Genomic DNA, 72089 nt, shown 5'->3' with positions numbered 1-72089 from the left:
ATTAAAGAAAACCCACATGAAACAACCTAAGGAATCTACAAGCCACAAGCCCGCACACACAAATCGCACAATAATACCATCCTAAGAATTCCATCCCAAATCTCCAATTCTTATACATTCGCTCTCTGTTCCTTCTAATACACAAATATATGAAGCTAATGGGAGTCTACCGAAAGGGAAGCCATAACCTACTTGCCATCTGAGCGAAGCTGCAAACGCTTAGCTTCAACTTAGTCACTTGAAGAATCTGCCGATTCTTGAACCACGCAAGGCTATTCACATTCAAATACAGGGTTACAAATCACTCAAACAAGACCCATAACGAAATCACGACATTCAGGTCCTAAGGAACCCTAGTTTTAGAAGAAACGGCCTCTTGAAAAGGGTAAAATGGGAATCTCAAGGGACAAAATTCAAGAAAAAATATGAATGATGTTAAATAAATATTAGGAAATCACTCAAACATGATTTGAACCCATAAAAACTGATTTAGAAACAAACCCCAATTTTGGATTGAAGAACCCTAGGTTTTGCATAAAGATTTTTGGAAGAGGGAGGGTTTTACAAAGCCAAAATGATGGGTTAATTAATGGAAACTATTAGGCATGAGATTTAGACCTTACCCATAGGAAAAATCTTGAGAAATAATCAAGAGTCCATTCATCCCCAAGCTTCCAAGAGAGAAGGTATCCCAAATGAGGTCCAAATCCGACATAGTCTCTGTTTTTTCTCGATTTTTGTATCAAGATTGCCTCAAAATGCAGATTGGACGGAACCATTGGATTCCTCATGAAATGTCCTTGAATTATGGCTTTTGAATCGTCTCATGTGGACTTAAAATGAGGGAGATATGAGGGTTTTAATATTGGACCTGACATCAGTCGTCAGCAAAACCGCTATAGCGGAAACCACTACCGCTGCAGCAGTTTGACCGCTGACCACTGCAGCGGTCCTAAGGATGTTGTAGCAGTGCCGCTACAGAGGTAAGGGATCCACTGTGGCGGTCACCAGACACCAGATGCCCCAATTCTTCAACTTTTCACCCCGGAACTCTGAAAACTCATCCGGAACCCGATTTTGACAAACAAAATATGTAGATATAGGTACAAACGCTCTACGAACTTATTCGTGCACTCGAAATTTCAATCTGAGGTCCCGTCGACCAAGTCAACCCCCGAGCGGCCAAAAACGAACTTTCCAACCCGATTTTCAATAATCATCTGAGGTCCGATTTCAACAAACAAATATGCACCCACATGTAAAAACACTCTACCAACGCACCCGTGACCTCGGATTTCCCAACGGAGATACCGTTAACTAAGTCAAATCCCAAACCTCAATAGTTATACCCAAACCAAGTCCCAAAATGCACCCGAGTGCATTAGGAGCCGAACCAGTCCCACCAATGCGTCATAAATTAGTCTATGAACCTCTCTGAATCGATGGATCTCCGAATAAGGTTCATTTCTCAGAAGTCGATCTTCGGTCAAATGGAGAAGGAAGAAGAACTCACGGTAACGACAAAATAGGTCGTTACACATACCAAATGATTTTAGTTACTAAAAACAAGTCCCAAAGCTAAGTTTTTGCACCTTATAGGGGATTAATCTAGGCAAAGGATCAAACAAGACAACTAAATGGATTAATTAGATCATACAATTCCCACAAATGCTTCAAATAACTATTTATCCAATTTTAGAATTCAATATTTAATAGGATAGATGATCAAAACTTCCAAGGGGTGAATTCCATGTGTTATAAATAATTTAAACTAATACCAGATTCATTTTAAGTCTCTAATTACTTAGATAAAGAGTCACAGAAGCAATCATAGATAGGAGAATCAGTTTTAGTCTACCCTTTAGCCTACAACATGATTTAAAGCAAATGAATGCAAGTTACAGTGTCTAATGCAATCACAGTTCATCAACTAAGTTGGAACAAGTTCCAAATTTCTAACTTTCGCCAACCTGAGATTCATTTACTAGTGGAAGGTTGTTTTCAACAGTTTCAAGTAGGCACAAATAGGAGAAAATAGTGATTCAATATTTCAAATTCAACAGCTTATTCTAAGTTGCATTGCAACATAACAAAAGTTACATAGACGTAGTTTTGATACAGAAATAAGTCCTGTTCAGTTTTGAATTTTCAGATTCAGGGAAAACAAGCAAATTGCAAGTTACAATATAGCATATAATCACAGTTTAAACTCTAAGATCAAAATAGGTCCACTTTCTTCAGCTTTTAATCTTTAAAGGCCATACTTGGCTAATATCAATCTCAGTTTTCAAATAACAAGTCTAAAAAAGTGTCAAACTATTAACTAAGGTAGACAGCAATGTTCAGAAGCAACTTCTATCCCAAATGGATCACAATGAACCCACATAGCATTTCAACGAACACAGTATGTTCTAAAAATAAGTTTCAAGGAGGCAAGTTTTTCATTTTTTATTCACATAGTCAGTTTCCATGAAACTATATCAATTTAAAGAAAATTCAGAGAAAAGAACTCAGAGGTGCATGGTCTTTATTCTAAGGTCAAAAAGATGTACTGAAAATGAACACATAACAAATTACACAAAGACAGGATACACAAGTTCACATTTTCAGATATTTTCTAAGTAAAGAGAGACAAAACTGCGATCCAGTAGGGTTTTACTTATTTTAAAGTCATTTTTCTACTCAGTAAGGTCTAGTTATGCAAATTCCAGAAGAAAAACAAGTTGCTTTTGAAGTTAATGGCCAACTAAGTCACCTAGAGGGAAACTAAGTTAGAAAGAGAAATAGCTTTCACATAGGGGAAAAGGAGAACAATTATCCATCAATCTTGAGATTACATAACCATCATAACACTAACTTACACCTTTTATACTTTTTTTTTTTTGAAAATTGGATTTACTTTTTAAACCTATATGGCTTAAATCATTTTAAAACAGAGTAAATATCAAAATGAAATGGAATGTCCAACCTGTTCTATTACTTTAACTTTCAAGATTTCAAATAAGCACAAATATAGGTCCATGTAGACTGATAGGATTCCATTTAGCAGGGAAAGTTCCAATTTCACAACTAACCTCACTTACACAATTTCTAGATTTTCAAATTTTACAAGACTCATAATAAATCCATTTCTTATTCTTATTAAGCTACTTATACAAGAAGACAGTCAACAAGGCCATTCAGTTTGCACTTCTTAAAACAGTATGAACACTTAGACAGTTTTCAAAGTCCCAAGTTTACAGACCAGGCTCTAAACATGTTTTTAAATCTTTTGAAATCTCAAAAAAAAAAAAAAAAAAAAAGGAGAATGCATAGTTCACAAATCAAGTCATTAAACACTTAGCCTAGTTATGTATCACATTTTAGTAGTTTAGACAGTAAAGGGAGTGACAGAACCTAATCATCCAACCAAAAGAAAACTCAAGATATTCAGCTTTCATGAAACCTTATTCCAGACTTACAAATAACTCCATGAATCATTTTAAAGGAAAACTTACTAACTTAAGACAATTTTCAACATATCAAGCAAATATACTACTCTAAATTGAACTTTAGTAACTACTAGTATCACATTTAGCTAATTTAACAACTAGAGGTGGTCCAATGACTAAATAAACCAAGGTGGATCACATTTAATCCTTAAAAAATGATTTCAAAGCCACCATGGGTCATTTCATGAAAAACAGTCTCAAAGCCATATTTTTTCACACAAAACTTAAAAAGGGTAAAAGATTATAGCCTAAATATAGATCATTTTCGACTAAAAATTTCTTATCACATTTATCTAAAACACCTACCTCAAACAGAAAACTTAAGAACCTTAAACCCCTCCCATTTTAGCTATTTATTCTCATTTTTTGAACCTAACAAGTTATAATATTTACTTAGTGTGACATAAACTAACATGTAATCCATTTTGTAACTTTAAATGATCAAAACAAAGGCAGAATCATCATCATAAAGTAAAAACTGACTGTTTATCACATTCTAAATAATAAGCAAGCTAAAATAGTAAATGCTTAAAACTGAAAGTAAAATAAGATTGAAGAAAAGGGTTTACCTCTTATAGGGGCAACCTAAAGACCAAAGAGGGATTCAAACTCCAACTCCAAGCAAATAAATCCCTTTTTATCTTCAAAATCCTCTTTCTAATACTTTCCTTCTTATATATATCTATGTATATTGATTGAATATTTATAGTATTTATTGTATTTTCTTGGACTGTTTATGTATATATAGTGTGTATATATATAATTTGGTATAGCTCTTATGTTTTTAGGCTTATGCTCTTAAATCTCGAAAAAAGGATCCTTCTCTTCATCTTTTTCTTTCTATTTATAGACTTCTCAAATTTAGGGAATCCTAGGAATGGAAAATGGACACCTAGCCCTAGACTTTCCCCCCAAAACCCCCAAATTTTTGTATCTCATCCTAAAATTCGAATATTCAATAGATAAGACAACAAAAATGACAACTAATTGTACCCTAAAATCCACAAAAAATCCAATAAAAATCAGAATTACCAGGATAGTACGAATACAACAAATTTTCTACCACTCTAACGGTACAATTGTACCAAATAGTACAATGAGGATGAAATCCCCAAATTTATACCTTAACCTGAAATATCTAGGAAGTTTCCCCTAGATTCTTTATTTTAATGGATATGGTGCACAAGATGACTAAGGGCTCAAGGCCCTGCCCATGGCAACCATAAACACAAAGAATCCGAGTAACAACCTAGTATGATTCAATTTAAGTATGAAAAAATGAAATTCGAATGAAAATAAACCTGGAAATCATGAGTATTCATGATTGGGCGTGAAAGCCCTCAAGAAATTGGCCAGAAATAGCCTTGGATCGCCATGAATTAGCCATGATTAATGAAAGCCTAATAAAATCGCAAATCGCCTCACGAAGGAGACGAGGAAGTGGGGTGAAAGTCAATGAGAATAACAAACTTCACACCTCTTCTTTTAAAAAAAAAAAAAAAAAAAACATTAACCCCCTTTATAATAAACAACCCCCCCCCCCCCCCCTCCAATTTAAATCAATTAGAAACTATATATTATAAATACGCGTATTACTAAGTAAAAATAATTATTTAGGCTAATTAAAATTTAAAACTCGCAAATTCAAAAAAAATAGCTTTAAAACAAGCCTAATATTAACATAGTTCCGGACATTATTTTAAATGTAAATAAATGCGGTCAAAATGAGCTGTAATCAATACGTTGTTTAAATTAACAATTTTCCCGGATTAGACAGAGCGGGATGAAAGTAAATAACTCGTATTTCTTATATTTGTCAAATTTTCAAGAAATAATAATTAAACATCATTTTTGCAATTTCTCGGGATTTTTTTTTTTTGAAATTATTAAAAATTGAAGGGAGGTATCCTTACTCCGTCTTTGACTCGGGAAATTTTAAAAATTAAAATATGCGTCTTATGAGGTGAAAATTAGGTGTCAACAGCAGTAGTATTCCACCAAGTTTTTGTACAAATGACTTCACCAAATTTTAGACAAGTAGGAGGACAAATGTCTAACTTAAAAATTGGAGTGTCAAATAAATAATGATGTGGCAACATGCATGAATATTATTTGCCAAATAAGCTTGCCACTTGGCAAGTTAGTATCCTCTTTTAAAGCCTATAAATAGGCTCATGCTCCAGCAGAATGAAATCAAGAAATTCTCTTTTCTATTCCACATCCTTCATGTTCCCTCTCTCTACTATAACTTTCCCTTATTTTGTTTAATTATTCTTTTATGATTGTTCTATATTTCCTTCTAAAACTTACTGGTATAATTTAAAATTTGTTGATTCATGTATCCTTTAATTAATTAGAGAAGGGTTTGTTTAATCCTGGAGAAATATTTCACTTTACTGAAATCGTTTCTTAGGATAGTGTCTAGCACGACTCAAGTCAGGCCGTGTATTTACTAAATATATTATCGTAGTAATATTTATTTTTCAAGTGCTGATATTTTACTTTGCTAAATAAATAATATTTATTATTATTATTATTGTACTGGTTTTATTTTGTGGTTTTCCAAACAATCTAAGAAACTATGACAAATAACGCTGCTACCGAAATTACTACTGATGCTACCAATACCAATGTTTCTCCCACTGCTTCAACCCCAATCGTCCTACCATATGCCAAACCATTCCTAGATGTGTCAAATATTGAAATTTTCATTAATGAGAATTTCGAGTGTTGGCAAGAACTGTGTTTCCCCACTACTTGATGTCCATGGTGTTACACATGTGCTGCTGGGACCACAACCTAGTGTAGATGCTTATAATAAATTGCAGCAATCATGGCAATACTCCGAAAAGGTATGTCGCCATACTATATTACAAACTCTTTCTAACGAACTGTTTGACCATACTATATTACAAACTCTTTCTAACGAACTGTTTGACGTGTATTGCAGTTGTAAGGAAGCAAAAACTATTTGGGAAGCCTTAATTAAGAAATTCACCGTTGAAGATGCTAGTAAACAAAAGTTTATAGTCGGAAGATTTTACCAATGGCAGATGAGTGACATGAAGGAGATGAAAGTCCAAATAAATTAATATCAAAAATTACTTGAAGACTTGAAGGCTGAGGGGATCACTCTTCTAGAAAAATTTGCAGCTGGGGTACTAATAGAAAAGTTGCCTGGCTCATGGAATGATTATAAGAATAGCCTGAAGCATAAGCAGACAAATTTCACCATTGGGGAGATAGTGACTTATATCCTTATTGAAGATACCAACAGAAAGGAGTCATTCAAAGCTCAGGAGATAGCTCTCAAGGCAAACCTTGTGCAAGGTCAAAGCAGCAGCAAAAGGTATGGTAATAAGTCCCAGCCCAATAATCCTAACATTAAGTAAAAGAAAGGTCCTTGTTTTGTTTGTGGAAAATCAGGTCATCATGCCGCATAGTGCAGGAAAAGAGTGAGTAATGACAAAGAAAAAGGCTATCCTCCCAAAGCTAACTTAGCTGAAGGAGATGATATTATTGCAGCTGTCATTTCTTAAGCAAACATTGTAGCACATGTAAATAAATGGGTGGTAGACTCTGGGGATCCTCGGCATATTTGTGCAAATCGAGAAGCATTTACCTCCTATACAATAATAGTGGATGACGATGAGGTGGTCTACCTTGGAGACTCAAGAACTACTAATGTCTTGGGTAAGGGTAAAGTACTCCTGAAGCTCACTTCAAGAAAAATTTTAGCCCTCGCGGATGTGCTACATGTTCCCAAAATGCGGGCAAATCTGATTTTTGTGGCCTTGCTAATGAAAGCTGGAGTGAAAGTGTCATTTGAATCTGATAAGATTATAATGAACAAAAATAATGTGTTTGTGGGAAAGGGCTATTGTAACCAATAATTTTTTGTACTCAATGTTTCTGATGTTATCAATGAAAATGCATCTGTTTCTGCTTATATGGTTGAGTCAATTTTTTATGGCATACTAGATTAGGACATGTTAATACCGCATATATAAAGAAGATGCAGTCGTTGGGTTTAATATCTGGTTTAGACCCAAATAATTTTGACAAGTGTGAAATATGTGTTGAAGCTAAAATTACTAAAAAGTCATGTTTTTCAGTAAATAGAGAAACTGAATTATTATCTTTGATTCACACTGATTTAGGTGATTTAAAGCAGACTATGACTAGAGGAGGTAAAAGATATTATGTGACTTTTATTGATGATTTTTCTAGATTTACTACGTTATACTCGCTTAGAAATAAAGATGATGCTTTTAATGCTTTTATTTCTTATAAAACTGAGGTTGAAAATCAACTTAGTAGAAAAATCAAGAGAATTAGATTTGATAGAGGTGGAGAATATTTGTCCTTAAATGCTTTTTGTGAAAAAGAATGTATTATTCATGAAATAACTCCGCCTTATTCACCTGAGTCTAATGGAGTAGTTGAAAGGAAAAATAGAACATTGAAGGAAATGATGAACTCCATGTTAGTTAGTTCTAATGCACCTGATAATTTGTGGGGTGAACCTATATTATCTGCATGTCACTTACAAAATAGAATTCCTCATAAAAGAATTAGCAAAACTCCTTATGAATTGTGGAAGGTTATAGACCTAATCTGAAATATTTAAAAGTGTGGGGGTGCTTTGCTAAAGTTCTTTTGCCTGAACCTAAAAAAAAAAAGAAAAATAGGTTCTAAAACTGCTGACTGTATGCTTATTGAATATGCTGAACATAGTGCTGCATATAGATTTCTTGTGTTGAAAGGTGATGTGCTTGATTGCAATACTATAATTGAGACAAAAAATGCTGAATTTTTTCAACATATTTTTCCACTATCTGATAAAATTTCTCATGCACCTGTTGAAAGAAATAATGAAACTACTCCTAATGAGGAACTGAGAAGGAGCAAAAGGCCTAGGAAGGAATATTTTTCTTATGGAAATTATTTTCAAACTTTTCTTGTCGATAATGAACCATCAAATTATTTTGAAACTGTATCTTTTTCTGATGCTAAATTTTGGAAAGAGGCAATAAAAATAGAAATTGATTCTATCATGAAAAATAATACATAGGTTTTAACTGATTTACCTCCTGGTGCAAAACCTATTGGTTGTAAATGGATTTTCAAAAAGAAGCTTAATCTTGATGGCTCTATAGATAATATAAAGCTCGTTTAGTTGCAAAAGGATTTTCTCAAAAGCAAAATATTGATTATTTTGATACATTTGCACCAGTGACTAGAATTTCTTCTATTCGAGTTTTAATTGCCTTAGCATCAATTCATAAGTTTTTTATCCATTAAATAGATGTAATAATAGTTTTCTTAAATGGTGATTTAGAAGAAGAGCTTTATGTTGTTCAACCTGAGAGATGTATTGCTACTGGGCAAGAAAATAAAGTTTGTAAATTAATGAAATCACTTAATGGCCTTAAGCAAGCTCCTAAATAGTGGCATGAGAAATTTGATCAAGTCTTAATTAAAGACTGGTTTTCTTCTACTGAAGTGGATAAATGTGTTTATACTAAAGTGGTAGACAATGATTATGTGATAATATGTTTATATGTTGATGACATGCTCATATTTGGTACAAGTTTAAATATTGTGGAGAGTACCAAATTATTTTTGTCTACTAATGCTATCCCAGGCTTCTGCTATCGCTATCCGTGATTTTTCCTTTTTTGTTTTGTTCTCCGCTTTTTTGTCCTTTTCTTTTTTCTCTTCTCTGTTTGTTTGATCTTCGCTAGACTACAGAATTCGATTTTGATATGAAAGATCTGGGTGAAGTAAATACGATATTGGGAGTTGAAGTTATAAGGAGTGATGATAATATATTGTTGTCACAAGAACATTATATGGAGAGACTTCTTAAGAAGTTTGATTGTTTTGAGGTGACACCTGTGGCCACTCCTTATGATGCTAACTCTCAATTGAAAAAGAATAATGATGACTTAGTTGCTCGGTCTAAATATGCACAGATTATTGGGAGTCTGATTCATTTAATGAATTTTACAGGGCCTGATATAGCCTATGCTATGTGTAGACTGAGCAGATATACTCATAATCTCAATCATGAGCATTAGTCTACATGAATTAAACTGATGAAATATTTGAGAGGAACCATGAATTATGGTATCATGTATAGTGGATTTCCCTCTACTTTAGAAGGGTATTGTGATGCAACCTGAATCTCTGATTCAGATGAGACAGAATCCACTAGTGGCTATGTGTTCACCTTTGGTGGGGGTGCAATATCGTGAAAATCAGCTAAGCAGACGATCATTGCTAGATCAACTATGGAGTCAAAGTTTGTAGCTCTGGAGTTAGTTGGTTCTGAGGCTGAGTGGCTGAGAAATTTCTTAGTAAATATCCCTTTAATAAAGGATGAGTTGCCTCCTATGTTTATGCATTGTGATTGTCAAGCGGCAATAGCTATTGCAAAGAATAAATCTTATAATTGTAAGAGCAGACATATGAAATTGAGACATGATGTCGTTAAACAGCTGTTGAGAGATGGAATAATTTCCATAGATTATGTGAAGTCAGAAGTGAATTTGGCCGATCATCTGACTAAACCTCTAGGAAGAAAATTAATTCTTCAAACCTTAAGAGAGATGGGGTTAAGGCCATGTGATTGTCAATAGAGATGATAACCCAACCTGTGTGATTGGAGATCCCATGAAGTAGGTTCATATGGGTAATAACAAATCGATATTGACTCTGCGCACTTAAAGAGAGTGCTTGAACTGCTACTAATTGTGAGAATGAGTTATTAACTCTTAATGAATTCATAGTCCTTATGGATGGTGTATTTAAAGCAATGTACACTTGATGAATTCACCTATATGTGAGTAGATCGGGGCCGCTCCTATGAGATTTTGGCCTAGTCTCTAGAGCTTTCATCAATAACCAGGCACGCGCATGGCCTAGGGTGCAAAACCGCGCTGAACAGCAAAATTACGGAGTCGAAATGTGACTGATAAAGTCTCTGACTTATGATAAAAAATATTGGTTCATAGAAATTTTATATTTCACAAGTAATTCTGTAAGTTAAATTTTATCGGTCTAAGTTTGGTTCATTGCCCAAAAGGCACCAAACCTACTGTATTTCAGACATGCAAATCCAGCAAGTTTCTCTTTTCATCCAAAAAATCGTTGAAATAGTAGGGGATTGTAGTAGTATTCCACCAATTTTTTGAACAAATGGCTTAACCAAATTTTAGACGAGTGGAAGGACAAATGTCTAACTTAAAAATTGGAGTGGCAAATAAATAATGATGTGGCAACATGCATGAATATGGTTTGCCAAATAAGCTTGCCACTTGGCAAGTTAGTATCCTCTTTTAAAGCCTATAAAAGCAGAATGAAATCAAGAAATTCTCTTTTCTATTCCACATCCCTCACGTTCCCTCTATCTACTATAACTTTCCCTCATTTTGTTAATTATTCTTTTATGGTTGTTCTATATGTCCTTCTAAAACTTGAAGGTATAATTTAAAATTTGCTGATTCTTGTATCATTTAATTAATTAGAGAAGAGCTTGTTTAATTCTGGAGAAATATTTCACTTTACTGAAATAGTTGTTTAGGACAATGCCTAGCACGACTCAAGTCAGATTCCCTGAGCCACACCACAAGAGTCTATTGTACGCAGTTTTACCTTACATTTCTGCAAGTGGCTACATTTCTGCAAGAGGCTGTTTTCACGGCTCGAATCTGTGACCTCCTGATCACATGGCAGCAACTTTATCAGTTACTAAATATATTATCGTAGTAATATTTATTTTTCAAGTGCTGATATTTTACTTTGCTAAATAAATAATATTTATTATTATTATACAGGTTTTATTTTGTGGTTTTCCCAACAGATGGAAAGCCAAAAATTTATTATAAAAATGCTGGATTTTGTAAATCTCTGTAGCTTTGTGACTGAATGTTCTATCTTTAGTAAATTTATTTATATTTCTTGAATTAGTTTCTTTGTTTTCCTTTGCTTCATTTTCCTTTGTTTAAGAAAATATTGTGCCTTTCACTTGATTTTGGGTGGAGCTTATTGATGCCTCGGTGCTTTTGGCAGAAGAGCAAATTTTAGTTGGCCTCTCAATTAACTAAATAGTTGTTTATGTTGTGGATTTTTTAAGTAATTTTAAGTCCAATGGCTTTTGAATGTTATGATGGTTTATGAATTATGACCATCCGAAGACAAAATCCAATTATTTTTGTGTTAAGATGGAGAGTATAACACAATGTGGCCCTGCAACGCGATCCGGATTTAGTCAGGCCCCAATGCAGAAGTAAAACTTTATTTTGATAAAATCAAACTGGCCCTCTTAACTTTAGTGTATAGTTGACTTGGAGCGATGAAGTTTGAGTTCTATTTCAAATTCATGTCTATCATAGGAGTCTGCACGATGCCAAGAAAAGCGACATCTCTAGATTTTGATATGTGAATAAATTGTTCTTGGGATTTCTTGAGCTTCTCAAAGTTTACAAGGCAAAGACCTCCACCTTTTGAAAGTAAACTCTGTTTTGGTTATATTCAATTTATATCATATTACTTAGTACATGCTGAATTTTTGGGATGTTCTTGAATATTTAGTTTGGTACCAGTGCTGTGCTATGTTTCTGTTTGTAGTGGTGCCACAATGATATGACCCTTTTGGTTTTCTGAATTCAATTTGTTGTGGCCATTATCATAGGTTGTTTCATGAACATTCAAACTGTTTATCAGAGAGATGTTGCAATAGACTGTTTTCCTGTAGTTTTGTTTGAGAAAATTTTGTTCTTGTTATTTTGTAGAAACAAGAAATCAATATGGTGGAGGCACAAGGCAAATACAGTCCACCCGGACTGCAAGTGAGCCGAACTAAATCCCATCAACTTTGGTCGACTCCAAAGGCCGTTTAGATGTCGGGAAGATGCCCCAACAACTTGAATCACAACAAAGCGGTTACCTACCAATGTGCCAACAAGACCGCAAGCTTCCATTATTCTACTTTATATGGAGCCATGTTAATATATGTTTGTGTGCGCAGTAATACATATTAAATACACATTGTTGCAAAACTCATAAGAATGTACAGTCTTAGTTGATTGACATACTTAATGTAAAAACTTTGGGAAATATCATACTTTCTAACCAAAGCTTTGGGGTGAATTGAAGACTTGATTTATTTAGCTCACTGAAAATTTTGAGTTTCCCTGTATGTTAGAATGGTCTATTTGACAGAAACTTAAAGAGGTGAAATGGCCTTTCGTGTCGTTGCCTTAGCTATGACATAATAAGCAATGGTGTAATTGCCTTTCATATCATTGCCTTAGCACTACCATATTTGGATATGCTAAGTCGCTGACGGTGTTGCGACTGTGTTTGTGTTGTTTGGTTGTCGACGAATGTATTGTTCATTTTTCTTAATTTTGATGGTTTTCAGCCACTTCATTACTAGTTCATTAGTAGTAGTTCAATAATATTGTGAGTTTCAGTTGCAGAGGATGAACAGATTCTAGATCTTCTTATAAAGGAGCACCCAAGGAGTAAGTAGGAGGATGAAGATGAACTTGCTCGGTAGAGTTGATTGGTTGCTGATTTCTCATTTTCTTTTTAACAATTCATTTAATTAAACGTAACTGTAACGACCCATTTGATCGTTATAGTACTATTAACCTCTTTACTCATGTTGACCCTTTCCCGAGATCATCGGGTGAGTTCTAGTGTGACTTTTGGAAGTCAGAGCCTTAAAGTGAGATATGTTTGGCTCAAAGTTGACTTTTGGGTAAACAGACATTTTTTCAAAATTCCGTCGATTCCGAGAGGTCCGGATGACTGTTTAAAACTTGGTGGTATGTTCGGTTCGGGTTCCAATGCACTTGGAAGCGATTTGGGACTAAGCTTGGAAACTTGGCATTAGGCCATTGGGGGTTGACCTGGTCAAATAGACCTCCGTTGGATATTTTGAGGTCGCGGATGAATTCGTAGCGTGTTTTTATGTGTGTTTGCATGTTTGTTATGTATTTGTGGGGTCTCGGGTGATAGTCGGATTTCTAATTGGGAAGTATCAAAAACTAGAAAATTCTCGTGTCTAGTGTCCGTTGTAGCGACACTAGACTCGCTGCAGCGGTCTCGTTGGAGTGAGTGGAGAGACCGTTGTGGCTGTGGAATGGAGCTTGAGGCGTGCCGCCCCAGCGAACGGTTATCCGCTGTGGCGGTCGTAATGCTGTTGTAGAGGTTGTTGAGGATTGGGCGTATGCGCCATAGCGGGCTTTGGGCCGCCGTAGCGGGTGCCCATACCGCTGCAGCGCATGATGGGCAGTTTTCTAATATTTTCCTAGTTAAAAACCCTTAAACCCTCGTCATTTCATTTCATCCTTCTCTAAGCAAGTTTGGCTGATTTTGAGAACCTTTGGTCATATTCTTCATAGAGGTAAGATCCTTGGCCTTAAAATTAATTACCTACCCTTCTTAATCATTAATCCACGCTAGAAATCACTAGAATCAAAGAGGGAAAGATGGGTTTTATGAGAAGTTCTTAAAATGAATTTTAGACTTCCTAAATAGAAATTGTTGATGAAAGTGGCTAGTATAATCATAGATTCTGACTTATTCATTGTTGTTAAGCTTATATCTTCCATTATTAAGGGTTAATTTCTCGATTAAAGAGTTAGGGTTTATACCCAAATTTGGGGCTTTCACTTTAAATCCGAATTTAGCTTAATATTGGGTTAATCTAGCAATTGTTTAGTGGGTTTTGATCATCTAGACTTGAATTGCATATTTCACCTTAGAATTTTCCTTTTTCTTCCATTCAAACAGTTGTTTTAGCGTTTGAGACTTGTATTTTCTAGACATTACTTAGTTGCTCTTGTACGAGTCAGATCAGTTCCTTGAGGGTTGTATTTATATTCCGCACTTGCGATTATTTATGATTCAAACTTTTACTTATTCTGCTCTAGTACTTTATTGTGGTTGAATGAATGAATTGGTAAAAAAGTTTGCCTACCGAGGTGGGAATGATATGTGCCCGGACGACTTAGTGAAATTGGGTCGTGATAGTAACCACTCCATATTGTCTAAGTAATGAATTCAGTTTAACGACGAGGCACTGCTACTAACGCGGAAAACTTATTGAGTAGTTTAATCAACTTTAATTCTTTCACTCCTGATGAATTATGACTATTGAATTTAGATCAAAATCTTATTATTTTCTCATTTTGCAGCCATTACTTTGTCAAAGTTTTTTTGGTAGATAAATTTGTTTGTATGTGTTCCTCTATTTGTCTTCTGTAGTCGTTTGTAAGTTTAACTAATTTTGTATGTCTCCCAAATAATTGAATTCACAATTGTCTAAGAACACTTCCTTTTTAATTGGAATATGGGAGATTACAAAATACCTGAGAAATGAAAAATATTATGGGATTTCTTGAACTTTCTATTTAACTATACTCTATGTGTAAATTAGAGCCAAACAGAGTTGACTACTTAGTTTTGAGAACCAGGCTCTTGGTTTTCAAAACCAATTTGCTTTTGTTTTAAACGTAGTATCATGCCCACGTGTACGTAGTTTCCAAAACCATCCCAAGCTGTAACAGAATAGTAAGCTACTTTTCTCATGTTATGTGATTCTACTGAGTTGTCTTTTGGTTAAAGTTGATGTTACGGTACTCGATCTTCTGTGTAAAGAGTGAACTCACATTTTAAACTCTTATAATTAGTGAAATTCTAATCTCTTCTATAGATCTTGACTATATTTACACCAAAGAAAAAAAAAGGTGAATTCATTTCTGTTTTTCAGATTTACTAGTTTGTAATGATTTGCACTCTAATCTCCTTTTGTCCTTGCAAAAAATTTAAAAATCAAGCTATTCCCTCCATCCTTTTTACCATATATACTAAAATTAGTTGTCCCTTTTTTACTTATTCAATTTGCAAAATTAAGAGATAATTTATAATTGTGTACGTATTTTACCCTTATTATTGATTTTACTCTTAGTGATTGCACAAATTTTTAAAGTATATTCGATAATAATTAAAGATAATATAATAAAATAATTATTTATTTATCGCTTAATGCCAATCCAATACAGAGCAAGTAAAAATGGACGGAGGAAGTGGTAAACAAAATGGGAGGGGCTTATGAGAGTTCCAACGCCGTCAAGAAGTTGCGAGATACCCATCCCACGGTATTTCTGGAAGCTTCCACAGTGAACTCACAAAACAACTGAACCCAAGTTAGAATTTGTTTTTACAAATTGACGAATATAACCCTGACATCCTCTTACTCTCACAAAATTTCCTCCCATACTATAATAGCCCCTTGAACAAGAAAGGGGTTTTCTCGACAATCCACAACTTTCTTTCTTTACAAGCCACAAAACACCTATAATTCTCTCTCTCTCTCTCTTCCTAATAACCCTTTCCACTACTCTTTGTGCAAATTTACCTTTCTTCTCAACATTTCTCACTTCTATTTTTCCCCAAATAATTTAAGCTACAACTGAATTTGGATATTATGTTGGTTAGTAGAATATCAACTAGGTTCCCAAAATCCATTATAACTCAGTGCCGGACCTCACTAATCCTATATTCTAGAGAACAGCAACAGCAACAGGTTCCTATTATTGCTTCTCAGTTCCACTCAATTCGTGACTTCAAAGATAAGGTTTGATTTTTGTGCCCAATACTTTTTAAGTTCTTCACTTTTCATCGATTTTTAATGTGTAGGATTTTGGTAGGGTTTCAGGGGCCATTGTCATTTACTCCCTCCGTCCCAAAATAACTGTGCTTTAGCTCATTTTACGCTCATTTAAAAAAAAAATACAAGATGCGCTCCCTCCCTTCCATAATACTAAGTGGTTTTTTAGGCTCATGCACGAAATTGCTTACTCCTATAAAATTAGGATTTTTCTTTTTTACTAATTTACTCCTAAAAAGTTTTACTGCTTTCTAGAAAAAAAAGTATTTAATGAATTTTGACTATTTAAATAAGGTAATTTTGGAAGAATCTACCCAAAGTGTTCTTGAAATCTTTTTTTTAATCAAGTAAATGTATTTCATTTCATAAACAAGGCCATCAACCGCAGTATACAAAAAGCTTGCACTAAGCCAGTGCGATAAAGCCTAACTACAGATCGTGCAGATCCTGAATTATATCTAAAATTGCATCCGCGTCGTGTACAATAACCAGATTGCACCAAAAAACTAGCAAAATAAGACACATTTGTTTGAGACTATGTAAATTTCTCCTATGGCCTTCAAAAATTCTGTCATTTCTTTCAAGCCAAACCGTCCATCATATGGCTTGAGGGATGGTATTCCAAATCTTTTGTGATTTCTTGCAGTAGTTCCCTCGTGGATTTTGGCATGAGCCAGGACATGTGTAAGATTGACAGAAACATGCTCCACAGCTGAGTAATAACTTTACAGTACAAAAAGAGGTGGCCAACATCTTCATATTGCTCTTCACATATGGAGCACCTGCTGCAAAGCTGAATTTTCCTCTTTTGGAGGTTGGAATGAGTGAGGCAAGCCCCTCTAGCCACAATCCTAGAGAAGCTAGAGACCTTCAAAGGGGCCTTGCTAAGCCAAATTTTTTTTTTCAGACCAACTCTATGTTGCTTAGCAGCTGAAGCAAAAGACATACTCGTTCTATTTCCCAATCATTTGCATTCCTTCTAAGAAAGAGATTCCAGCCTTGTGTTGAATAAAATTCTGCTGTTGCTACATTGTGCTGAGTTGATATTCTATAAATATCCGAGAATTGCTGTTTAAGAGGAGTGTGGCCCAACCATGCATCTTCCCAAAACTTTATTTTCCTTCCATTACCAATAATGAAGCCCATATCTGCCTCAAAGTTGTTCCAACACACTCTAATATGCTTCCAAACTCCCGTGCCATGAGGTGTTGTGGCTACTTTGATGCACCATTGATTCTCCACAGAGAACTTTTCAGCCAAGGTTCTCCTCCAGAGTGCTTTATTTTCCTTATTGAATCTCCAGTGCCATTTCAATAATAAACTTTCATTGTGACACCTCAAGTTCTTGATTCCCAGACCCCCTAATCTCGTCTTTAATAACTGTTTTCTGATTTACAAGTTGGAAGGAGTGACCTTGTTTGCTACCCTTCCAGAGGAAGTCTCTCCTTAACTTGTCCATACGCTTCAAGACAGAGGATGGCGCCGGGAAAAGTGACCTTGTTTGCTACCCTTCCAGAGGAAGTCTCTCCTTAACTTGTCCATACGCTTCAAGACAGAGGATGGCGCCGGGAAAAGAGACATAGTGTAGTTAGGCAATGCACTAAGAACACTGTTGATCATAGTGATTCTACCCCCGAGAGAGAGGTATTGTCGTTGCCAATTCGTCAACTTTTTCTCCATCTTTTCAAGAACCTCATTCCAGATTGATAGTTATTTATATTTATCCCCCAATGATAAGCCAAGGTACTTAGTGGGAAGTGAACCAATGTTGTACCGCAGATTGTTGTCTAATTGGCTGATGTTAGATACGTTGACTGGGAATAAAATGAGAAATCCAGAAACCGCTTCAAACATGGATAAAATCATCCTCAAAACCAGAACCTGTTGTTCTTCTGCCTCACACATGATTAATGTATCATCTTCTTGAAATCCTAAAGCACCACTTATTTTGAAAAAAAAAATTGAAAAGCCTAAAAAACCACTTATTATGGAGCGGTGGGAGTAGTTTACTGAGTTATCCTTATTTATTAGATGTTTCTTGAGAATTGAGCACTATTAAGAAGAGGTAGTTCTTTAACAGAAGGGCATAGTTGAAAACAATTACTGTTTTTTTTTTTTTTTTTGGGGGGGGGGGGGGGGGGGGCTAAAGTGACACTTATTTTGGGACAGAGGGAGTAGTTGTATCACAGGGTTCTTTTTGAATTGTAATTGAGGATATGATATTGGTGTTACTTTAGCCGATGATTTTCTTTGATGAAGTTGGCAACTTTTGTTTAATAGTACTTCCTTTGTCTCAATTTATGTGACCCCTTTCGAATTTCAAGCGTCAAATAAGCTTTTTTGAACCAATATTTTTTCATATGCCTTTTAAATATTTTGAATTATCAATTATGTGACTTATACTATAGTTTTACTTAGTTTTCAGATATGTAAATTTTATTTCAACAAACTTAAGGATTATATGGCTGAATTCACGGTCAAGATTAAAATGTTTAGACTCTCGAAATCAGATATGTAAATTTTATTTCAAAAAACTTAAGGATTCTATGGCCGAATTCACGGTCAAGATTAAAATGTTTAGACTCTCGAAATCTCAAAGGTACCACATGAATTGGGACGTGTGGAGTAATTGTTTTACTCGCAAGTTCGATAAGTCCTTTTGCTGTTTTTATTCAACTTGCGCGCAACTTGGTTATTCTACCAGAAAGGATATTGGGTTACTCTGTCAGCTGGTGCCTAGGTAGATGGGAAGAATTTTTATTTTGTGAAGTTTGGGCTTGATTTTTGTTTTTTAGAACCATGGTGCCCGGGAAAGCTTGCACGCACCTCTACTAATTCCACGAGTGAGTGCCTACTACCTTCCATAAGCAAAGGTATCGGGTAATTCTATTCACCAAGGATTGAGCAGATGAGAATAAATCACCTATGTATGTATCGGTCATATATACTTCAAATGTGGGATTGTTTTCCTCTTCATTCTCATCGGTTGAAGAATAAGTTAGGGTTTTGGCAGAGGAAGAGGCATCCATTTTTGGATCTCTAAAAGTTTTTGTGTATGAGAGTTTTCCATCCTTCAAAAAGTAGTATTCAGGTGAAGTGACATGTTTAATTTGACCATAGACTTTACTAAAATTCAGATTTGAACCTTTTCAGTCTTAGATATTAATTTTTACCGCCTTTATGATTGCTATGAATGAATTAAGTTGCGTATTTAGTCCCGCTGTAATGTCAATTTTGACCTCAATTGTAAATTTGCTTAATTCAAACCATAGTATACTAAGAGGCAATTGTTGGCCTTGATTTAAAGTTATGTAGTCATATGCCCTACGTTACGTCATCACGATTTAAGGGTATTGACTGCTATGTAATAGCAAACATTTAATGCCATTCAATAAGGTTGTAGTCTGATGCCTCTCTGCCACTAGTGTGAGTTCATATGTATTGACCCCTAGTTAATAGCAACCCAAGAATGTCATGCAGTAAGGTTATAGTCTTATTGCAATTTAAGGGTTGTTTATTAGTTGTGTGCCACGGTCAATCGCATGTCACTAGTAGAGGAGGACTGAAGATTTGAGCACAACAGGGGCACCTTTGTCTTTAAATACGCTAACTACTAGTGTCAAAGTATGACGTGCAATTCTTTGAAAGCTTAATGATTATGATAACCTATCAAACTTTAATATTATCGAATCATTACTTATATTTGGTATGAATATGACAAATTATTAAGTAATTTTATTAACGAGAATTAAAGCTCAAAAAACAATTTATACAAATGAAAATAAGAAAGTGAGAACTTTGTAAACCTACATATCCGATTATAAAAGCAGAGACCCGTCACTGAATGAGAAAAGCTGAAACAATCTGCGGTCTTCCGTTTTCGCTCCATCCCAGCAGAATATTGTTAAAAAAAAAAATTCAGGATGTTCAAAAGAAACTCAACAATCAGTTGAAACCTTATCCTGAAATTTCGAGAATCTAAGGTGCCAGGGAATGTCAAAGCTATCGGAGTATCTTAACTGGTTGCCAGCTTACTTATATTCTATGTTGCTCGGACCCTTCACTTTTGCCGCCGTACCCGTGTCCGACACGACACGACACGGGTTTGGGTACGGAATTCGTGTCGGATCCGGTCAATAGAGATCGGATACTTTGACCGAAATTCATGACCAAATTAAAGAAAAATTTTGAGATTATGATTTCTCAAGATAACAAGAAGTAGAGATTTGAAGACATGAGATGGCATACCTTCAATATTATGTAGAAAATTTAACTAGTTTCTCGGAGCACGCAGTCTAGCACCTAGTAGAATGGAAGATTGAATCACATGTCTGGTACAAACTACATGTAGGTGCTTCCACAAAAAGCTCTCATAATCTAGGCATATTCTTGTAGCTATATTATTAGAATTTTGAATTATTTTTGCCGAATCCCCGTACCCGGATCCGTACCCACGAATCTTAAAATTTAGATCATGCCGAGTCCGACCTCTAGATCCATACCCGTATCCGACACCCGCACCCGAGTCCGAGCAACATAGCTTATATTATAATGTTAGAAACAACTACAAGCCATCTTTTTTTGCATTGTGAGATAGTTTACAGTATTTGGAGCTTGTTCCTTGGATGTTTGATATGGAGTGGATTATGTTGAAAATTGTCGTAGAATGTTGTCAGTTGGATTGGCTCTGTGATGTTTCAAAGGGACATCCAGACAAACATAATTTGAAAAATAGTTGCCTGGCTAACTTGTTCTTTATGCTGTAATCAAAATACTGTACAATGCCTGGATTACTTTATAGATCTCTTAAACTTGCTCAAGCTGTAAACTCAATGTTCCACTAAGTTGATGCCTAGAAATGTTCAATTTCTATGTTCACCTAAGTATTGCTTGTTCTGCTAATGGTGAATCAGGTATCTCTATTCCATGAATCTGCCTTGCAACGATTTGGAATTTCATCCTCTACATCCCCCCGACCTAATGAAAAAGAGACATCTCAGACTCAGTCCCAAAGTGAACCAGGGCGCTCAAAAGAGAATGGAGAAGTGAGTGGAAATGGTGAAGCTTCAGCTCCTTCTGATTCTCAGGTTCAATATGAGAAGGATGAATCAGGTTCCGATTTGGAATCCCATGATAACACGAATGAAAATGTCCAGGGAAGGAGAAGACGTACTAAACAAACTGTATTTTCTGATTCTGATTCTGATTTAGATACGGAGGACCTTTCTAGGGATGACTTGGTGAAATTAGTGGCTGAGAAGGAAGAACTACTAAAGATGAAAGAAGATGAGTTTCAGAAAATGAAGGACAAAGCTCTTCGATCTTATGCAGAGATGGAGAACGTCATGAACAGAGCCAAACGAGAAGCAGAAAATTCCAAAAAGTTTGCCATTCAAGTTAGTTTTTCTTGGCACATGCTTTACCAGACAGTCATGCATTTACTTGTTAGTAGATTATGTTATACTTGTGATTTTGCTCTTATCTTTTGCATAAATGCTGCCGCAGAATTTTGTGAAAGCGCTTCTAGATGTTGCTGATAATATGAGTCGGGCTTCTTCTATTGTAAAAGAGAGCTTCTCCAAAATTGATGAATCTAAGGATACTGCTGGAGCTGTGCCACTTCTGAAAACACTTCTGGAAGGTGTTGAAATGACTGATAAACAGCTTTCTGAGGTACACATTTTTCACCTAAATATAGTCCATGTTTTATGTTGCTCTTTTACTGCTTGGTAGGCAAGCACTTAAAATTACAAACATATGAGGTGCTTGGCCAAGCTTTTAGAAGAAAATAAGTGCTTTTAGGGAGTAGCAGAAGCAAGCTTAAAAAAGTAGTAGCAGCTTTTTTCCGAAAATACTTTTTTGAAAAGCAATTTTGAGAAAATACACTTCGAAGCACTTTTTTAAAGCTTGGTTAAAAACTAATTGCTGCTCAAAAAGTGTGTTTCAAATTAATTAGCCAAACATGCTAATAATCGACAGTATAAGCAACTTTAGGTCTTTTAGGATGAACTCCAGAAAACACTATAATTAGAAATCTCGACGAGCTAGTTCCAAAAATGAAGAAGCAGCGACGAGGGTTTTCTATATATACACATACAGCTGGAAGAGAAGCTCGAAGACATTTTTTGATACTGCAAAATCGCAGTAGAATGCTTACTGCTGCTCCAATTGGAATGTAAGGTTCAGTAACTTCAGGGGTATTCACTGAATAAATTCAGGGATTCAAATTTGTAATCCTTCGTATATCTTGCTGGTCTATGTTATTGTTGCTTCGTCAATGTCTTGAAAGACCTTTATTGTTGTGAGGAGGTCTCCATCATAGCTTTTTCATTGGCTTACAACTCGTTACTTTTCAGGTATTCAAAAAATTTGGTGTTGGAAAATATGATCCTACCAATGAAGAATTTGATCCAAATAAGCATAATGCAGTATTTCAAGTACCAGATCCTAAGAAGGCTGCTGGCATGGTCGCAGTCTGTCTGAAGGTATATCTTTAGGAATTTCTTATCAGCTCGACATTCTTGTGATGTATTTTGCTATTTCACTCTTCATGCGCTTAATCCTTAGTGATTATTGCTAATCTAGAATGTACTTTAGACATCCCTTTTCATTGAAGTCGAAATTGCATTTCTTGTTGCAGTCGGGGTACACCTTGCATGACCGGATCATTCGGCCAGCTGAAGTTGGTGTGACGGTGGCTATGGAGAGTACACAGGAAGATGAAAAAACTGAAGCTTAAACAGGTGGATCATGAGCCAAGATTTTGGAGCCGGAAAATCTCTAACCCGGTGAAAACAGAAGAAAATATTTGTTCACGTTCGAAAAGGAATTTAGTTCCGGATCCTCCAATAGGAGCCTATCCGTCAAAGAAAAGTTTAGTTTTTTTGGTAGTATTTATAATTTTTTTTTTTTTTTTTTAATTTTACATTGTTTAGTCAGTGGTCGAAATAATGTCTGTTAATAATGACATTTTACCTTTCGTCTTAGTTTCTGACTCTGTTCATCACTGAACTTTGGTTTAAGGATTGTTGAAAATGAAGGAAAAATGTGCCTTTCATCTTCCATTTGTTGGGTGTTGCGCAATATTAAATTTAGCATCAGCCCAAGGTGCAATGGTTTACCAAACATGGCATACATTGTGGTACACGGGCTTCTTAGCAAGAACTTTTTGTCTTGGTTCCATTTCAATACTACTAAAGAAGTCCGAACTAATTAAATATTTGGATCAAAAATTCCTCAAATTTGTTGCCATTTTCATAAAAGATATAATTGTCAATTCAAAGTTGCACATTATCCCTTTCCTGCAATGAATTCAGTGAGGAAAGGGTTGCTAAATTTACCGTCCATTATTTTATACCGCGGGGAAAGGGTTGCTATTTTATATGTGATGACAAATCAAACTAAAAGAGAAAAACCTATTCTATTTTGTAGAAATGGATGCTTACAGTGCCTTTGAAAGAGTTTTACTCAGCTCACCATGAAAAGGATACTGAACTGCTATTTAAAAGAGAAAATGGAAGGAAATATACGACTATGATGCAAGCTAGCAAGTCCTCAAAAGAGACTAGAGGTTATATTTACAATCATCTATACTTTAGCTGCCGCTAGAATCTAAGTTGGGCACAAAAAGCTAGAGGTTTATATCTACAACCATTCATACTTTAACTGCCACTACAATCTACGATAGGCACGCAAACTAGAGGGCTATATTTACAATCATTTAGACATAAACACCACTGCATTCTATGTCAATAACTTTAAGTGGAATTGTCAGCCTTCAAAAGAAACAGCCAATATTCCCAGCGCTCAATCATAGCCTTCCAAGCATAAGTCATACTTTAGCTCGCTTTCTGTGTGAATGGATTGATCTGTCCTCAGTTCCTGCAGTGCACGAAAAACCTTCGTTTATGTAAAAATCAGGCAAGTGTCAATTACAAAGTAGGCAGAAAAACTGAAACTACTTCCATTAGAAGGATGTGGTCCAATACATTGAACGAGATTCAAAATGACCACATTCAACTTAAAGTGCAAGTAACACATAAAGAAGACAAAATGAGAGTATGTCATCTAAGATGATTTAGCCATGTCTCAGTACATACGTGTGACTGTGTGATGATTGAAAGAGATAAGAGTTGATGACATAGAACTAAAATCACGTGGAAGGAAGTTAATTCAACACACACAAATCCCTTAAGAGAGTCGCTCACCAGAAGATCAAAACTTTTTACCCATACTCAAATAGGATCTTAAAATCCCTTGGAATAATGAAGAGTTGGACAAAACACAACTTCAACAAATGAACCAGATAGACGATAGTTGATATTAGACTAATTCATTGTGTATGAAAAGGTGTGAGATTTAGAGAGCTCCTAATTTATCTCGAGCCAAATTATTTACTACCGGAATGAAATGAACTTTGACTAGAGTGAAATGGATATAGAGAATTCATATGATCAACCTTAGCTCATTTAGGATTGAGATATTGATGGATTAATTTGATTGTTGAGGACTTCCAGTGACCTAGCTTTTACAAACAATAACAAGTTGGTGTATTAAAAAGGACAAACCCTGAATTGGGAAGACTTCACTGGAATTTCACCGCATATCAGGTAGGTATATCTCGTACCATTCAAGTAAATCAAAGCTTATCAAAGTTTGATGAAAGGTAAGGAGATAATTGAGCAAAGGAGAGCAGATATAAAATATAGAGAAGAAAAAATAATACAACAATAATGACAACAGAAATGCAACTGTTTTCCAAAGGTAACAAAGCTCAAAATATCACCTCAAAATCTTCATCAAAGATATCATTGATCCTTTGTTTCATCAAGATATTATCGTTTGGTGTTGAACTTGTGATAGCTTGATTTAGCTTCCTTGTTTTAGCTTTGTTGTCAGAAGCTTCCTTTTTCTTTTCTTCCAAGTCAACAATCTGCATATTCGAGATTCATAAGAGAAAAAGTTTGACAACCAAAAAAAAAAAAAAAAAAAAAAGAACAAATCTAATGGCATGGGTGTTCTATGCCTTTGAAAAGAATGCTACAAAATGCTAGGCCTACATTCTAAGTTTAGTTAAGGTTAACTTGACGAAGCATAGCCTTATCTTCGGAAACAAGGGAAAAGAAGAGACGAAAACGGACAAATACAAAGACGGAAAATAGAAGACAACCGGGAGAAAAGCTAGTTGATCCAAAAAAATGTTCCTCTCCCCTGCTTCCCTTTCCTCTATACTGTTAAACAGTAGGGAAAGAGACAACAACATACCCAGCGAAATCCCACAAAGTGGGTTCTAGGGAGGGTAGACTGTACGCAGACCTTACCCCTACCTTGGGAGGTAGAGAGGCTGTTTCCGGTAGACCCTCGGCACAAAAAGAAAGGTCAGTAATTTTTTTCCTTCCTAGATTGATTCTGTAGGTCGTCTTCTAACATAACCGACGATTCGGGTGTTCACAAATTTCACATAGGATAAAGCTCTTTTCATCATCAGAAACAACCTGATTTTCGACCTGTTCCAAAGGAAGTCCTAAAGTTAGAATTAGCATCTATAATAAGACTGAATCTCTGCAGATTTCTCGATGCAATCCTGCCAAACCAAAGCAACAAATATGGTTCTAAATATTCTCCACATTCTAGCAAATCCATAAAACTCGACACCCATCTTTCCGACACAACAGAGTAGGGGTCCACAAAGTTATACAAACTTAGCAGGAGAGAAGATCTGAAAGAGAAGGATTCTAATTATATACACCTGTGTAAAATTGCATTTCTAGGAGTGTTTCCTACTTCTTGTTTACCTTCTATTTGCATTTGCAATACTAGCCATGTGTATGAGCATTCTCAATTTTTCTGCAGTAAAATATTCACATTATTAATGTAATTTAACCTGTTATAGGAGGGTACTTCCATTTCATCTAGGTTATGTACATGGTGATTGTATAATGTTATTACCTAGTAAATGAGATGGTTGTGTAAATATTTCTTACACCATAAGTGCATATAACCTAAACTCTAGGGAAATATTCAGCTTTCGTTCTAATTGGGTTTCTGCCACGGGACCAACAGCCTACTTTGCCACTGGGTTTGCTGGGTTCCCAGCAAATATTTCTTATATATTTAATGCAGTTCTTAGTATAAATACAGGGTCTGTGCAAAAGTTAGGGTTTCCGAGAACGCACAACCAAATGCCCTAGATCCCCCCTGCTTATCACCCTATAGGCCAACTGATATTCATATAATTAGAGCTGACCTATTATCCCATAAGGTAGTCTTCAATGTCAGTTCCTATATGAGGGAAAACAAAAGATGAATTGTTTCTCGGTATAGGCATCAAACACATCCAAATCTTGTTTTGATTGTTAAAACACATTTCAATTCTGCAAGACTATATTGTAAGATCTTTTGACTCAATACATGGAAAACAACAATAAAACTTAAAATTTCATCAGAGAAATTCAAACTTCAATTCTAAGTGTAAGGTTAACATGTCATTTAGGATTGTTTCTAGGCTACACCTTGAAATAAATGAATATGTAATCTCTAAATGAGCTATTTATACTGTCCAAGTGCTTTCGCTGGAACTGGTCCACTTTTGTGATATCAAACTTAAAAAGTCTTGTAACATTAACTTCTGTTGTGTTGATTGGCTAGAATATTGGTACTCTGGAACTGGATCCCTGTTCAGTTTGCCGCTAATTTTTACATTGTTGCTGATGGAATTTGAATACCATCTGAAAGTGCCATACAGTGCTCCCATGAGACATTTAGATTTGATGTATTTTAATAGTGTACCAATTTTAATCACTTCCATAATTTAAATACAAAAGAAAAAAAAATTGAATTGCCCTTCACCAATTATAAATTTAAATTGCAGAGTCCAGAAGAAAAAATTGAAATGCAGAAAATAGTTCGGTTTACATGTTCCATTGACACCAAAATTAAAGACTAACATTGACATCAAGACATCAAGTCTAGAATTCAACTTGGTAATTTTCCGGAATTTGAAAAACACCAAAAAGTTCTTCACTTTTTTCATTCCAGCACAAAAAGGCAAAAATTCCAATTTCCAAATATCATTTTTCACTTTGAAAATAAAACCGATCTTTTCAAATTTCACAATTTTCATGGCCAAACGGGCCCTTAAAAAATGAGTCCACCTGCCACAATGATTTCATGGTATGGTAAACACCCATAATTTAGGCATGAAACTCGCAAAATGGTGGTAGTTTAGGGTTTTTTAACTTATTCACTCAAATTTTTCCACGTGTTATGTCACTTGGAACTCTTTGAATGAGCTTTTAGAACGAGACGTTTACGTACTGTGAATACCCAATAGTTTAAGATCTGAAACTCACAAAAATAATGACAGTTTAGGGGTTTTTAGAAGTAAATTTTCAAAAATATACAGCCTAACACAATATATTACACCACGCAACCCAATATACAATATTATACAACATCATACCTGACGGAAAAGCACTATACATAATGTATCAGCCTAGTATAAAAGTGTATAAAAAGTGTTTATACACAAATATGGGCTAAACAGGGTAACAAATTCAAAATATGGGCTACGTAGCATAAATATTTTCTCGAAGTAGACTTAGAATGTAATTTTCCCTTTTAAACATATTTACTCATAAATAAAAGAGATAAATGAAAGTAAAATGGTAGCTAAAACCCAGTAAAAACTTACCCGCACCGGTGTTTACACCAAACCATATACAATAACATCATTTAACCATGGTTAATTTATGTATATATTCACTCCACTAAATTACTTAACTACAGTAAGTTACATTGGTTTGGTGTAAACACCGGGTGCGCATAAGTACTTATCCTAAAACCCTAACAGTAAAAAGGAGACAAACATGGTTGGTTAAACTTACAGGTGCATAACGAAACTTCCGTTTAGGAGTGTCGTTGTCGGAACGAGGGGTCCAACGGCAGAGCATTAGTTTGTGCCCACCAACGTTGTTGTTAGCGTTGCGGGTACCACGTACGCTGTTGTTGTTGGACTGAGTAGTACTACTGACCCACTGTTTCTTCCATTTTCTAACTGGACCGGTAAATACTGGAGCTGATGACCCGTATCTTGATGAAGCCCGACCCAGTCTTGACCCGACTCCTTCCATTTCTCAGAACTAGCTAGAAGAAACTCTTAAGTAGTGAGTAGAGAAATATTTGTGTGTGGAAAAAGTTGATGGATATGACTATAAGAAGCTCCACTCTGCTTCAATGCTTTCTCTGGCGCGGGAACAAGCTTACACGACGTCGTTCTACTAAAGTAATACTGGGTCAGCCGACGGTCCCACATAACTTGTCCTCCGATGTTCGTACCCGCTTTAGGGACACATTAATTCGGATTCACCTCACCTAAAGTTCATTTAAGGGACGGATATCGAGGGGTGAATTTAGAGAGTGCTGAACACCTGCGGCAAAAAATTTACATTGTATATATAGTATAATTTTCTGTGTTTATATAAATATATTAACTTTTGAATATTCTAAATAAATGCAAAAAGTTAGTTCAAATGGTCCAAGGTGTTCAAAATTGTCTTTAGCGTTCTAGGTTTGAAACTTAGGAACAACATTAATTTTTATATTTAACTTTTGTTATTTTTTCTGAACCCCCTGAATGAAAATCTTGAATCCACCACTGTCAATATCCGCATTGGGGCCCAAGTAATTCGGGTTTGCACCGCATAAGACTCATCTGAGAAGGAAGCGCTCCCTAATAAAAAATTTAAGATGAGAAACCATATTCATTCCACCACAATGCATGTACGTTAGACGATAAACAACAAGGTGTTCCATTCTTTTGTGTGACAGGAAAAAAAACCTAGCACAATTATTGTCTGCTGTGTGAATCACATGATAAAAAATTTCTTTTTAAAATTCGATATATCCCGGATAGGTACGAGCATCAAATAGAGTCAAGTTGAGTTGAGCTCCATTGAACCTGCTCCCGAATTGAGTTCAAGTTAAGTCTAATTAAGCTTTTTAGATTATTAAATCGAGCTCGAGTCGAGTCCACCCAAGCTATATCATTATGGCTCTTTAATAGTATTTCTTTCTGCACATTGGGTAGTGCCTCTAGGATATTTAGACTAATTCATATACTAAAATGGAGTTATTAATCTAGAACTGGAGTTATTAATCTAGAACAGACTTTATTTGAATTAGCCATATGTTAGTAAGACAAATTACAACCAAACTGTTAGTAATAAAACGAACTATAACAAAAAATGAATTATTAGATATCAACTTTTAAAAATGATAACGTAATTTTAACTTAAAGAGTAAGCATGAAAAGATTTAAAGTTATTCCAGACTGATTGATTGAGAATAAAATAAGAATTCTGCTAATTATTTATTTTTTATTCCTCTTTCATTGTGTTTGTAAGTTTAGGGTCATAGTCTCGATGACCTCTTGGGTATCTGATGATTCGGTGTCTGCAATTTGATCTAAACATGATTTGTGGAATCTGTTTACCCCGAATTTAGGTAATCAATGGAATTTGTAAGTGAGGTATATAATATGTGGATAAACTTTAATCTATTTTTGGTTTATGTGAAATGTATATATGGATTCGTGTGCAATGATATGTATATATGAGTATATGTGTTAATAAATTGAAGAAATACGTAAATATTGATGATTAAGCTAAGAATGCATTGAATGAATAAACCCAACTTCACTAGTTCGGACCAGAAAATGAGAGAGAGAGAAAGCTTCAATGTATATATTTTCTATTACAATGTTATAGATCTCAAAAAGCCAACCCTTAAAAGTAGGGAGATGCCCCCTATTTATAGTTTTGCCTTATGGGTCTTGCATACAACATAAAGCCCTTTTAGAATAAAGAAAACCCTAAAAGGATAAGGTTGGGCCGTACGGTCTGACACCCGTACGACTGTCGGTACAATGTGACAGAACTGTCTTGACGCGTGGCAATTTTGTAACTGATTAACCGGACTAACGGCCACGATCAACTCGGCCATGGAGAAACCGGACTAACGGCCACGATCAACTCGGTCATGGAGAAACCGGACTGGCTGTGATCGGAGTTTGGTCCGGAGATACCGGACTAAACAGATTTGCTTCACTTTTCTCAGATCAGCCGCAGCTGGTGCAATTCTACCAGTACGAAGGAAATACTCGGTACTCATGCCTGTCTCTTCTTATCCCCGATCCCCGGTCTCATCGGTCTTGCATACATCCGGTTTTTACCGTATACAGATAGTCCCCACACTTCTCAGATCGTAGTTTTACCGGAGTAACGAGAAGTGGATGAGTCACCAAACCGGCGGTTTCATAAGCTCGTTCTTATCTTTTCATTTTGGCGGGAACAGTTATGTCACATCTCTCTGCCATCAGCCACGTGTCTTATCCCGAACGGCCAACTTCGGTAACCGCCGTAACGCACGTCGTTTCAAATCACGTCTCATTAATTGTTAGACACGTGGCATCCCCCGGTTGGCCAACCTCTGCAACCGCTACAGTTACCACGCCTATATAAGGCCATGCACCCCTTCATTTCACCATTTTACTTCTTCACTTCCGATCATCTTCATCTCATATTTTCTGCTGATATCAACCGTTTTCATCCCTCAACTTGTTGCTTATATTGATTGTAAGAAAACCAACTTTGCCGACCTTTCCTCTGCTGTTTTTCGATTGAAAGTGCTGCTTTGTTTCTTCTCACTTTGCCATTTTGAATTTTTTTCAAATGCTTCTTCTGCCTCTCTTATTTTTTAACTTGTTTCTTCCCCCCTATCGAATTCACCAAATCTCTTTTTCCACATCCTCAAAGTGCCTGCCAACATCGAAACCACCTCCCAGGATGTTCTCTCGGTTTCTTCTCAAGGAGCCGAGCCAACTTCACAACCCAAGGGGAAAACCGTTGTTGAGCCTACTGCCTTGGACATAGTACCCTCCAAACCCAACTACAACAAAGAATTTGAGGTCGAGAAGCCTTCTCTGGTTGCGGATAGGGGGTTTGAAGTAAGGCGATATCCTTCGTCCATTACCGAGGGTAAACTCGACCAGGTCCGGGCTGATTGCGGATAGGATAACCGCTAGTGTTCGCCCCCGGTCCTGACGAGTCCATCACCGATCATAGGGAAGGCTTCTTGTATGTTTACACCTATCCCTTCGCACTTAAGCTCGACCCCCCAATTGACCCGGTTATTTTGGATATGTGCCGGACATACAACGTGACCTTGGCCTAAATTGGTCCGATAATCTGGAGGACCGTGGCCTGCCTCCGGATGTTGGCCAACAACATAAATAGGGAATTTACGATGACACACTTCATCCGTTTGTACTCCCCGAGGTTGTTCCGAGGGGGTGTGATAAAGCTCGCCAAGCGAGGCCGACACCCGGTCTTTTCGAAGATGGACGAAGACAGAGATCGAGGTTGGTTAGAACGCTACATCTGGGTGAGGACCACGGACATTATTCTGGCCGACTATATGCCCTTCCTGGAGAGGTGGAACGATAATCGTAAGTTCCTCAGTTCTTCCTTTAACTATCCTTTGATGCTTTGTCAAACACTTGCTCCCTTGAATTAATACGATTTCTTCTCCGCTTTTTTTATATCAACCGTAGCATGGATACCTCCAGCCGTCCGGAATATGAATGAATGGGTTGGGGCACTCCTCAGCCAACACACCCATGAAGCACGGACATGGGGGAACCTGTCACATGGCCGATGGGTTGCTTAAAACCACAGTAATGCTCCGCTTGAGCTGGAATATTTCGTCTCTTCTACCCCCTTTTATTTTTTTATTTTTTAACAACCTCTTCAGTGCTCAGGTTTACCCAGGGGCTCGGTGGAGCCAAGACCGGAGCCAGCAGCCGAGCCAGCTGTGCTGGCACCTGAATTTGATTCAGCGGGTACATCCCGCATCATTGTTGCTGCCAATAAAAGGCGGAGAAAGCCCTCGGACAAAGGGTAGAAACCGAAGAAAAGGGCAAGGAGCGTCGTTCGGACTCCAAGAGATGAAACAGAGCCCGATTTAATTATTCAAAGGGTCGGTGTGGCCCCCTCCGTCGAGTCTGTTCCGGAGGAAGAAGCCTTCGTTCTGCCATTTCCTTCAGCCGGGGAAGGACCTTTAGCTCCGGCTCTGCACACATGTGGGGAAGAAGTTCTTTACCCGACTCCTCTAAGGTCAATTGAATATGTTGACAGTTCAGGTGATGCTTCATCTGAAGAGACTCCCCTGCAAAGGACTAGAAGATCCCGGCTCGACTCGACTGCTGAGGCCGAACAAAGAGCTAAGCCAGTCCCTGAGACCGAGGCTCCACTGGATACCGGCTCACTACCCGCTGGGGACCTAGCTACAACATCCGAGGCACCTGCTCCTACCGAGGCTTCTGGTGCTGTTCTGGCTTCCCCAACTCCAGCTTCGAGGTCGGATAACTTTGATGATATGTTCTCAGATACTCCTCCTGCAACCGGGGAAGCTGCCAGATTCGGACATCTCCCTATCCCTCGAGTCACGAGGGCAGCTAGCCGGGCCACCGATACTGGCTCAAGAGATAGCTTGGTGCGTATCTTCCCGGCCCAGAGTGTGGAACGTAGAAGGAAAAAATCGGCCGTGGTTACCGTCCCCGAGGACTGCAGTTTTTTGTCGCGTCTTGTGGGAGTTGCAAGCTATCTGAGGCCCCTCGTCTCGGACTCGGATAAGCGAAAGATGACCAGAGTCCCCTAGCAGAGTCTCATTAACGAGGGCATGCACGCAGGCAACCGAGTAAGCTTATCAGCCTATCCTTCCATAATTCAATGTGAATTTTACCTTCTCGTTTATCCAAGTTTAACTTCTCGTTTCTTTCACAGAGTGTAGTGCTCGTTAATGAGGCCTTCATCCGTGCTTAGCAAGAGGTTGACGACCTTAAGGGCCAGCTGGATGCCCAGGGTCGGGAAACGGAGAAGTTCCAGCATCTTTTACAAGTGAAGGAGGATCAATTGAACCGAGCAGCTGCCCTTTCCAACCTTTAACCCGAGCTCGAAGCAACGAAGGCCGAAAATCTTCGGTTAAATGATGAGTTAGCCAGAATGGTCGAAAAGAACCGGCTCCTGGAAGCGGACAAGGTCGGACTTAGCCAAGACAATGCTCGTTTTTCTTCGAGGCTTGGTGAACTCGAGGCTACTATCTCTCAACTTCGGAGAGAGCTTGACTCGGTCAAGACTGATGCCGTGAACATGGCCGAGAGGCATCGACTGCTTGAATCCGAGAATGCTGAGTACAAGGACAAGTTGAGGGTATTCGTGCAGAAAGCCGAGGACAGGGCCCGGATGTTGACACCCAATTTTGTCCCGCCTTTCTTCCAAAATATTTATTTGCGCTTCTAATATTTTTGACAACTTAAGAACAGTTATTTATATTTTATTACAATTATTAACTTTTTATCAATATCATCGTTTTTCATTATCCAACTATAGTCGTTGGCTTATTATATTGCTATCACTTAATGTTATACTCGCCATGATCACTTTTAACTTTTCTATTTATCGTCTTACGCAAAAACGCATCGCAGTTATTTTATACAACTAAATGATAACATTTTTCTTACTTTTAAACTTTATAAATATCATCGCACAACTATTACAATATCATATATTTTTCATTTTATTTGAGTACTAATAAATATATTTTTATATTAAGTAATATTTTAGCACGCGTTAATATATAATTAACTAAAGAAGGTTTTTCATTTAAATTTAGAAGCCCAAAGCAATATAAGAAGAAAGTATTTTCCAGTCCAAGAAGACCTGATATTAGCCCAATTATACGATTTCTGATCTCTACTTCAACCAAAATAGCCCAAAAGAGAGAAGCCCAATCCGCAGCCCATGCTCTCTTTCCACGTGTACGCCACGCAAGTGCCAAATCCGCGCCATGTAGGTGCCAAGTGTCACCAACACACGCCCAGTACCCTCTCCCCACACGTTTTGCTTTTTCCATGAGTGTCTTATTTTGCCCTCACTTAACCTACCTAAAATATCCTTTATACCCTTGAAACCCTAGAATATTGTAGGACTTTCATCTTTGTGCCTCGGCCGCTTCTCCCTTTCTCCCTGCTATGGCAGAGGAGCTTTTGTCTTCTTCTACATTATTAACAAAGATTTGACTTTCACATCTAAAAATCAGAGAATTGTGTGTCTATTCTGAGCAAACTTATCTCTTCTCATTGCTGCATTAACACAAAGAGGCAAGGTAGTTTACACTTTATTCATTTCCACTTTCTCTTAGCCAATTTCAAGTAAAAATCTCTTCTCCTCTCTTCTTTTTTTCTGATTTCGTTCTGACGAGTCCGTCCTAGACCTCCAACGTTCAAATCTGAACAGCCTTGACTCATTTCAAAATTCTAATCTCTCAGATTCCCGCCCAATGAAACCCTAGTTGTTTCCTCTCCCTATAAATATTTGCTTCAAGTTCATTTGGGAGGAGGTTTCGGTGGAGCCTCCCCTTTTACCTCTGGATGTTTTTGCTGCAACTTTTCCCTCTCAAAACATCCAATAAAATACTCTTTGTTTCATAGTATTTATTTTTCAAGAATATAAAATCCAAATTAGGTTCTCTGTCGACTTCTAGCTGCGGTAGAGATTTCTTTTTGTTTTATCGTATTGCTGTGTTTGTGAGCAAAGTTTGTAGTCCGTTGGATCTGAAGGACCCCTGCCTCAGTTCACTGCACCCGCGAAAGGTCAGTCCATTTCTTCTTTTAATTAAGTTTAACGAACTATCTAGAAACTACAAAACTAGAAAGTAACTCTTTTGTTGGTTAATTTATGTCCTACGTAAGAAAATGCTATATTTTGTATTCCAATATGATGCTTAAACTAGTTTATGTGTAGGAACCATGTTTTAGGATTTTTTTTTCTTAACTATGCGTTGTAATGGTTTGTTGTGAAGAATTATAATCTCTGGGTGTTACCCCGGGGTAAATCGATTTAAAAGTCGTTTGTATTTTTTTGTGATTAGATGTCCTGATATAAAGCTTTCATTTGCTTAAGAAAAGATGTTTACCTGTTCACGCATAAAGTTGATTCCGATGACCTACTTTCTTCAAGGATCACGATTTCTATTTTATGAAGAATAAACCTCTGTCAAACAAGATAGCCATTTCATAATGAACCTCTTGTTCGCCGTGTTAGAGATCCGTTGTCTTTGAATTTTTGTCCAAACTGGTGGAAACTGAAATGATTTGAGTACTCATGTTGATCTTTAAATGTCTTATTATTTGCTGTGAGAATATATAAAAGCTTGTTTTATTACAAAATAAATACTTTGATGTTTAAGAGACATACCGCATATAGCATCTTAATACGATAAGATAACGAAGCTTTTCTATCTCTACTATGACTTTCGTGACACTGCTAAAATCTGGTACGGAGTATGAAATTAAATAACTACACTTAGCATCTGTTTTGTGCATTGTGGAGTCCCTTTGGAGTTTAAAGGCTATATGTTTCTTGATGTATAAATTAGTGTTAAATTTGGCTTGCTTCATTGTTAGTATACCATTTGAATGTTTTCATCTGATTTGCCTCCTATTGAAGCATTTTGAGTTTGTCATATGTTGAATTTAATGCTAATTTTTATTTCTCGTTCTTTTACATGTACACATTGGAAGCAACATGGAGTCTTCATAAAAGACTCTCACCGCCACAAGCGGCCTTGCTTTGAGACTTAATATTCATCGCCGCTAGACCCGAAATGTCCATCTGCTTCTCATTCATCTCTCTCAAAATGCATTCAAACACAAAGAAAAGTGAAGAGAGAGGAAATCCGGGACCTTCATTTGCTTCTTAATTCACTCCTCTTATCCTCCCAAAAAAATGCATCCGAACAGAAGCTAGAAAAGAGGGGAGAAGAAAAGAATGAGCACTGCATTTTCTAACTTGTCTCTTATGATTAATTCGTTGTTAGTTTTCCTCATATGTGATTGTTTATTTTACTTATTCAAGATTACCAGCCTTAGAATATTGAAACCTTTAGAGGGGGTAATTGGGATATTAAGCGAGCTCGAAAGTAATTTCTATTTTTTTTACAAAGCTATAAATCTATAATCTATTTCACTCTTTTTTGAACAATTGAACTTAGATTTTCGTGAGTCCGAAGAGTTTTTTTAAAAGCAGCTATAGACATTAACAGAGTCTTTAAAGCTTTTTCTTGAAGTCAGTTTGCTCCTTTCAAATAAACTCATGACTGAGCAGGTTGTAGATTTTCTTTTAATTTGACCCACTCTTCAAGTTTGACAAGTCATATATTTTGTTTGGTTTGCAATTTTACACTTTGATTAGTACATTTTAAATCTTAATTAGTTAATCACGGTACTTTTTTTTTATTTTCTAAAATTATTTTGCACGAAGTTATAATAAATATTCATAATCTTTTAGTAATATATTTTAATTTGTATTACTAATTAACCTAAGTTTGGCCGGTTAACTGTTTTAAACGGATCTTAAAGGATGCCTTATCCCTTCCCTTTAGGATAAATAAGAACTCTTATCTAGAATCGCATTAGTTAAGTAGATTATTAATCGGAGTTTAATTTTTTTTAGTATTTACTTAGTTAAAATAGGTGTCCTAATTCACCCTTAAAATAATTAGGTGGCGATTCTTTAAGTTAAATAATTAGGAATCACCAATATGTTGTACTTCGCCTTTGATCCAGTTAAAATAGGTATAACACCGGATATGCGACGAGCTCAAAACCAAATTCGAGGAGACAGCTGAGGCCAATGACCTCCTGAAGGCCGAGCTCGAGTTGGCTACTCAAGTTCAAAGAATCCTCGATGTCGAGAGATCCGAATTGGTGGACAAATTGGCCCAGGCTGAGGCCAACTTGGCAGAAGCCCTTAAGAACGTGGAGGCTGTCGAGGCTCATACCACGATTGCGGTGGAAGTCCCGGAGGGCCACCCTCGAGCAAGCTCAACAAAGTTTTGGGGACCTCCCGGCCCTGATACTTGAAGCCAAAAAGACCGAGGAAGAAGCCAAGAGAGCCCTCGATACCGATTCCGAGGATTTCGAGCGGACAGTATCCGAGCGTTTCGGTTCCAGCTGCACCGGATAGATCAGGGCCTGTACTTAGCCTTTATTTTGCCTTTGCCTTTTTGGCTTGTTTTTTGTTTTTTAACTTCGTAGGAATTTCAGGTGTAAAAAACCTTACATATATGGAATGTGCATTTTCCTTGCTTATTTTCTTTATTCTTTAATCTGTGTTTATTATGACTCTTGCTCGGAGCCATTTTTTCGGATTATGCCTAGATATTGGCTTTCCACTTCGTCCGGTATAATTTGTCCGGGGATTTGATCGAGTGGTTTGCCTGTGGGACTTATTTATGCTCTGTGAATTCAGACGTCTCCGAATCACATTAGGCATTTTAGGGCCGATATTTTTCGACAGTTTCACTTATTGTGGATTAGGTTCGGACACCTGAATCCCAGCCTTAGAATTTTGATATAGCAGTCCCCATTCGGGGGTGTTTAAAGATTTTGGCTTGGTTTAGTGCGGCCTTGTTGCCTCTGTCGAGTTTCGACTATAGTTCCCAGTGTATGGTATTTGGATAAAATGATGCCGAATTTTGGCGGTAATCACGGAGGGTAGCGTGCTTAACAAGAAGATGTATCCGAAATGCAATAATCTGAATTTTCAGTAATCTTTATATTGCAAGTATTTGCATGTACATGATATGAGGACTTTGTCCGTTTCATTCTGTTTTTGCCGTAGCAAATACTAAATGGACACGATTCGTTCTGATCGTTTGGTCCTTACATCAAAACTTAATACAGAAGGTCCGGTTCTGGACGAAAACTTCCCCGGGGTAATGCCCAATGGCGTTCTCCTGCTTTGTTGAGCTGCTTCGTTTTTTATTCACCGGGGTAAGCCTCGATGTGGGTATAGTAGTCCCCTAGTGTTTATTCGAGCTGCATGGTCGGGTAAGCACTATCAAGTCCCCACTCGTAGGGTATACCCCCGAGTTTTTGAACACTTGTCCTCGTTTCTATCAAGTAACACGCTGTACTTGTTGCCTCATTACAAACCTTGTCGGAAAACCCGTTTCAGGACAAAACCGTACTAAGGAAAAGAGTGCAACACATGTTTCCAGACCTACCACCTAACTTTATCCGGTACTCGACTTCCTGCAAAAAGAAAGGTTAACACAAAAAAAAATGAGGGTAGTCGTTCGTACCTTAACAGTAGTATTTCTTCAAATGAGCCACATTCTAGTTGTTACGCAACCGTTGTCCGTCCATGGCCTCCAGCTGATACGACCCTTTACCCGTTATTCTTGTTAGCTTATACGGCCCTTCCCAGTTTGGCCCCAACTTTCCGTCATTGGGATTTTTGGTGTTCAAAGTAACTTTCCGAAGCACCAAGTCCCCAACTTGGAAATGTCGAAAATTGACCCTCCGGTTGTAGTACCTTTTCATTCTCTGCTTCTGGGCTGCAATTCGGACTAACGCGTTTTCGCGAAGTTCATCCGTGAGGTCGAGTCTTATGGCCATGGCCTCCTCGTTTGACCCACCGGTGGCGTATCCAAATTGGAGACTCGGTTCACCAACTTCTACGAGAATGAGGGCTTCGACCTCGTAGACCAGTGAGAAAGGTGTTTCTCCTGTGCTTGATTTTGATGTGGTTCTGTAAGCCCACAATACCTCCGGCAACACCTCTCTCTAGTGATGCTTCGCTGTGTCAAGTCTTTTCCTTAGATTTTGAATTATTATTTTATTCGTGGATTCTACCTGTCCGTTTGCACTTGGGTGATACGGAGTTAATACAATTTTCTTGATCTTCAACCCCTCGAGGAAATCATTGACTTTGCCGCCAATGAACTGAGGACCGTTATCATAAGTTATCTCGGCTGGGATGCCGAAACGACAAATAATGTGGTCCCATATGAAGTCAATAACCTCCTTTTCTCTAATCTTTTCGAAAGCCTACGCTTCAACCCACTTGGAGAAATAGTCAGTCATTAACAAAATAAAACGGGCCTTACCTGGTGGCCATGGTAGTGGACCAACAATGTCCATTCCCCATTTCATGAAGGGCCAAGGTGATACCACTGAGTGTAGCAACTCCCCGGGTTGGTGAATCATTAGGGCATGTCTCTGACACCCATCACATTTCCGGACAAAATTCTTTGAATCCTCTTTCATCCGGTTCCAATAATAACTGGCTCTAATAATTTTTCGGACTAAGGCCTCTGCACCGGAGTGATTTCCGCAGGTCCCCTCGTGGACTTCTCTCATCACATACTCTGTTTCTCCGGGACCCAAACACTTGGCCAAGGGCCCGAAGAAAGACCGTCGATACAATTGGCCGTCCACTAGGCAGAACCGTGCTGCTTTTGTCCTTAGTGACTGTGATTCTTTTGGGTCACTTGGAAGCTTTCCATCTTGCAAGTAGTCGATGTATTTGTTGTGCCAATCCCAAGTTAGCCCCATCGTGTTTATTTCAGCATACCCGTTTTCTATCGCCGAGTTCATCAAGTGCACCATAGTGTCGGGGTTGATTTCTTTCCCTTCGATTGAAGAGCCCAAATTGGCCAATGCGTCGGCCTCGCTGTTCTGCTCCCGGGGTACATGCTGCACGGTCCAATCTCTAAACTGGTGTAGTCTCACTTGGATTTTCTGCAGATACTTTTGCATTCGCTCATCCTTGACCTCGAAGACGCCATTCACTTGATTAACGACCAAGAGAGAGTCGCATTTTGCTTCGATTATTTCGGCCCCCATACTCCGGGCTAATTCCGAACCTGCAATCATAGCCTTATACTCGACTTCATTGTTAGTCAACTTAATAGTTCTAATGGACTGTCGAATGGCATCCCCGGTGGGAGTTTTAAGGACGATTCCTAGTTCGGAACCTTTGAGGTTCGAGGCCCCGTCCGTGTGTAACGACCAAATACCCGAAGCCTTTCCCGAGGTTAACAGAAGCTCTTTTTCAACCTCGGGGACTATAGCCGGGGTAAAATCTGCCACAAAATCGGCCAAGATTTGGGACTTAATGGCCATTCGGGGTTTATATTCGATATCATATCCGCTAATCTCTACGGCCCATTTGGTTAGTCTACCCGACAATTACGGTTTATGCATGATGTTCCTTAGAGGGTAAGTAGTCGCTACACATATCGGATGACATTGAAAGTAGGGTTTGAGTTTTCTAGAAGCACTTACCAATGCCAATGCCAACTTTTCAAGGTAGGGATAACAGGTCTCCGCATCCCCTAAAGTTCTACTCATATAATATATAGGGAATTGTGTACCTGATTCTTCTCGGACCAAAACACCACTTACTGCTACTTCGGATACGGTAAGGTAGAGAAACAACTGTTCGTCCGCTTTCGGTGTGTGTAGTAGAGGTGGGCTAGACAAGTACCTTTTCAACTCTTGCAATGCTCTTTGGCATTCCGGTGTCCAAACGAAGTCGTTCTTCTTCCGTAATAAGGAGAAGAAACGGTTTTATCCGAAGACCTCGATATGAACCGACTCAGTGCTGCTATTCTTCCAGTGAGTCTTTGCTCTCCTTTGACGTTATTTACCACCTCAATATCCTCGATGACTTTGATCTTGCCCGGGTTAATCTCAATTCCTCGGTTGGACACCATGAAACCCAAGAACTTGCCCGACCGGACACCGAAGGCATATTTCTCCGGGTTAAGCTTCATGTTGTATTTACGGAGTACATTGAAGGTTTCCTGCAAATGTTTTAAATGGTCCTCTGTTTCCAGGGACTTGACAACCATGTCATCAATATAAACTTCCATTGTTTTTCCTATATGTTCTTCGAACATCGCATTAACTAGGCGTTCGTAAGTTGCACCGGAATTTTTTAATCCGAAGGGCATGACATTGTAACAGTAAGTCCCGTACCGGGTAATAAATGATGTTTTCTCTTGATCCTCCGGGTGCATCCGGATTTGGTTATACCCGGAGTAAGCGTCGAGAAAACTCAACATCTCATGCCCGGCCGTCGTATCGATCATTCTATCGACGTGAGGCATCAGAAATGAATTCTTTGGGCATGCTTTGTTTTATTCCTTATAATCAACGCACATTCTAAATTTATTACCTTTTTTCGACACCACCACTACGTTAGCTAGCCAATCCGGGTATTTTACCTCCCGAATAGAGCCTATTTTCAAAAGTTTTGTTACCTCATCCTTTACGAAGGCGTGCTTTGGTTCTGCCATAGGCCTCCTCTTCTGCTTCACCGGGGGAAATCTCCCGTCGAGGCTGAGCTTGTGAGTTGTTACTTTCGGTGGCACACCTGTCATATCTATATGGGACCATGCGAAATAATCGGCATTAGCTTGAAGAAACTTAATTAACTTGTTCCTGAGCTCCAAGGTTAACTCCGTGCCCAGGTATACCTTTCTATCCGGTAGATATTCGAACAAGATGACTTACTCCAGCTCCTCCACTGTAGACTTGGTTGCATCCGAGTCATCCGGCAAGACGAATGATCTGGGTAGACCAAAATCATCTTCTTCATACCCCGGGTCTGACCCCTACTGCTCCGCTGTCGAACCCGTACACTTTAGTTGTTATTTAGAGTCCTTGCCACCGATTAACTTGTCCTCTTTTGGATCCGGTTTTTTGGGGGCGCTTCCTCAACCGTGAACATCTCCCTTGCAGCGGGCTGTTCTCCTCGGATGGTTTTTACCCCCTCCAGTGTTGGGAATTTCAGCAGCTGATGTAATGTCGATGGGACAACCCTCATGCTATGTATCCACGGCCTACCGAGTAAAGCATTATACTTCATGTCTCCTTCGATGACATAGAACACTGCTGAATGGTGCCGTCAATATTGACCGGCAAAAAAATCTCCCCCTTCGTGGTTTCACTCACCATATTAAACCACTGATCACTTGAGCGACCGGTACAATCTGATCAAGTAGTCTCAGCTGTTTGACCACTCTCCACCGGATGATGTTGGCCGAGCTACCTGGTCAATCAAAATACGCTTGACTTGTGATTTAAAAATAAGAACAGAAATTACCAAAGCATCATTGTGCAGTTGAGTGATGCCTTCTGCATCTTCATTGCTGAAGGAGACGGTACCCTTGGGCACATAAACTCGGCTCCGCTTCTTGCGTACAACGGAGATCTTTGTCCGTTTCATCACCGGCCCTCGAGGGGCGTCTGTACCACCGATTATCATGTTGATTACATGCTGAGGTTCCACTGGTTTAGCCCGTTTGTGGGATTCCTTTTCCTTATAATGGTTTTTAGCTCGTTCATTCAGGAACTCTCGAAGGTGGCTATTTTTCAGTAACCGAACCACCTCCTCCCTCAATTGGAGACAGTCTTCAGTTCTGTGCCCATGAGTTCCGTGGTACTCACACATCACGTTCGGGTCCCGTTGACCGAGATCTGATCTCAATGGTCTCGGCCATCTTGCTTCTGCGATACGACCTATGGCCAAGACGAGATCCGAGGTATTGATGCTGAAGTTGTATTCCGATATCCTCGGTAGGTCTTTGTTGGTAGCCGAACTCCCGACATCACTTCTAAATGACAAACCTCGACTGTTCGACTGGCGCTCGGTCTGTTTATCACCCCGATCGGAGAATTTACTAGGACCGACCCTCGATTTTTCAGACCTGAAGCTTGGCTTTTCTGAATGAGAGTACGGCCAATACCTTTCCCTCGAGGGTCTTGACTCTGGCTCGTAATTTTTCCTCGATCTTTCAGGGCTTTTGCTCATGTTTACGGGTCCCGGGGGGAGCTCGAGCTGGTCATCCTCTACCCGAATCGTTGATTCATACTTGTTATGAACATCAACCTAAGTTATAGCTTCATATTCCAACAAGTTTTCTTTCAGCTTGAATGAGGCCATCGAGCTTCGAGGATTAAGCCCTTTAGTAAAAGCCTGTGCAGCCCATTCCTCCGGAATCGGAAGGAGCTCTATCCGTTCCCTTTGGAAACGGTTCACGAACTCTCGTAGTAACTCATCATCCCTCTGGTCTATGAGGAAGATATCCGCCTTCCGGGCCTGCACCTTCTTAGCCCCGGCATGGGCCTTGATGAACGCATCCGCTAGTATTTCGAATGAAGTGATTGAATGCTCGGGCAGATGGTCGTACCAAGTTAAAGCTCCCTTTGATAGGGTTTCCCCGAACTTTTTCAACAACACGGACTCAATTTCATCCTCTTCGACGTCATTGCCTTTTATGGCACAGGTGTATGATGTCACGTGCTCCTGTGGGTCCGTTGTGCCGTCATATTTCTGGATATCCGGCAATTTGAACCTCTTCGGGATCAATTTCGGAGCCGCACTTGGAGGGAAAGGCCTTTGGATATACCTCTTCGAGTCCAGTCCTTTTAGAATAGGCGGGGCTTCCGAGATCTGATCCACCTGAGAGTTATATATTTCTACCCTTTTCTCAGTTGAGTCTACTCGCTTTGCCAATGTTTCGAGCATTCTCAGAACCTCTGTGGATGAATCGGCTCCTGACCCATTGCTTTCGACTATTCGTGTTTCATCCCTCCTGGGTGCGGCAACGCCCTTCAACCTTTCCAGGGCCTCTTTGTCGTCTTTGCTTTGCAGCTGGGCTATTGTGATTCCTTGTTCGGCAATGGCGATTCTCTGTTCCTGCAACATTTCAAAAATTAATCGTAAGTTGATCTCATTCGGGGTATCCGGTACTTTCCGGCTTTGTGCTCGGGGTAAAGTAATTGAATTGTGAGTATTTAAGGGATCAGTGGCCGGCTGGGTGGCATTCTCCTGGTTCACGGTGTTTTGCCGGTTGAGGCCTTCCCTCGAATCAAACGGAATTTGGGTCGATGGGATCCGCTGGCAAGTCCCTTAACCCACTGTTCTCGTTTTCGGCAACGATCTCGTTATTAACATGGCCAGATTGTCCACTACTTGCTATTTGGTCCGTTTTCACAGAGATGAACAAAAGATTTTTTTTTAATCTAACGGGTAAGAGATAGAAGCCAAGATTAAAAGACCGCTATTATCCTAGCCCCACCGTGTGGAATCTGTTTACCCCGAATTTAGGTAATCAATTGAATTTGTAAGTGAGGTATAGGATATGTGGATAAACTTTAATATATTTTTGGTTTATGTTGAATGTATATATGGATTCGTGTGCAATGGTATGTATATATGAGTATATGTGTTAATAAATTGAAGAAATACGTAAATATTGATGATTAAGCTAAGAATACATTGAATGAATAAACCCAACTCCACTAGTTCGGACCAGAAAATGAGAGAGAGAGAGAAAGCTTCAATGTATATATTTTCTATTACAATGTTATAGATCTAAAAAAGCCAACCCTTAAAAGTAGGGAGATGCCCCCTATTTATAGTTTTGCCTTATGGGCCTTGCATACAACATAAAGCTCTTTTAGAATAAAGAAAACCCTAAAAGGATAAGGTTGGGCCGTACGGTCTGACACCCGTACGGCTGTCGGTACAATGTGACAGAACGGTCTTGACGCATGAAAATTTTGTAACTGATTAACCGGACTAACGACCACGATCAACTCGGTCATGGAGAAACCGGACTAACGGCCACGATCAACTCGGTCATGGAGAAACCGGACTGGCTGTGATGCGGAGTTTGGTCCGGAGATACCGGACTAAACAAATTTGCTTCACTTTTCTCAGATCAGCCGCAGCTGGTGCAATTCCGCCTGTCTCTTCTTATCCCCGGTCCCCGGTCTCACCGGTCTTGCATACATCCGGTTTTTATTGTATACAGAATCAACAGTTTGAAAAATCTTATGAATTTGATATATGAATACATATATCTATCTATTTATATATTATAATATAAAGCACAATATTGATAGACGAAAATAATCTCAAAATGTTGACCGACTATTAAAGTTGGATAAAGACTAAGAATCATAAAAGAAAGACTAGATTCTACTAAATGTGATTAATTTATGTACGTAAGCCAATTGTAGGTCTTGCTAAAGAGAAAGTGTATCTCTAAAAGGTTCGTGTGGTGTTCTCACTATAAGAGCCGCATCTCTATTATCTCTAATGTTTTTTTAACCCCTCATTTTGGAGGCTATAGTGTTTTCATACTTCTCCTCCCGCATCATTCGAACTCTGGACTTACCGGTCGTGGGTGAAGGTGTTTTACCAATTAGCAACTTTCACTTGTCTATTATCTCTAATGTTGATTTGGTGCCTAACAAGTTTTTTCTTGGATGTCTTCCCATCTAGATATGCTCCTCCTGTAAGTAAGTATTGGTTACTACTAGAAAAGGGGGGGTTTTGCCACCGGCAATCAATGGGAAATTTGTGTTATAAAACATGAAACTTTCTAGGAAAAGTGGGAAACCAACTCCCTAGGAAAAGTGGGAAACGTGTTCCTATTGAAACGCTTTAAAACTTTCTAATTTTTACGTGTGAAAACATCACTATTTTTTCTTTTTTCACTGATTCAATCAAAATATCAATGAAAATAGCTACTGAGCATTTTTCAGTAAAAAATTTTAATGGGAAAATAATGATTTTTAAGTAATGAGTACATCATAAATATACTATATGTCCCATGCCTGTGCGCAGCACGGGCTATGCGAAACATCATTGCACAAAAGTGGTCCGACCCAGAGTTAGTTTCAAGCCCACTCACAATGTTAATATAATACGCTTCATCCTATGTTATTTGTGGAACATAACTGTACAATTACATTTCTGGGGATGCTCCCATGAGAATGAGAAATACAAAAACAGTCGAACTATTCATATTCATGTTGGTGGTTCAACCAATACAAAAGTTGATGCTACAATTGACAACAATTTGGAATTTAACAGCTGTAGGTGACAACACATACTTTCATCTTGGTATCCACTGCAAGAAAAGAAAATCAAGCATTAGAATCATAACATACCGTACCTAGCTAAATCTAGGATAATCAAAGCGAAGCAGGAGAGAAAGGGCTAGCCTCCTGTTACTTATTGCAATTCAGAGGAAAAAATATCAAAAGGTATTGTGTCACTTGGGTGAAACAGAAGTCCCTCTATTATTAGAATGGTGCCGGAAAATTTTCAATAGTTAACCTTGTTGAAACACCCATATTGCTGCAATTACATAGCTCATTCAAGTCAAAAAAGAAAAAAAAAATACAGCTAAGCTCCATGAAAAGTCTACGCAGGATGCGTGAAGAGATGAAATATAACAAAATATTATTGGTCATCTCGCTCCTATAAAGTTAGACTTTATTTAAATCAGTATGAATAGTTGTGGTAAGAGTAGTATTTGCTGCGTTTTATTTTTCTCCCCAACATTGTAAATGTTAGTTAAGAAATATTAGCTGAATTTTGTGTTATTCCTTGATACAGAAGTTGAACTTACCTATGTACATGGATCATTTCAAGTTACCTGAGCAACAACATAGTAGAAAAGATCACCCCTGACAAAGACAAGTAATAATCAGCATGAAATTTTTCATAATGTAACATTCTTGGGAATCCATGCAAAATATGATTCTCTACAAAAGACATTCTGTCATCTATACAATAGGAATATCAATTGTGAACAGAAAGCTAGTTCATCACCTTGAAATAGCAAAAATAGCATACCTCAGACATGGCATAAAGCTTCCATCTAACAATGTATTGCAACACATCCATTGAAATTCAAGTAATTGATTCCTCATATAAGTTGTTGAAAGAAAAGTCTCGCCTGAATAAAAATAATCACAATAGGACAGATCGCATCAGTAAACAATACATTCAAGGATAGAGACAATCAAAAACTTATCTAATAAAGTCTTGAGATACTAAATGCTATGCAATGAAATGAAATTGAGTAGCTAATTATTGCTAGGTCTTCTTCTAGAAAAAAGAAAAAGGCTAGTGGCTTTCTGTTAGATGGTACTTTTTGTAGCATTGACAACTAAAAAGATGAAAGAGTATTCTAGCTAGAATCTTATGTTACCCCTATCTTCACTGAATCTAAGGTCGAACCTATTCACTGTTGTACCTGACTATAGGCTCCTCATGCTGCCTTAGCTGATAAGAGGCGCATGGGTGATCATGGTAAGAGTCATCATAATTAAATCTTTCGTGCTTGCTTGTAGCTCCATCGCTAATTTCTACATATGAAATAATCTAATCAAGAACAAGCGCTGTCTAAATTATGACAAGCAGCCCCTAAAAGAAAATGTTCACAGCCTAGAATTTTGAGTGCTGGTATACTGAGATACGGGATGAGGTTAAGACCCATTTGGTTTGAGTGTGCACTTTGCGACAACTAGTTTCAATATCACCAAGACCATTCTTGAGATTCTTTTTTTGGTACCTCATAGATGAATCTCAACTGACTAAACACTGTTTACCCCGAATTTGGATAATCAATTAAATTTTTGAGTGGGTATAAGATATGTGGTTTAGTCTTAATCTACTTGATGAAAGAAAGATATAAACATGGATATAATAAGACGAGAGAAATGATAATCGGTGATTTGCGATATGCTTGTATGCTCACTAGTGTATGAGTGTTACCCGATTGTAATAATGCAAGAAATAAATGCAACAGATATGACCGCAAGCAGGTGTTTGAGAGAGAGATTTTGCATATATATATATATATATATATATATATATATTGCTATTACAAAGTGTTCTTGATGTGTGGAAGCCAACCCCCTCAAAGGAGAGGGATGAGCTCTATTTATAGTGTTGCCTTCATGGGCTTCATACAACACTAATCATTAAAAAATAAGAGAAAGGACAACTCTGAGTGGGTTAGGTTGGCAGTACTGTCTGACACATGCATGGTTGGTGGTTGACCATGGCAGGACGCTACCGACGTGTGGCTCACGTGCAATGGCTCTTCCGGACCCATGACCACGGATAATCGGACTAACGGCCTCGACCGACCCGGTGATGAAGAAACCGGATTAAATGGTGCCTCTGCTTAGCCCTGGTCATAGTGCTCCTCCGGATTAGAATGGAAATCTTCATGTATGCTTTTGTCCTCTTCTTCCTCCGGACCCTTGTCTCACCGATTTACACTTATCCGGTTTTTACCGTATACAGATAGTCCCCACACTTTCTAGACTGAAGTTTCATCGGAGTAACGGGAAGTGGAAGAGTCAAGAAACCAGTGATCCCCTTAGACCGTAGTTATCTCTTCATTTTGGCGGGAACAGTTGCGTCACGTTTCCCCTTTATCGGCTACGTGTCTCATCCCGGATGGCCGATTCTGACAACCGCTGCACGCACGTCGTTTCAAGTCATTCCACATTAATTATGGGGGCACGTGGCGCTCCCGGATTGGCCGGGGAATCGTAACCGCCACAGTCCCATGCCTATATAAGGCCCTTCCATTTCATCATTTGAACATTTAGCTCCTCGATTAATCCTTTCTGCTTCAAACATTCCGCCTCTTACACACTCAATATCCTTGCTCCTAATCATCTGAAAAACTTGATTCTCGTTGATCTGCTTCTTGCATTAGGAGAAAAAGGATCGATACCGCCACCTTTTCTACTTGTTATTCTCGCCTGTTGTTGCTTCCTTCCGTAGCTTTTGCCACTTTGTGAACCCTTTGGCTGTTCCCTTTGCTCCTTTGCCTCCCTTATTTCCTCTTTCGAATCATTCAACTTCTTCCTTTCATATTTCCCAATGTCTAAAACCACTTCCCATGACATTCCCTCGGTTTCATCCCCAGGAACCGAGGCCGTATCTCTGGTTAAAGCGAAGAGCTCCTTCGAGCCTACATCCTCGGATATTATACCGGCCAAAATCAACTTCAACAAAGACCTCGAGGTTGAAAAACCTTCGTCGGTGTCCGACAGGGGATTCGATGTGAGGCGATACCCCTCTTCCATTTTCGAGGATAGGCTCGACCTGGTCCGGGCTGACTACGGGTGGCATACGCGTTCGGTTCAAGTCTTCGCCCCTGGGCCGGACGAATCAGTCACCGACCACCGGAAAGGCTTTTTGTACGTTTACACTTACCCCTTCACTCTCAAACTCGACCCTCCGATCGACCCGGTCATCTTAGACATGTGTCGGACTTACGGCGTGACCTTGGCTCAAATCGGCCCGATTGTTTGGAGGGTCGTGGCGTGCCTCCGGTTAGTGGCCAATAACACCGAGAAAGAGTTCACGTTGGCCCATTTGATACGCCTATATTCCCCGAGGCTATTCCGGGGCGGCTTAATAAAATTAGCAAAAAATGCAGCCGGAACCCCTTTTTCTCGAAGATGGATGAAGACAGAGACCGAGGCTGGTTGGAGTGGTTCGTCCGGGTGCGGACCTCGGACATCATCCCGAATGATTTCATGCCCTTCCCGGAAGAGTGGAACAACAAGAATAAGCTTGAACTTCGAGTTATTGCCTTTGTATGTTTTGTCATTCTTCGGTCTTATTTTCTTACTGCTTTTCTTATTTTCATTAGCCAACGGATACATTCATCTGGTCGTCCGTAACCTGAATGAATGGGTCACGGCACTCCTCAGCCAGTATGACCACGACAACCAGACATGGGCCCACCTGTCAAGCGGCCGATGGGTCGCCTAAAACCACGGTAGTACTTTGCTTTTACCCGTGTTCACTGCATTTTTCACTATCCGCACTCATTGTCTCTTCGACTTTCAGGTTTACCCAAGGGCTCGGTGGATCCAAGATCGGAATCGGGCGCCGAACCCACAGCGTCGACACCTGAGTTCGATTCAGCGGGTTGTCCCGTGCCCTTGCTGCTGTTGCGGCTGCTAAAAGAAAGAGGCCCTCGGAGAGAGGGCAAAGGTCGAAGAAGAGGGCGAGGAGCGTCGCCCGGTCTTTACGGGATAAAGCAGAGCTCGATATCATTATTTAGAGAGTTGATGCCGATTCTCCCGTGGCTCCGATCCCTGAGGAGGTCGTTGCCGTTTCACCTCTTCCTTCTGCTGCTGAAGGACTTCTGGTTCCGGTCTCACGAACAGGTGCGGAAGAAATTCTTTCCCCGACTCCTCTAAGGTCAATTGACTTTTTCGACATTACAGGTGAAACTTCTTCTGAAGAAGCTCCCCTGCAAAGGATAAGGAGGTCTGGGGAGGCGGTCACTGCTGAAGCCGGTCAAAGGATTGGGCCGGTCCCGGAGATCGAAGTCCCCGTTGACGTCGATCTGACGCCCGAGCACGAGCCTGCTGCAACTAAGGAACCCCCGAGCTTTGCCGAAGATAGTGAGGCTGCTCCAAGTTCCTCTACCCCGGCTCCATGGCTTGACGATTTCGATAATATGTTCTCGGGCACCCCTCCCGCTACCGGCAAAGCTGCGGGATTCGGGCATCTCCCTATCCCTCGGGCCACGAGGTCGGCCAGCCGATCCTTTGAGTCCGGAGCTAAAGACAGCTTGGTGCGTATTTTCCCGGCGCCAAGCGTGGAACCGAGGAGAACAAAGTCGGTTGTGGTCACCGTCCCCGAGGACTGCAGCTTTCTTTCTCACCCGGTGGGCGTAGCGAGCTATCTGAGGCCTCTTGTCTCAGATTCGGACAAGCGGAAGATGACCGGGGTCACCTGGCAATGCCTCATCAACGAGGGTATGCATGCGGGAAACCGGGTAGGATTTTAAGCCGTTTCTGCTCACCTTTACTGAGGATTTTAAACCTGTCCCGTTCAAGTTTTTAACTTGCTTTCTTTTGCAGAGTGTGGTGCTTGTCAACGAGGCCTTCGTCCGCGCCCAGCAAGAGATGGATGATCTTAAGGGCCAATTGGATGCCCAGGGCCGGGAAACGGAGAAGTACCTGCACCTTCTTCGGGAGAAGGAGGAGGAGTTGAGTCGAGCAGTCGTTCTTTCCAATCTTTGGCCCGAGCTTAACGCAGCGAAGGCCGAGAACAGTCAGCTGAGAAGTGAACTGGTCGGCATGAACGAATACAATCGGAGCCTCGATGCTGAGAAGATCGGCCTTAGCCGGGATAACACTCAAATTTCCTCGAGGCTCGGTGAGCTTGAGACCACTTTCTCCCAACTCCGGGAGGAGCTAGATTTGGTGAAGTCGGATGCTGCGAGCTTGGCCAAGAGGAACCGGCTGCTCGATTCTGAGAGTGCCCGGTATCAAAAACGTGCCAGGGTGTTCGAAGAGAAAGCGGAGAGCAGGGCCCGGATGTGCGATGATCTGAAGAACGAACTTAAGGAAACGGCCGTTGCAAATGACACCCTCCAGGCCAAGCTTCAATTGGCCATCCAGATGCAGAATGTTCTTGGGGAGGCTCTGGATGCCCTAGCAGCGAAGTTAGCCCAGACCGAGGCTGATTTGGACGAGGCTCTGAAGAGCGTCGAGGCCGCCGAGGCTTAGGCTACTATTGTTGCTGAGTACGAGGAAGTGGAAGTCCCGGAGGATTACTCTCGAGCAAGCCGAGCATGGCTTTACCGATCTTCCGGCCCTTGTTGCCGAGGCTAAAAGGGTCGAAGAAGAGGCTAAGGATGCTCTCGGTTCCGACTCCGATGACTCTGAGCGGACAGAGTCTGAGCGCTCCGGTTCCAGCCATTCCGAGTAGATTAGGGCCTGTACTTGGCTTTTATTTTTATTTTATTTCTTGCCTCTGCAGGACTTTGGTTTTCCGATGTAAAAAACATCCCTTTGTATAAATGAAAAATGCATCTTTCTGGTTTCCTTTATTTGAATGCTTGCTATTGCTTTTGCCAAAAGTGTTGGTCCGTTTTGAGGGCGAGCTGGCTCGTGGTTGTTAGTTCGCCGTGCCCGTAGGACTTACCCGACGCTTTTTTTAGAACGAATAGACTCGTAGTCGTTAATTCACTGTGCCCGTAGGACTTACCCGATGCGTTGTGAATTCAGATGTCTCTGAAACACGATAGGCATTTCCTTAGGGCTAGTATTTCTTCGGCCTTGGCTAAATTTTGACGTAACAGTCCCCGTTTGGGGAAGTTTATCAAATTTTAGCTCAGATCATTGTGACCTCGTTGCCTTAGTCGAATTTTTTAACGACTTAGGCTCAGTTCACTATGACCTCGTTGCCTTTGTCGAATTTCGACCATTGTGCTCAGTATAGGGCGTGTGAATGAAGCAGTGTCGAAATATAACGGTTACCACCGGGGTAAAGTCCATTTATCAAAAAGACACCCGAGATGTTGTTGTCCAAACTTTCGACAGTTTTGTACTTGCAAAATGTTTGTTCACATGCGAATTTTTATTCCTTTTGCCTTTGCCGTAGCAAATACTAAATGGGACACGATTCATTATGATCGTTTGGTCCTTACATCGAATGCTAAATGGGACACGATTCATTATGATCGTTTGGTCCTTACATCGAATGCTAAATGGGACACGATTCATTATGATCGTTTGGTCCTTACATCGAATGCTATGGCCGGTGGCCGGGATAATTTTGCCGTAGCAAGTGTTGAGTTTCTTCGTCTGCTTTTGACCGGGGTAATCTTCGATGTGGGCATAGTATTCCCCTAGCACTTATCCGAGCTTCAAGGTCGGGTGAGTGCTATTAAGTCCCCACTCGGAAGGCGTGACCTCGATGGTCCAGGCGATCATCCCTTATTTTTGTCAAGTAACACGTTGTACTTGTTGCCTCATTAAAAACCTTGTCGGAAAACCCATTTTGGGACAAAACCGCACTAAAGAAAAGAGTGCAACACGTGTTTTCAGATTTGGGTTCTCTGCTCTGTCTGGTACTTGGCTTTCTGCAAAAAAGAAAAGGTCACAAATAGAGAAAACATGGGGTATTATTACCTTAGCAGTAGTATCTCTTCAGATGAGCCACATTCCAGTTATTGCGCAACCGCTGCCCGTCCATGGACTCCAGCTTGTATGATCCCTTGCCCGTTACCTCAGTTATCTTGTAGGGTCCTTCCCAGTTCGGGCCCAGTTTTCCTTCGTTGGGGTTCTTGGTGTTCAAGGTAACTTTTCGGAGTACCAAGTCCCCAACTTGGAAGTGACGAAAATTGGCTCTCCGATTGTAGTACCTTTCCACCCTTTGTTTTTGAGCGGCAATACTGACCAACGCCTTTTCGCGAAGCTCGTCCGTGAGGTCGAGTCTTACGACCATGGCCTCCCCGTTTGATTCCTCGATTGCATATCGGAACCGGAGGGTCGGTTCACCAACTTCTACGGGGATAAGAGCTTCAGCCCCGTAAGCCAACGAGAAGGGAGTCTCCCCCGTGCTCGATTTTGATGTAGTACTGTAAGCCCATAATATCTCCGGTAATATTTCTCTCCAATGATGCTTTGATGCTTCGAGTTTTTTCCTCAGGTTTTGGATTATTGTCTTGTTCGTGGATTCCGCTTGTCCGTTTGCACATGGGTGATACAGAGTTGATACAATTTTCATGATCTTCAACCCTTCAAGAAACTTGTTGACTTTGTCGCCTACGAAATGGGGCCCGTTGTCACAAGTTATCTCGGCGGGGATGCCAAAGCGACAGATGATGTGATCCCATATGAAGTTGATGACCTCCTTTTCTCTGATTTTTTCAAAGGCCTGCGCTTCAACCCATTTGGAGAAATAATCAGTCATAAACAAAATAAAACGGGCTTTACCTGGTGCCCACGGCAATGGGCCGACGATGTCCATTCCCCACTTCATGAAAGGCTAGGGTAACACCACCGAATGCAACAGCTCTCCGGGCTGATGAATCATCGGAGCATGCCTTTGACACCCATCGCATTTACGGACAAAATTTTTTGAGTCTTCGTCCATTCGGTTCCAATAGTAACCGGACCTGATAATCTTTCGGACCAGAGCATCGGCACCGGAGTGATTGCCGCATGTACCTTCGTGCACCTCTCTCATCACGTACTTCGGCTCCCCGGGGCCTAAACACTTAGCCAGCGGTCCGAAGAAAGACCGCCGATATAATTGGCCGTCCACCAAGCAAAAACGGGCAGCCTTGGTCCTTAGTGACCGTGATTCCTTTGGGTCGTTTGGGAGCTTACCATCACGCAAGTAGTCGATGTATTTTTTGCGCCAATCCCAAGTTAAACCCATAGTGTTTATTTCAGCGTGTCCGTTTTCTATGGCTGTGTTTGACAAGTGCACCATCGCCCCAGGGTTGATTTTCTCCCCTTCGACCGAGGATCCCAAATTTTCCAATGCATCGTCCTCGCCGTTTTGCTCCCTCGGTATGTGCCGCATGATCCATTCTTTAAATCGATGAAGTACCACTTGGGTTTTTTCAAGAAACCTCTGCATCCATTCGTCTTTGACCTCGAAGACGCCGTTCACCTGGTTCACGACCAAAAGCGAATCGCATTTTGCCTCGATAATTTTGGCCCCCATACTTCGAGCCAATTCCAAACCTGCAATCATAGCCTCACACTCGACTTCATTGTTAGTCAATTTAGCAGTTCTAATGGAGTGTCGAATGGCATCCCCGGCCGGGGTCCTAAGAACGATCCCTAGCCCGAAACCTTTGAGGTTCGAGGCTCCGTCCGTATGTAGAGACCAAATGCCCGAGGCCCTTCCCGAGGTCAGCAGAAGCTCTCTCTCGACCTCGGGGACCATAGCCGGGGTAAAATCTGCCACGAAGTCGGCCAAGATCTGGGATTTGATGGTCGTTCAAGGTTTATACTCGATATCATAACCGCTAATTTCTACAGCCCATTTGGTTAACCTACCCGACAATTCCGGTTTATGCATGATATTTTTCAGAGGGTAAGTAGTTACTACACATATTGGATGGAATTAAAAATAGGGCTTTAGCTTTCTAGAAGGGCTCACCAATGCCAATGCCAATTTTTCCAAATGGGGATAACGGGTCTCCGCATCCCCCAAAGTTCTACTCACGTAATAGATAGGGAATTGTGTACCTGATTCTTCTCGGACCAAGACGCCACTTACCGCTATCTCGGAGACAGCAAGGTAGAGAAAGAGCGGCTCGTCCGCCTTCGGTGTGTGCAGCAACGGGGGGCTAGACAAGTACCTCTTCAATTCCTGTAGAGCTTCTTGGCACTCCGGTGTCCAAACGAAGTCGTTCTTCTTCCTCAGTAAGGAGAAGAAACGATGACGCTTGTCCGAAGACCTCGATATGAAATGACTCAATGCCGCTATCCTTCCGGTGAGCCTCTGTACTCCTTTGACGTTATTCACTACCTCGATATCCTCGATGGCCTTGATTTTGTACGGGTTGATTTCAATACCCCGGTTTGACACCATGAAACCCAAAAATTAACCGGATTGGACACCGAAGGCGCACTTTTCAGGGTTAAGCTTCATGTTATACTTGCGGAGCACGTCGAAGGTTTCCTGCAAATGCTTAAAATGGTCCTCTGTTTCCAGGGACTTAACAACCATATCGTCAATGTAAACTTCTATTATTTTTCCTATTTGTTCTTCGAACATCTCATTAACTAGGCGTTGGTAAGTTGCACCGGCGTTTTTTAGGCCAAAAGGCATCACATTATAGCAGTAAGTCCCGTACCGGGTGATGAAGGACATTTTCTCTTGATCCCCCGGGTGCATCCGAATTTGGTTATACTCGGAGTAAGCATCGAGAAAACTTAACATCTCATGTCCAGCCGTCGCATCGATCATTCTATCGATATGAGGCAACGGAAATGAGTCCTTCGGGCATGCTTTGTTTAAATCCTTGTAATAGACACACATTCGAAATTTATTACCTTTTTTGGGCACCACTAACACATTAGCAAGCCAATCTGGGTATTTCACCTCCCGGATAGAACCTATTTTTAAAAGTTTTGTTACTTCGTCTTTTACGAAGGCGTGTTTTGCTTCTACCATGGGCCTTATTTTTTGCTTCACTGGGGAGAACTTCCCTTCCAAGCTGAGCTTGTGAGTTGCTACTTCTGGTGATATACCTGTCATATCTATATGCGACTATGCGAAGCAATCGGCGTTAGCTGGAAGAAATTAAATTAACTTGCTCCTGAGCTCCGGGGTAAGCCCCGTGCCCAGGTATACCTTTCTATCCGGTAGGTACTCGAACAGGATGATCTGCTCCAGCCCCTCTACAGTTGACTTGCTTGCATCCGAGTCATCCGGTATGAGGAACGATCTGGGTACCTCGAAATCATCCTTTTCATGCACTGGATCCGACCCGGTGTGCTTTGATTGCTATTGGGCGCGCTCTCCTCCGGTTACACCCTTTTCCTTCTGAACCGATTCTATGGGCCGAGGTGCCGCTTCCTCTACTGCGAACATTTCCCTTGCAGCGGGCTGTTCACCTCGGATGGTTTTTACCCCTTCCGGGGTGGGGAATTTCAGCAACTGATGTAGCGTTGAGGGCACGACCCTCATACTATGTATCCAGGGTCTACCCAGTAATGCATTATACTTTATGTCCCCTTCGATCACGTAGAACACCGTTTGTTGAATGGTGCTATTGACGTTTACAGGCAATGAGATCTCCCCCTTTATGGTTTCACTTACCATATTGAACCCGCTGAGTACCCGGGCTACCCGTACGATCTGATCAAGCAGCCCTACCTGTTCGACCGCTCTCCACCGGATGATGTTGGCCGAGCTACCTGGGTCAATCAAAATACGTTTAACCTTAGTTTTAAAAATAAGTACAGAAATTACCAACGCATTATTGTGCGGTTGAATGATGCCCTCTGCGTCCTCGTCATCGAAGGAGATAGAGCCCCCGGATAAGTGATCTCGGATGCGCTTTTCACGAACAATAGAAATCTTGGTCCGTTTCATTAACGGCCCCCGAGGGGCATCGACAGCCCCAACTATCATGTTGATTGTATACTGGGGTTCCACCAGCTCGGCCCTTCGATGCGCTTCCCTTTCCTTGTAATGACTTTTGGCTCGTTCACTCAGCAGATCTCGGAGATGACCGTTCTTTAGTAACTGGGCTACCTCTTCTCTCAACTGGCGACAATCCTCTGTTCTGTGACCATGGGTTCCGTGATATTCAGACACCATACTCGGGTCCCGTTGGCCCGGATCAGACCTTAGAGGTTTCGGCCATCTTACATCCGGGATGCGACCGATGGCCGAGACGAGGCCCAAAGTACTAACGTTGAAGTTGTACTCCGATATCTTTGGCAAACCCTTGCTACCTGCAGAACTTCCGGATCGCTCGTGAATGAGAGACCCCGGCTGTTCGACGGGCGTTCGACCCGCTTACTACCCCGACCTGAGAAACGACTTGGGCTCACCCTTGACTTTTCCGATCGAAAACTTTGCCTCTCCGAATGGGAGTATGGCCGATACCTTTCCTTCGATGATTCGGCCTTTGTTTCGTGACACTTCCTTGGTTTTTCTATACTTCTATCCACATTTATTGGGCCCGGGGGGAGCTTGAATTGATCGTCCTCCACCCGAATCTTCGACTCGTACCGATTATGGACATCGACCCACGTCACAGCCTCATATTCCAGCAAGCTTTCTTTTAATTTGAACGAAGCTGTTGAACTTAGAACATCGAGCCCCTTTGTGAAAGCTTGCGCGGCCCATTCCTCTGGAACCGGGGGGAGTTCCATCCATTCCTTTTGGAACCGGTTAACGAACTCACGCAGTAACTCATCGTCTCTTTGGGTTATACGGAAAATATCGGCCTTGCGGGCCTGTACCTTTTTGGCACCGGCGTGGACCTTGATGAAGGCATTGACGAGCATTTCGAAGGAGGTGATTGAATGCTCGGGTAGATGGTCGTACCATGTCAATGCTCATTTTGACAAGGTTTCCCCAAACTTATTCAGCAGTACCGATTCAATTTCGTCCTCCTCCATATCATTACCCTTTATGGCGCATGTGTATGAGGTCACGTGCTCGTCCGTTGTGCCGTCATATTTCTGGATATCTGGCATTTTAAACCTCTTCAGGATTAATTTCGGGGCCACATTTGGAGGAAAAGGCCTTTGGATGTACCTCTTCAAATCTGGCCCTTTCAGTAAAGGCGGGGCCCTCGGGATTTGATCCACCCGAGAGTTGTACGTTTCAACCCTCTTCTCGGTCGTGTCTACCCGTTTTGCCAAGGTTTCGAGCATTTTTAGGACCTCGGTCGAGGATCCAGCTCCGGATCCATTGCTCTCAATGACATGTGCCTCCTCCCTTCTGGGTTCAGCAACACCGCTCGTTTTTTCCGGGGTCGTTGTATCCCCTCCGTTCTGCAACCGGGCTATTGCGATTCCCTGCTCGGTAATCGCCGCTCTTTGCTCCTGCAACATTTCAAAAATTAAACGTAGGTCAATATTATCATTGGGTGTACCTGGTTCTTTCCGATCCTGTGCCCGGGACAGGGTAACAGAATGGTGTGTATTTAGAGGGTCAGTGGCCGGTAAAGTGGCATTCTCCTGGTCCACGGTGTTTCGTTGGTTGAGGCCCTCCCTCGAATTAACGAGGTTAAGATCAGATGGATTTGGTGGTCCTCGTGGACCGCTTCCTTCGTTTTCGGCCACGATTTCGTTGTTGTTAACATGACCGGATTACCCACTGTTAGCCATTTAGTCAGTTTTTTCAAATACGAACAGAAGGTGTTTTTTATTTAGATGGGTAAGGTAGAGATCAAGACAAAAGGCCACTATTATCCTAGCCCCACGGTGGGCGCCAAACTGTTTACCCCGAATTTGGATAATCAATTAAATTTGTGAGTGGGTATAAGATATGTGGTTTAGTCTTAATCTACTTGATGAAAGAAAGAGATAAACGTGGATATAATAAGACGAGAGCAATGATAATCGATGATTTGCGATATGCTTGTATGTTCACTAGTGTATGAGTGTTACCCGATTGTAATAATGCAAGAAATAAATGCAACAGATATGACCGAAAGCAGGTGTTTGAGAGAGAGATTTTGCATATATATATATATATATATATATATATATATATATATATATATATATATATATATATATATATATATATATATTGTTATTACAAAGTGTTCTTGATGTGTGGAAGCCAACCCCCTCAAAGGAGAGGGATGAGCTCTATTTATAGTGTTGCCTTCATGGGCTTCATACAACACTAATCATTAAAAAATAAGAGAAAGGACAACTCTGAGTGGGTTAGGTTGGCCGTACTGTCTGACACACGCATGGTTGGTCGTTGACCATGGCAGGACGCTACCGACGTGTGGCTCACGTGCAACGGCTCTTCCGGACCCACGACCACGGATAATCGGACTAACGGCCTCGACCGACCCGGTGATGAAGAAATCGGATCAAATGGTGCCTCTGCTTAGCCCCGGTCATAGCGCTCCTCTGGTTCAGAATGGAAATCTTCATGTATGCTTTTGTCCTCTTCTTCCTTCGGACCCTTGTCTCATCGGTTTACACTTATCCGGTTTTTACCGTATACAAACACTACATGAATAATTAAGTTTCCTGCATGTACACTTCAATATACCTGTGCCACTTATGAGCTCACATATTCAGTTATATACAAGGTTTATTAATGCGGACATGATACTTTTTTTTTAAAGGAGAACTAAAACAACAAGAAACTAGCTCGAAACTAAGCGAGGGAATGAGACCCAAGCAACTTCTCCTGCAATACGCCAAGAAATGCTAGAAGGAACTTGTGAATGTCATTCAAAGCGAGATTCTTGACTAAATGCCAGATTAGCTAAACTATCAGCAACCGAATTAGCCTCCCTATAAATTTGGGTAACAGAGACCACCCAGTTTCTAGCCAAGAGGTAAAATGTGGTTGACAATATCACAATTCTGATGAGGCACGGTTCTTCCAACTCGCAACACCTGAACTATAATAGCATTATCAATTTGTAAGGCAACTCAACGCCACCTTCTATCCCAGGCTTCCTAAAGGTCAGTGAGGACTCTCTATAGCTCTACTCTAAATGATGTACAAACTTCAATTTTGACTGAAAAAAACTCCAAGCCACCCTGCAGTTCCCATCAAAATACTCCTTCGAAGAGCTCCACCTGTGTTCAAAGCTACCTACCCAACGCTAGGAGGTGACCAGCCGAACGAAACCATATGCTTACTGTTAGATACTTCCCGAAAATTCTTCAACAAAAGACAAGAAATATACAAGCTTTAACCATGCTAACAAGGGCTGTTATCTTTTTGTCCACCTAAAGATACTCATTTTGAAAAAGAGCATTATTACGCCACATTCAAATTTTCCAGCAGGTGTATCCGAAGAAGATTCTCTAATCGTCATCTGTAACTCCTTTGTATATAGACATTAAATTGTCAGTAAGCCAATCATGGATATCAAGAGGAAACAACTGAGACATGTCATCTGGATCGAGAATGCGAACCCAGATAGCCCGAGCATGAATACAGTCCCGCAAAACATGCAACACAGACTCCTCATCTGCTCCATAGTCCGTGCAAGTACCCGCTGAAGTAAGATGTCTGCAATATCTCTCCAAATTTGTAAGGATTATACCTTTGCCGCACAATCAAAGGAACACTCAAATTTTTTCAGGCCTGGACCAGCCCCAAATTAATTTCCAGATTCTATCAAAAAGAAAATTCTCAAAATTGTTAAGAACCTCATACATCGAAGCAACTGTGAAGGAATCACTAGTATTATTTCTCTAGAAAAAATCATCATCTCCAAGTTTTTAACTAGGAGGCAGAAAATTGCCAAGTAATTTCACTATTTGTTGTGGAACATAGAGAGAAAGAAGCCTGCAAATTCCAGTCTCCGTTATTCCCGACAACATCTATTGATCTCCAATGTGATCAGGAATAAAATTATCAACAACCTCAATTAAAGGTTTATCCATCAACCAAATTTCATACCAAAAGGAACAATTTTTATCATTAGCTTTTGACCAACAAAGATTATGACGGACAAAAGGCCAAATCTTGCACATACGATACCATAAGGCTGTACCTCGAGAAGAAGGAAAAATCAAAGGCAGAGGCTTACTTTTGATCGCATGTTTTCGTTCTAACACTGAGACCCATAATGCATGAGGTTCTAGATAAATCTCTAAGAAAGCTTGGCAATAAAAGCATCATTAAATTTGCTAAGACTTTTGATGCCAAGACCTCCTTTCTCTTTTAGTTTCAAGTGAAGTTAGTCCCAATTTACAAAATACACTTTTCGAGAATCCGCGTTACTTCCCCAAATAAATTTCCTACACAACTTTACAATTTTAGAGCAGATAATTATAGGGATGACACAAGAATGCATGGCATAAGAAGGTACTGACATAAGAACCGAATTAACAAGTGTGATATGCCCTACCAAAGTGAGGGAGTGAGACTTCCAAGAACTTAAATGACTTTTAAATTTATCCACTAAGTAATTATACCTACAACCAGCCCGACCATGAAGAATGGGTACACCTAAATAGTGACCTAAATTGTTAGAATGTTTAAAGCCAGAAAGTTGTTGAAGGCTAGAAATAAACTTCGAAGTGCAATTTATGGAAACACAAAAAGCCATCTTTCCACATTAATATTCTAACCAGAACAAGTACAAAAATCCTTCAGTACACCCGAAATTACCTGTAACTTATCCAAAGAAGCCTCCGCAAATAAGACAAGATCGTCCGCGAACAATAAATGAGATGAAGGGGGCCCATGTCTACCCAAATGAATAGGACGCCAAACACCATCTGTGACCGCTTTATTAATGCCATAGGATAACCTTTCCATGCAAAGCACAAAAAGATAAGGTGATAATGGGTCACCCTACTGAACTCCTCTTGAAGGAATAAAAGAATCTCTAAGTTTTCCATTCTAAATTAAATTTGAATTACTTGCCGCCCAACTTTTGACAATCACATTAATCATGGAACCCAACCTCCACAAGAATGTCATAAATAATATCCCAGCGAAGACGATCATAAGCTTTTTCTAGATCAACCTTAATCATTATCCACCCCTTATAGCCTCATTTCTATCGTATAGAGTGAATAAATTCTTGAGAAATGATAATATTATCCACAATTTGGCATCCTGAAACAAAGATAGTTTGCGTCCTATTAATCAAGGTAGGGAGACAAACTTGCAACCGATTAGTAAGGACTTTCGTTAATACTTTGAAAATCACAGGAAGCTTACTAATAGGTCTGAAATCAGAAATAACAGAGGGACTATCTTTCTTAGGTATAAGAGTAATGATAGCCTTACACATTTTATCTTTAAATTCCTTGCCATTTAGAGACTCCTGCACAAACTTACATACAGAGCTTTTAACAATCTCCTAACTGGATTGGAAAAAAGCTGCACAAAAGCCATCAATACCCGCTGCCTTGAATGGTTTCATCTCAAAAAGAGCATTATGAACTTCATCAACCGAAACCTCTTTATTAAGAGAAATCATGCACTCATTAGATATATGAGGAAAACAGCTCCTGATAGGATAAGGAGGGGCAATAGTCGTATCTGATGTATAAAGTGCACTAAAAAAATCCACAACATGCTTCTCCAAAATCATTTTATCAAAGCACCACTCAGAGTCATCAATCTTCAAACAATCAACAATAGCTTTTTTGCGTCGTACCATAAAACGAGCATGAAAATACAATGTGTTTCGATCCACAGAGACCAACCAATCAACATGAGGTTTTTTTTTCAAAAGATTTCCTCTTGATTCAAAATAGTTTCATATTCAAGACGCAACTTGATTGCAAGATTAGAGAGTTACCTTGAGTCCCTGGTAGCTAAATATCTCTCAATACCTTGAAGATGAGCTAAGATGTGCTTCTTCCTTTTAAAAATATTTTCAAATACATTTTGGTTCCAAGCAGAAACTTTATGAGAAAAAGAAGAGAGAGCCTTATTGATATCTGCAGAAGAATCTCAAGTCGTCGCAGTAAAATTATGAAAGTTTTTATTAAGAATCCACAGAGCTAGAAAACGGAATGGAGCAGGGCCGGATCGCAAATGAACAACATTCAACTGCAGCAGGAGGGGCTGATGATTAGATAAAACTCTTGGTAGGTGAACAACCGAAGCATAATCAAACATCAAACGCCAATTTAGACTACAAAGACACCGACCCAATCTTTGATTGACTAGACCCCTGTGCCGGCCCAAATGGGGACCTTGAAAACCCATATCAATTTAGTTTGAAGAACTAATAAAATTCTGAAAGTAAGAGCAAGGACGACTCCTTCTAATTGCTCCACCAATCTTCTCATGAGAGAATAAAAATGAATTAAAATCTCTAGCTAAGCACCACAGCAAACTGAAACAACTAGAAATATGAGAAAGGCCATCCCAAAATATTCTACGAACACCTGCTATTGGACTTGCATAAATAGCAGTAAAGATAAATTCTGACAAGCCTGAATTAGAAATCTTCAAATTCTTAAACTGAAAAGTGAAAGATAAAAAATCAATATCCAAGTAGTCCTGCCAAAGAACCCAAATTCCTCCAGAAAATCCCTGTGCCTCAACCCGAAAAGAGCGGGGAAAATCAATTCTTTTAATGGCTTTATCCACTTGAATGCCACTGATTCTGGTTTCTAAGAGAACCACATAGTATTGACTAATCATATCCTGAATATAATTAATCTTAGGGGCTGAGCCTAAACCTTGACAATTTGAAATATATGACTTAAAATCCATAAACAAAATATAGAAAAGAAAGAACTAGCACATATGTGCATCAAAAAGTCAAGTAGAGACTTTGCTTCCAGAAGATGAACCTCCAGGAGCAGATATACCATCCATGACCATATCAATATGAGACTGCATAACATCTGTTATCAAGACATTCTCTACATCAGCAGAGTTAGGAGGCCGAATTTGATGAGAGTGACCAACCTCTTTAGACCGCAGATCAGGAGGTTTGCTACCACTAAATTTGGAGGTGACTAATATAGTGGGTTTATTAATACCTCTATCACGAACAACAATAGAGTTATTCTTTGACTGAGATAATATGGGGCGCGGAGTTGTCACCGTTTTATGTGTTGACACCCAATTTTGTCCCGCCTTTCTTCCAAAAGATTTATTTGCGCTGCTAATATTTTTGACAGCTTAAGAATAGTTATTTATTAGAATTATTAGCTTTCTATTAATATCGTCGTTCTTCATTATCCAAATTATTATTATTATCATTATTATTATTATTATTATTATTATTATTATTATTATTATTATTATTATTATTATTTACTATTATTATATTATATTGCGATCACTTAATATTATAATCGTCATGGTCACTTTTAAAATTTGTATTTGTCGTTTTATGAAAACGCATCGCATTTGTTTTATACCATTAAACGATAGCATTTACTTATTATTTTTTTTATTTTATTTATCACACAACTATTACGATATCATATGATTTTTCCATTTTGAATGCAAATAAATATATTTTTATATTAAGTGATGTTTTAGCACGCGTTAATATATAATTAACTAAAGAAAACATCTTTTCATTTTTTAAAAATTTGGAAGCCTAGAAATTAAAGGAAGAATGCAACAAAGGACAATAAGCAATACTTATTTCAATCCTTTAAAAACGGCCCATCTCCCTCCATTCAAATTCGGCTAGCCCAACTCAAATATCCGAGCCCAAATTAACTAAATGTTTTCCACTAGCCCAACAACCCTATAACCCGGCCCACTAAAGCATTAAATCCCAAACCCCTTTTTCATTCTTCAAAAGAACCAGCAGCAACCAAACGAACCCTAAAGCCCCACACTGATACATAGTAAATTCAACGTAAACCCAACTGTTTTTCAGCCGTTTTTTTTGGCAAAGTTTCAAGGAGATTTCACTTTCTCAGTCGTTTGCCCCACCATTTCGGGCAATGCATTGATGGAAGCTTTGTTCGTTTCCCATCTCCAGCTATTACCCAACGCTCCTTTCTAATTTTAGACCAAGTTTCACCATTTCGGGTAATGCCTGAACCATCACATGATATCTCCAACGTTCGGATTTCAAAGGCTGGGGAATTTGATTTCAATTTCACTTTCAACTCCCGCCCAAAAGCATCACTCTAAGAACCCTAATCTGGATCTATAAATATGAGCATTTTTGGAACCTTGAGGGGGCTTTTTTGGCCGCCTATATTCCTCCAAAATTATTAATTTTCCTCAGCTCCAGTACCCCTTAGTCTTTACTCGAAAATACTAAGTTGTCCTAATCTCTCTTTCGCCTCTGCCATCGCTTCGAATCTGAGCGTATTCAAGCTCGGAGTTCTTAGTGTTCGAGCGTAGATTTAAGACCCCGCACCCTGTTCGCTGCACCCCAAAAAAGGTCGGTAATCCTCCTTCTCCTTTCGCTTCAGTTCTGTTCTATGTAAATTTATATAGTTAGATTAGTTTAGTTTAGTTGGTTCTAATTTGGTATGTTTAGATTGCTGGTTTGTGTTCCTTTAGTGTAATTTCTTCCTCGTCAGAGTTTATTTTCATTTTTTTAAGTTCTGTGTCTTTTCGATTTCTCATAAAATTAGCCTAGTTTTTTTTAATGTTGTTGGAGTTGGATAAGTAATGATCTTCCCTATTTAAATTCTAGCGCTCTTCCCTTTTCTTTATGTTTTTATATAGTTCTGTGATTGTGGATTAGTTAGATTAGTTCTGGGTTGTTGGGTCGTGTTTACATCTCAGTTTTCTTTACTTAAGTTCCTGGGATTCAGATGATTAAAGCTTTAATTTACGAGTATAAAATTTGGCCATGTTAGCTTAACTAGTTTAAATAAATATTTTCTTCATGGACTAAGTGTTAGTGATATTCCCACACATTCACTGTTGGGTTGAGCTTTGACTATCTGAATCTTATTTGTAGAATATGTGTTTTCTGATTTCATAATTGTAATGAAGTTTACCTTTCATTTAGGATTTAACTATCTGGATTTTACAAACTAATTTACTTCCTTAAGTTGAGCAATGCTTTCTTCTTTCATTCTTCGAGCCTATCTTTCTCTTTAAATCAATATAAGAATATAAATGCTTTAAATAGTTTATCTCTTTTAAGGTTATTTGACAAAATGTGAGTCGAAAAGCCCTTGTTTGAAATTTGGAAATGATGTTTTTAGTTTAAAGTTTCAAGAGTACTCAAATATGTTTGTCCATCTCCTACCCCCTTTTAGGTATTATGGATGTTGTCTTGTTTCTCCTATTTGGTTTGAGTAGGTTTAGTTCGGGGCTGCTGAATGGCTGGCATATTATGCAGATTCATTTTTAGTTGCCTCCAATTCCTAAAATTCAGTTTGTTTAATTTCCAATCCTTAGTTAAGAGTGCAAACCTCAGCTAAATGCTATCCTAAACTTGAATAATCAAGCATAAAGTGTTATGTGTCTTACATTCACTTTCCTGTCTATTTCGTCACTTTCATTTGTATGGAGTATGTGTCAAAATTAGCTTTTTCCTTTTTCTTTTACGAACATATGTAGGAATAGGCTTTAAAGTCAGTTGAACCAATTAATGAACAAAGAGAATAGCAAGCTATGAATCTGTTTTGGTCACTGTAATGAATGTTTATTAGTTTCCTCTTTTTATTTTTATTTTTATGAATGTTAATATGTCAAGCTGTGTTTGATTGCTTTTACAGTCCCGGAAATTTGAATCGTTTGTCACTAATCTTTGTTTCCCCTTCTTTACATGTACACGTTGGAGCAAATGAAGTCTTAATTCAGGACTCTCTCACAATGTAGTCTCGAAATGAGACTCGGCGCTATTGCTCTACCCATGCATGGAGTCGATGCGTCCCATACTCTTTAATCACAACACTCGGCGAGAAACAAGCGAAATCGCTAATCGCTTGAGGTTGTCTATGACATCTTTATCATTTTCTCTTCTCCCCTTTCCTTATCATTCATTTTATTTCACCCTTTGTTTTTTTATGATTGCTAATTTATCTGTATGTTGATTTGTCTGTGGTTTGAAAGTATGTGTGTAACTTATGATTCACGTAGGATTAGAATGGGTAGATTTTTATCATTTAGGATTACCGCTCTGAACATTAAGTACTTATTTTCACCATATAGAGTGCATCATTCATATAATAATGTTTTAAACTTTCTTAGTTATAAGTTATTTTTTTTCTCTCAAAGCTATTTTCTTAAATTTTAGACCTTAGAATTAATTAACCTAAGTTTAGCCGGTTAACCGTTATTAACGGATCTTAAAGGATGCTTAACCCCTTCCCTTTAGGATAATTAAGAACCCTTACCTAGAATCACATTAGTTAAGTAGATCATTAATCGGAGTTAAATTTGAGCATTTACTTAGTTAAAATAGGTGTCCTAATTCTCCTTTAAAATAATTAGGTGGCGACTCCTTAAGTTAAATAATTAGGAATCACCAATATGTTGTACTCCGCTTTGACCGGTTTAAATGGGGTATAACAGCTTGGCGACTCCACTGGGGACTTTAGGTTCTTAACCATAACAACTTAGGTTAATAATTAATTAATTGGATGTTTTGGGTGTTTGGTCTTTATTTTTGCTTTTGTTGTTTTCTTATGTGCTTTTAAGTGGCTGTTTTATTATGTGGAATTTTCTATGTTACTGCTTTCATTAAATTGGCATTCCATTCATATTTCCTCCATTTCTGGAAAACTCACACTATCACACGTATAAGCGAGGTGTGTTTTGCGCACCCACAAATTTTTTCAAAAATCCAAAATTTTAGGAGAGTTGGCATATGTGCGGGGTGTCCGAATTCCGGTGACCGCGTAGCCTTCTCACTCGAGTAGTCCACTCGGGAACCTTGTGTCTAGTAGGCCAAATCTTAGAAAACTTAAGATAGAGCTTTGCTACCAATTTTATTAAGTCATGCATGCATAAACCTTAGGTGGGTCGATCCTAGGTATCGACTCCACAATTAGGAAACCTACCGAATTGTCGACGGGTTTTTCATAACCCAACGACCAACAAGCATATTATGTGTAACGTGATAGTGATAGAAGGATCCAAGCCTAACCACGACATGTCGAGTTTGGGAGTCATTTCTTTTTGTAGGAAGTTTTAACATCCCCAAGTTCTGAACTTTTCAATTACGTCGCTTAAAACAAAAAAAAAATTCTCTTGTAAATCGAGTTCTTGAATTATCGGAACAAGTTAAAATATTTTTGAATTCGAGTTAGCTATCGCGTTGTTTCGAAGTTGATTCGTAACTCTTGTCGTCCTTGTCGCTGCACATACAAAAAGTATTTTTTCCTTCCTTCAGTTTACTTTCAGTAATTTAAATATGTAGGAGTGTTATTTGTGTGCTTTAATGGTTAGCTGCTAGTTTAGCTTAGTGTGACCTTGTTGTAATATTTAATCAATCATGATTAGCAATTAGTTTGTTAGAATAGTCTTGTTTAAATGCCTAGTTAACAATGATTAGCTGCAGTTTAATTATTAGTTTGATTCTGTTCAGATGCCTGTTCATTCATGATTAGCTGCTGGTTTAATTGGTAGTTTAACCCTCTGTATTGTTGGATTTATAAATATCAGCAGTTTGAGCTCATGCCTTTTCAATTCCTGTCTAGTACACAAATGTCAGTTGCTAGCTCTTGAATCCAGTTTACATGTTGTCTGCTATCAGTTTAGTGGTTCAGTTCCTATATTACTTACTTTGGGTATAATGATTAGTGTTTAACCAACTACTCATTAGACTTTGATGCGTTCCTAGTGTGTTTACATGGCCTACATCAGTCAGAAAATATGATAAGGTATAATCAGCAGAGTTAATGCCCCTGTTAGGCCTATAAATGACTCAAACTGCCTAATCATGCTAATGTTTGATAAATAGGGGATAAGCTGGCCATTAATCTGTTTAACTGTTTTATTATTTGAAATTAGTTGAGTTATGTGGGTTGTAAGCTTGAAAGTGTCACGACCCAACCCCGTGGGCCGCGACTGGTACCCTAACTGGGTACCCGTACATACCTACTTGACCGAATTTCGTACCACTCAGATTTTTTTTCTTTAAATAGATGTTTACGGAATCAGGGCCCTGGTAACCCTCGGGGCCCGGCTGGTCTCTCCTGCCTCAATCCTCGCCTTGCCCTTCTGGGCAGCTGTTGCCTTCTTCGGAGGCATCACTGAAACATAGCAGATCGTTAGGAGACGATCATCCTACTAATACAGTTCTATCGCACGATCTAAGAATCCAAAGAAGGGTAACATCCTAAATGCCCTGTAGCTTCCTGTTTATAGATGTGGTGCACAACACATTGATAAACAAGACTCTACTAGACACGGCCTGTAGACATTCCGAGGACTAACCGCTCTGATACCACTTCTGTCACGACCCAACCCCGTGGGCCGCGACTGGTACCCTAACTGGGTACCCGTACATACCTACTTGACCGAATTTCGTACCACTCAGATTTTTTTTCTTTAAATAGATGTTTACGGAATCAGGCTGATACAAATACGGCACGCGCGCGAACATATATATGTATATACCTGAACATGCAGACATTTACAGATAAGCCGATAAGGCTAACATACAGACGAAACCCGTAACCCACACATCTATCTACAGGCCTCTACAGACATACAGAATCATATGACGGGACAGGGCCCCGCCGTACCCCAAAATACCATACATACAGAGTCTACAGATAACAGAAGATATATATACCAAAAGTATTTGCTCCGGATCGAAGGAGCTCTTTAGGATAGCAGAATCCGAGCCCTAGACTGGCGGCGTATCACCAAGTGCGCCTGTACCTGCGGGCATGTAACGCAGCCCCCGAAGAACCGGGGGACAGTACGAAAAATGTACCGAGTATGTAAAGCAGAAATATATCAAACATAATCATAATCTGGACCGGAAGCACAGAAATATAATAGATAGGCTCATAAGCCGGACGGACAGAGTCATAGTCCTGACAAACGGACAGGATCATAGTCCAGACAGACAGAATCAGAGTCCATGCGGACATACAGAATCGGGATCCATACGGACATACGGAATAGAAACCCGTCGGTCAGATAATCCAGACGGACAGATGGAATCGTAACCCGTCGGGCAGATAATCCGGACGGACAGACAGAATCATAACCAGTCGGACAGATAATCCGGACGGACAGACAGAATCATAAGTCATACAGACAGACAAAATCACACATAGGGTACAAGAACGTGGTCACCACTCCTGCCGTTGGCACCACAACACGTCAGATATCAGAAATTCTTCTCCGATCTCCGTCACTCATCATCACATAACCACGGTACCCGGGGGCGGACAGATAACACAGCACCCCGAGCCCGGACACATCATACTTCGTAATATATCCTCGGTAACCGGGGACGGACATATAACACAGTACCCCGGAACCGGACACATCATACTTCGGAATTCACATATGGGGCTCGGCGGCCCACCGCACGAAATACGTACCGGCCCGGGATCCGGTGAAAGGAATCATAGCATGTGCACGAACTGATTGATGAGAAACCACATACATATAGATCGTCATACAGAATCAACAGAACGGAAGTAGGCCAACTGGCCGATCGAACCAAAGTATTCGGATAGTTTTCAGACTACGCGCCTACACGTCACTTGGGGAGGCACGACAGATTATAACCAGGACCAGATTTCCAGATGTCAAGAGTTATTTTATAAGATTTGTATAAAAATAGTCATAATGTGATCAAAATAGTAGTCCAGATGTTTTCTGAGAAAATCGGACAGAATTAAGGTAATTAAGATCATACAGAAGGTATCGGGCCTCGTGGGCCCGCCTCGGGTCAACTCGAGGCGACATATGTAAATTACCGATAGTATACCTTATGAGGTCATCCATAATCATCTGGAAGTGTTCCGACTCCGTTTGGGAAGGTTTCGTGCAAAAGTTCACTTTGAAGGCATTTTATAAGAAAAGGGTTTCAATTGTACTGAAGGAATTGGAGCGGATTTCCGTCTCGAATTCCGAGGAACGGAGTCGTACTTAAGGCTCGCGGCCGAGCCTATCACATCCAGAACATGCCTAAGAATAAAGGGAAAGGCCTTCCATACCTCGATTGCGCCTTACGCTCGCTTGGCTTCCACTCCAATCTCGTCAAAAATCTAGAAATGGTCAAGTTTACCAATTGTTAATTTCAAACTTTTCAATAATCCAAACTTGTTACATACTTGCCTACCGAAATTTCGGCAGCATTTCCCCTATATATATATCATCCCCGAGACTTAGCTCGGCTTAATATATCAACACAGCAACCCAGAAACAACATCAATGACAACAACATATATCACAAAATACAAGGTATGGCATAACTAGCCATCTTTCCGACATAACGAAACATCTCTCATTTCAACCTTACACTTCCAAACCAACCCTACCATTTTCATATTCAACACTTATCAAGATCATTACAACATATTTCAGAGGCATATCATACCATTTTCACAAGATATACATAAGATATACGCAATATACAAGTTTCCTACCAAGGGCATATTTCACACACAACTTCCAATCTTTTAGTATAAACATCCATAACATATTCTTACCTTCCAACTTCATCAATGATAACCATAATTCGCATCTTCCTACTTTCACTTCCACATTTACATAATTATAATAAACTTGCATGTTTTCCTACTACAACTTAATAACCATTTTTCCATAACAACAAAAACCATTACTCTTTCATTCACTTCACAATTAACATACTAACAAAATTTAGTTCACATTCCATAATCAACATAATACCACACGGCCACACCTTACTTTTCCGACTTCCACTAAATTCTTTCAACTTTCAATTCCAATACAAATTCCACCATAACCACAACTAGATTACAACATAAAAATTCAACTCAGTATATCCATAAATTAACATACATACACGGCCACTTTCATACAAACACACCCTTTGCAAACTTCCATATTTTCGTAAACTCTACTCATTTCTACATATCACAACATCAACCAAACATCATAACATAAGAAAATGAATTGATTCTTACCTTTCCTTCAAGTTCTCCACTTGCTGCAAAAATCACTTTCTTGCCAAGATACTTATACCACCTTGTAGAGGACCTTGCACTTAGTAGTATTACACCAAAATTACAATTTTTGGGTTCAAGATTGAAGGGCTAGAATTTTTTTTTTCTTTTTCTTTCCCTCTTTCTCCTCTCACCCGAAATGCTCCTC

General features: G+C 39.5%; 2 protein-coding genes and 1 long non-coding RNA gene across 4 annotated transcripts; 2 read left to right on the top strand and 1 right to left on the bottom strand.

Moving 5' to 3' along the window:
- Window positions 1–15832: 15832 nt before the first annotated feature.
- LOC132636320 (grpE protein homolog 2, mitochondrial-like) lies at window positions 15833–23225 on the top strand. 2 transcript variants are annotated; one of them, XM_060353137.1, is made up of 6 exons: window positions 15833–16146; window positions 21093–21291; window positions 21391–21575; window positions 21685–21852; window positions 22536–22664; window positions 22820–23225. In XM_060353137.1, exons 1-6 carry the CDS (start codon window positions 15997–15999, stop codon window positions 22916–22918), a joined length of 930 nt encoding a protein of 309 aa, XP_060209120.1. In that variant the 5' UTR covers window positions 15833–15996; the 3' UTR covers window positions 22919–23225. The 2 variants fall into 2 exon arrangements, with proteins under 2 accessions (XP_060209120.1, XP_060209119.1); XM_060353136.1 differs by having other exon boundaries at window positions 15834–16146; window positions 21093–21575.
- A 468-nt stretch (window positions 23226–23693) lies between these two features.
- LOC132636321 (uncharacterized) lies at window positions 23694–28521 on the bottom strand. The gene is made up of 3 exons (XM_060353138.1): window positions 28065–28521; window positions 24965–25111; window positions 23694–24060 (listed from the first exon to the last, which is right to left on the bottom strand). Exons 1-3 carry the CDS (start codon window positions 28308–28310, stop codon window positions 23986–23988), a joined length of 468 nt encoding a protein of 155 aa, XP_060209121.1. The 5' UTR covers window positions 28311–28521; the 3' UTR covers window positions 23694–23985.
- Window positions 28522–34221: 5700 nt separating this feature from the next.
- Window positions 34222–36266, top strand: LOC132636319 (uncharacterized). Its single transcript, XR_009581176.1, has 2 exons — window positions 34222–34888; window positions 35819–36266. It is a non-coding gene; the product is annotated as an uncharacterized LOC132636319 (long non-coding RNA).
- Window positions 36267–72089: the final 35823 nt, after the last annotated feature.

This window comes from Lycium barbarum, chromosome 4, assembly GCF_019175385.1.
Source record: "Lycium barbarum isolate Lr01 chromosome 4, ASM1917538v2, whole genome shotgun sequence".
In the NCBI taxonomy this organism is placed as follows: domain Eukaryota; kingdom Viridiplantae; phylum Streptophyta; class Magnoliopsida; order Solanales; family Solanaceae; genus Lycium; species Lycium barbarum.
The sequence above is the reverse complement of the archived record's forward strand: the minus strand, read 5'-3'. Positions and strand labels throughout refer to the sequence as shown.

Coding starts and splice junctions, on each gene's coding strand:
- LOC132636320 (XM_060353136.1), top strand. CDS start 15,997: ATGTTGGTTAGTAGAATATCAACTAGGTTCCCAAAATCCATTATAACT. Junction 16,147..21,092: donor TTCGTGACTTCAAAGATAAG/GTTTGATTTTTG, acceptor ATGGTGAATCAG/GTATCTCTATTCCATGAATC. Junction 21,576..21,684: donor CCAAAAAGTTTGCCATTCAA/GTTAGTTTTTCT, acceptor ATGCTGCCGCAG/AATTTTGTGAAAGCGCTTCT.
- LOC132636321 (XM_060353138.1), bottom strand. CDS start 28,310: ATGGAAGGAGTCGGGTCAAGACTGGGTCGGGCTTCATCAAGATACGGG. Junction 25,112..28,064: donor GGAAGTTTCGTTATGCACCT/GTAAGTTTAACC, acceptor TCGAATATGCAG/ATTGTTGACTTGGAAGAAAA. Junction 24,061..24,964: donor TCTTTGATGAAGATTTTGAG/GTGATATTTTGA, acceptor CGTGCACTGCAG/GAACTGAGGACAGATCAATC.